We start from the raw sequence: 72,089 nt of genomic DNA on the forward strand, positions 1-72,089 counted from the left end.
TCAATTATTTTCTTGAAAAATGATACGCATAATTAAAAATAAATCTAAAATATTTGATTGTTTTGACCTAAAAATTAAAATATATTAAGTGTAAGCATTTTAAAATATATTTATTTAATATAATTTAATTTACATATTCATTTTATGTAAAGACAATCAACAGTGAGACATTAATTAGATTCCACACAACTTAATAAAATATACATATAAATATTTCTCAAACACTTATTTATAAAAATATTATTTGATATATAAATAATTTAATAATTTGTAATTATTTACTAATTTCACAAATATAAATATATATATCTTATAAATTTTATTATGTATTAATTTTATTTTAATGTTTTTAATAATAATATTCATGATAATAAAGAGTCAAATTTTAAATATTGCAAAACAAATTTATTTTATGGTTAATCACAAGATATATTTATGTAGTTTATCTTTTGTTTTATTTATTTACTTATTTATTTTTGATGTATTAGTAAGTACAGTATATATTATATCTATTAGAATGTGCACTTTTTACTTTATTGTATAAAACTAATCAGGTAGAAATTGGAAAACATGTTCTTTTTTATTAACTTTGAATTTTTATAATTATTTTTTTATGGCTGTAAATATTACTTATTTTTATTTCATCCTCTCAATAATATATTAATATATTTTTTAAAAATGGTAACCTTAAAAAAATGTCATTTTGGGGGAATGTTGTTGGGATTGTATCTTAGGAATATTATGATTTACATACGTGGGTCATCTATTAAAAGCTTTGATATATTTCAAAATGCAATTAACTACCTATATTTTATTATTATCATCTTACTATTTCAGATTAATAAAAAAATTTTATATTATTTATTTTAAAAAATTTTAAATTTTTAAGTTTGCTAATTTTTCCGTCAATGAGGTTTGGTTGAGTAAAAAGAAGACTGTTACACATCTTTTGTCTGGATGTGTAAAAAGTGAAAAATTAACCATAATTAATTAATTTTTCTAAGTAAATAAATCTGAAAGTAAATTTACTGCCCAAGGGAAAGATAAATAATAATAATGTACAGAAGAAGAATAGGAAAAGAGAACAAAAATTCGAATCTGGCTGGTATATACAAAGCTAAACGACCTCCACTCACAATAATACCCCCCAAAAAAAAATCTAATCGGGTATCAGGATCAGTTCGGGTCGGGTCGATTAACGGTTGGATGTCGGATGTCTAAGCAGAAACGGATGATCCAAAAGCTGCGAGGCTGTCCACCTCTTTTTAGACTCCTTCTGCAAGCAACAGTTAATGAAGCTCCGAAACTCATCAGAAACACCCGATGGCAAGGCCGGTGGATCGCCGAAGCAAATTGCACACATTAAGGTGGCCCAGTCTGGTCTTTGACCCGGTGGCAGAAAAGGAAAGTGACCCATATAAAGTTCCATTAAAGTAAGCCCCAAGCTCCATATATCACCAAGATATCCATTGTAATTACCTCCATAAGCATCGGGATCAAACCTTTCGGGACTCATATAAGCGCAGGTTCCAACGTAAGAGTTGCATGCATCCAACGTCCGACACATAATCTTACTAACCCCAAAATCAGCTATTTTCACTTCCATCTTCTTGTTTACCAACAAATTCGAAGGCTTGAGGTCTCGGTGAATGATTTTGTGGGCATGCAAGTAACTCAATCCTTTGAGTATTTGTCTGGTTATATGAGCAAGTTCAGGCTCTGAGAAGGTACCGTGGTTACGAAGGAGCGTATCCAAAGTGCCGGCGTCCATGTACTCCATGAGAATCGAAACATCCCCTGAAGGGTTGTCGTATGTTCCATAACAACGAACGATGTGAGCTGAATCAGTCCGGCGAAGAATCTCCTTCTCTCTGGAAACTTGCCTATGAGCAGTCAGGTCGCCATGGCCGTGAACCACTTTTAAGGCATAAATCTGGGAGGTACGTTTGTGTTGGACTTTGTAGACGGTGCCGCCGTTTCCGTGGCCAAGAACTTGAAGCTTCTCGAGCTCAGTTAAGGGGATGGTAACGGAAGCAGCAGTTGTAGCGATGGTTGTAGAGGCGGAGGGAGGGAGGGGAAGAGGGAAGCGAGGACAACGATCAGAGACGTCGGGGAGCGGGAGGCGGAGATTAATCTGTCGGCGCTCACGAACTACTGCCATGTGAAGGACGGGTAGTTTTTGAGTTGAACAATACACGATTGGAGGAAAACAAGGATATACACGTACATATATAAGTAAGAGGAAAGTAAAGGAAGTCGGCTGGTGGGGAGGAAGGAAGGAAGGAAGGTGAAAGGATAGAGAGCGAGAAGTGGGGTCCATGTTTTGCATATAGGGTAGGCGATTTATTAATTTATTTTTAATTCTTGAAGCGCAGAGTGGGAGTGGGAGGAGTTGTTATATTTTCCATGTGATTAAATTGTGTAAAATTCATTGGGCCACGTAACACCAAATTTTGAATCTGTATAAAATAAATACTAAATTTTCAACTATAAATAAAACTGAATAAATACTTGAGAGTTGCATATAGGCTTGAGAGTCAAGTTTGGTACTTAAACAAAAAAAAAAAAAAAAAGCAGCCTTTCATTTCTATTATTATTATTATATTTACAATAAATATATTTTAAGGGAAAAATAAGAATAATAAATTATGAAATTGTCTTTACTCCTACAAAAAAACAAAACAGCCTGCCAAATCCCTATCTTTGATAGCTGGTGATTGAGTTACTTCTTTTATTAACAACTAATAATTAATTATTATTTTATTATTATTATTATTATTGTTATTATTATTGTTATTGAGGATTAATTTATGAACATTAATATAATTTTTTATTTTTTATATTTTTGAATTAAAATGATTAAATATAAATATAAAAAATTTAATTTAATTCAATGATAAAATTATTATTATTATTATTATTATTATTATTATTACAAAATTAGAATATTCAAAATGAAGTCCAAAGATATAATAAGTGCAATATTCATTGAGACATTGTCTTTACAGATTATTAATGTTTCTTTTTCATATATAGAAACTTTTAATTATACAAATGAGATAACTATTTTTATTCTATAGATGGGTTTTAAAATTTTTAAAATAAAATTTTAAAATTTAGTGTTAAGATATCTTTTTAAAACATTAGAATTTGGTGAGGATATCATATCATATTGCGAAAAAATTAGAAAGAGAGCAACATGTAGAGCATACAAGTTGTACACTTGGGTTAGGGGGATTGATTAAATTAATTTAGGTTTATTAGTTTGTATTCAAGTTGGCTAATTTGATATTGGATTTTATTTGTTCTTTTATTAGAAGTAATGTCATTCATTAAGGTGAATGTTAAGGGCATTTTAGTGTTTAAAGGGTAAAATGATTTTTTTTCTTTCAGTATAAGTTAGCTGATAAGTGGGGGTCTTCTGATTATTTTGACCAATCTAAAATCCCATGATCTGTATCAACTTAGCTACTTCAGTAACCTACGAGTTAGTGCCTTAGGATGTTGACTTATCTTGCCTTAAATGAACAGTTAATTGCCAACTCAACTCGGGCCTACGAGGTCAGCCTTAGTCTTCTAGGTTGACCTTGAGCAGCCTAAACCCATAACTCCCCATCACACAAGTATAAATAGCCCTATCCAAGTATTTTTAATCCATCTTGAATTTTTAAGCTTTTAAGCCTTTATTCCATCATATTCTTTCCTTTCTTAGATCGATTTCTAACTTGAGCGTCAAAGTACAAATGTTAGGACTACCCCCAACCTTTGTCGTTAACTGCTTTATTTCTTTCTCCTATGTTTTCAAGGTTTTGCCCTCTTTAAACAATACAACACAAACATTTGACGCATCAAGTAGAATGTATCTTATTCAGTTGAGCTAAAATGTCTTCAAGAAATAGAGTAATTGAGGAAGGAGAAACTGCTACTAGGACAAAAACCCAACTTAGCTAGCCAAACATAGATTGACTTACCACAATAATCCCCACCATGGAATAGTTTAAAGCCTTTACCTAATGACTCCAATCCCTCAAAGAAATGATACAAAACCTAACTCCACCACAAACTTCAAAGGCATCAAACCTAATAACTTCCCAAAACCCATCTACACAAAAGTTGCTGACCAATGATTATACTTTAGCCTCATTGCATCAAATGAGGATAAAACACCGATAACCTACTACTTTATGCATACCTTAACATAAGCCACCACTCAAAAGTTTAAACAAGTCACATTGGAACGACAGTCAAATAGAGATTTAAAAGCTCGGATAGAAGTTATGAAAAAAAAAAGTTGAAGAACAAAGCCTCCACCTTTGATAACAAGCTGAGGTTCTTGCAAACCTCCTTCTTTACTAAGGAAATAGATCAACAAGTTTCTTTCAAAAGGTTTAAGATTTTGATCTTGAAGATTTATGATGGTACATCTTGATAATCTTGAGCTTTATCAAACTGATATGATGATGCAGGGAGTTAATAAGGCCCTCATATGTAAAGGGCTCCCAACAACATTAAAAGAGACAGCTTAATTTTGGTACAATAACCTCAAACCAAAGTCGATTACTACATTCAAACAGCTCAAACACTTATTTCTTGTCTTAATTTGTTAACAGTTGACAAACAAAAAAAATAACCTTAGCCTGATATCAATCTACCAAGGTATAAATGAATATTTGAAAAAGTACATTATGTGTTTTAATGTTAAGGCTTTTTAGGTCAAAAACTTACAGCAAGCTCTGCAGTGGCTATCTTGATAAGTGGGCTAAGTGATAGAGAATACCATTTTAAGCTCACCCTCTTCCTAGAACTGTCAAAGGCTCTAGCCGATGTCTTATTCATCGTCAAAAAATACTTCAATGCTAAAGCTGCAATGAATAGCAACCGGGGTGAGAAAGGCTCATCCTTTTTCCTTGACTTATAAAAAGAGAAAGAAATCTAAAATCTTTCAAAAAAGAAAAAAAAAAGGGTATTTTAGGGCTAAAAGCCTAAGTCAAAGACATTATGACTACACTATACTTAATACTTTTTAAGAAATAATTTTGATGCAAATTCAAAATGGTCCTAAGCTCAAATGGCCTAAGCCACTGAAGTAAAATAATATATGGAATCCAATAAAAAAATGTGTCTTCTACAAAGATTACAACCATAATATCGAAAACTGCATTGACCTAATGAATGAGATTAAAAATCTAAGTAGAAGAGGTTGATTGAGTTTATTTGCATTCCACAAAAGGCAAGGATAAGGGAGAGGGGATTTTAGAAGAAGAGATCAAGGAAAAAAAACAAGAATAAACTAGAAAAATAAATGAAAAGAAAGGAACTGAGGTTGTGGTAATCAAAGGGTCAAGCAAGAGGAAGAAGAAAAAAATAATGTGGACAACAGGCCCATTGTTGAGATAATCAATGTGTTCATTAGAGGGACTTTAATGTTAGCCAAAAAAAAGTTAGATCAAAGGACAATTATGGAAATTAGGTCCTCAACCAAAAAACAGAATAGTTGAAAGGCCGAGGTGATCTCATTTGGTTCAAAAATTTGGAAAGGATCTAATTCTCACATAATGATACCATTATCATTTAGGATATAGTCTACAATCATGTGGTAAAAAGAATCTTATTTGATAATAAAAGTTGGATCGACGTCTTATATTATTCCATAATGTAAAAGATGAGGATAACCAAGAAAATGTTAATACCATTCACCACAACTCTAATTGGCTTTGAAAATGAACAAGTACTAGTAAAGGGAATAATTAGGCTACCAATATTATTGGGCATTGAGCTGAGGAGTCTCACCTCGATCATAGAGTTTATGGTAGTTGATGTCCCATTAACATGCAACATGATATTAAACCATCCTAGTTAGTCTATTATGAGAATCATCGACTCAACTCCTCATTTCAAAATCAAGTTTTCCATTCCTAATGAGGTAAGAAAGGTTCAAAGAAACCAGTCCATGGCAAGACAGTGTTATGTTACGACCATGAAAAATAGGACTACGAAGTAGACTGATTGTTCAACCAAGGTCGAGGAGTCCCAGCATAGAGAAGAATTAAGGTTCAAGATTAAAGAAATTGAGGAAGCAAAGAAAAATAACTAAGGTAAGAAGAATAGCTAAATTAAAGAGAAAAAATAAAAGTTTTTTTAAGAGCCATACTAAGCTCTTAAACTTATCAACTGTAAATATCTCTTGAGATGTTTTTTAAAGTTTTTCATGCCACGCTCTAGAGTTGGCATAGATGTTACCTAAATCGAGCTTTTAAGTTCGTTTCATGAATACAAACAAATTATATTTTTTGTCAAATTCATCTTTATATGAATACAATAGTTTATTACATTTATGAATTGATTACTAACATTTAAATCAAGATCCATCCTTCTTTTAGAAGAAAGTTTTGACCTAAAAGAACCAAAAGAGATCATCGATCAAAGGCTTAAAATTAATGTTAGTCGATCATAATCTATGAAAGACCTCATATTTGTGCCATTTTATGAAAATAATGCTGATAAATGTATGTAAATAATGGCTAAGCTCAACTATAAAGAACAACTAATATAGTTACTAAGGATTAATGTCGATTTGTTTACATTGACCCCATCAAATATGCCAGGGATCAATCTTATAATGATGGTCCACAAGCTGTACACTAATCTGATTGATATAAACATAAAGTTAGATCAACAAAAAAAGAGGAACTTTGATCTTAAAAGGTAAAAAATCATCAAGAAAAAAAATAGCATGCTGTTAAAGGCTAGCTTTATCAAGGAAACATACTACCTTATATATGTCATCATGGTGAAGAAGCACAGTGGAAAATAGAGAATGTGCATTGACTTCATTGACCTCAATAAAGCTTGCCTAAAGGATAATCTTTTTTTATCGAGCATAGATTGGCTAGTAGATGATAGTACCGAGCACGACTTGCGCAGCTTTAGGGATGTAAATTTATGCAATAATCAAATTAAGATATTGAAAGAGGATGAGAAAAAGATGGTCTTTGTGACCAAAAAAGGCATGTACTATTACAAGGTGATGTTGTTTGGCTTGAAAAATACAAGAGTGAAGTATTAAAGATTAGTCAATAAATTAAAGGACTAAATTAGTTGTAATGTTGAAATATATGTTAATAGCATGATTGTCAAGAGTAAGAGTTCGGTCGAGCACTTGAAGGATATAAAAGAGACCTTTAACACATTCAACAAGTACAACATGAGGCTCAACTCAAGTAAGTGTGCCTTTAGTGTTATGTTAGGCCAGTTCTTCGGTTACAAGATCAACTAAAGAGAGATTGAGGCAAATCCAGAGAAGGTTTGGTTATTTTAGATATGAAGACATTGACCTTAGTGAAATAAGTGCAAAATTTGATAGAAAAAGTTATCATTCTGTGTATATTCATGTTGAGATTAATAGATCAGTGCCTATCATTTTTCAAAATCTTTAAAAATATTTTATACTTTAGATGGACAACTCAATGTCAAATAGCCTTTGAAGATTTAAGCAATTTCTCTCATCTTCCCTGATATAATTGAAGTCTAGGCCCGATGAAGTGTTATACTTTTACATTACCATTATTGACTAGGCCATTAGCTCAATCCTACTCTAAGAAGAAGAGGAAAAGTAAAGGTTAGTATACTTTGTGATTAGAGTATTGACTAGGTAACAACTTAATTATCCAAAGATAAAGAAATTGGCCTATGTTGTGGTCACCTTAGCCAGAAAACTCAAACTATACTTTTAATCCCATACAATGAATGTCTTGAATGATCAGCCACTTAGACAAATTCTACAGAAGCCTGAGCAATCAAGCGGATTAATTAAGTGGATAGTTGAGTTTAGGGAATGCATATTGCCTAGGTCGACCTTAAAGTCATAGGTGCTAACCGACTTCATTATTGAATGCACTTTGGCTAAAATAAAAGAAAAGTCTAGCATGACTAACAACTGCAAAAAGAAAAAAAAGATTTGAAAACTTTTTGTACATGGATCAACCACCAATCAAAAAAATGAGGTCAACCTAATCAGCCCAAAGAACATGCAATTCCAATATGCTTTAAAGTTCAAGTTCAAGGCCTCAAATACCAAATCAAAATATGAAGCATTAATTGCCATATTGAAATTAACAACCGACTTGAATGTAAAGAATCTCCTAGCATACAGTGACTCTTAACTTGTGGTTAGACAAGTTAATGGAGAATTTTGAGCCCCCGAAGAAAGGATAAAGAAGTATTTGGATAAAGCACTATCGTATTAGGCAATATTCCTAAAGGTCGAGGTGAAAAAGATACCAAGATTAGAGAATACTTTGGTCGATCAATTATCCAAGCTGGTATTTGATGATAAAAATAGCTCAACACAAGTCCTGATAGAAGAGCTAATGAAAAAAAACATCAATGAGAAACAAGTCAACGAGATTAAAGAAAAAAAGTCATAGATGCCTCTAAAAAGAGCTTATCTAATGATCAGAGTGTTGTTGAAGACAAAATTCAAGCTTAAGTCTTGATAAAAAAGGTTCCTCAATATACTATCATCAATGAGATGTTATATAGAAGATAATTCAATTTTTTTTATCTGAGGTATGTGGATGAAGAAGACGCAAACTACGTGTTTAGAGAAATCTATAAAGAAATATGGGAAAATCACCTCGAACCTCAGCCATTGGTTTACAAAGTCCTAAGATAAGGTTATTATTGGTTTATCATAAAAAAGGATGCTACTGACCTGGTAAAAAAATGTGATAAATGCCAAAGGTTTGCTTCTGTGTAACATCTCCCCTTGACTAAGTTGACTTCTATAATAAGCCCATGGTCCTTCATGCATTGGGAATATGTGCTCAATCCTTTCACCTTGGCTACTAAGTAGAGGAGATTTGTACTAGTAGTTATTAACTATTTTAGCAAATAGCTTGAGGCCATGGCATTAGCTATTGCAACCAAGTCTTAGGTTGAGATGTTTGTTTGGAAGCATATCATTTAGCGCTTTGGCTTACCTTAGTCCATAATAACAGACAATAGATAGCAGTTTGAGAACCCAAAGTTCAAGGAATGATGTTTCAACCTCAATATTGACCTAAGGTTCTTCTTGGTTGCCCATCTATAGTCTAATTGTCAGGCAGAGCCAGCAAATAAAACCATACTCGAAACCTTCAAGAAAAGGTTGGATGAAGCCAAGGGAATATGGGTCAATAAGCTTTTAGGAGTATTAAGAGCTAAAGATGACTGCCAAATCCCTTACAAGAGAGACCTTTTTTAATTTTCCTTTTAGAGCAGAAGTTATGGTCCTAGTTAAGATTGGTTTCCCTGGTTTCAAGTTGAACTTGACCTCGGAAAGAAGAACAATAAGGCCCTAAAGACCAATCTAGATTTGATTGAAGAGAAAAGAGATGTTGCTATGATGAGGATAATAGCTTATTAGGGTTTTCAACTATTATAATAAAAAGGTTTAACAAAAGAACAAAAAAAGGGATAACCTAGTGTTTAGACAAGTGGAAGTTCTTGGAATTGATGATAAATGAGGGAAGCTGGCCCCGAACTGAAAGGGCCCTTAATTGTGAAAAGGGTGATTCGAGCTTGGAGTTGTAAGCTATAAGACTTAAATAGAAATCCCATTTCAAGGACATGAAATGTGGATAATCTAAAAATTTGTTATCAATAGAGACTTTGAAGCTAAGCAAGTTTTGCAACCATGATATCAACTTGTATTACTTTGTCTTGAACTAAATAAAAGCTGGTAGTTTAAATATATTTTATGTGTCTACTCATCTATATTAAGCTTGACATGACAGGATTACATTAATATTTAAGATATCCGAGCTCTAAGCTCAGACAACAATGAAAGCAAAGGCCGATCTAAGACTTATACAAATCATAAGTAAAGTTCTAATGTTCAAGTTGTCTGAGCCGATGCTTTGTAATTTCTTATGCTCAATCATTAATTAATAATGATGTCATGCTAATGCTTGGAAAATTATTTATAACTAAAGTTTAAAGCATCTCATTACAATAAGTGAATTTATCAACAATCTATTATCATAATGTGTAAATATGAGAACTAACCTATTAGACATAATATGGAGTCGAGACCAACCTTTTTTAACTATATTTAATTGGTCACTTAAGTGAATCTATCCTTTTAAAGGTTATCCTAAGCTTGACTAAGGGTACTTAAAAAGAATAGATTTTGATCTTATAAATAGAACTAAGTTTGAGAGTTTAATTACATATAAGTAAGGTTATAATACCCACACAATGCCCACAAAGTGGTACCAATTAATCTTAAAGTATTTTTTAGCCTTAATTCAATGGTCTCTAATTCTTATTTTATTCTTATTATTTTTTATTAATTTAGATATTTAAATATTGGACATACTTTTAGATTTTCTCTAACACCTTGATCAACGTTCTAAAAATATTTTCCACTTCAAAAGTATTTAAATAACACACATGTTTCTTTAAAGAGGCTCCATTGTCAGATTTATTAAATATTTTATGAAATTGAATTAATTATTAATACATGATAATATACATTGTCAAATTCATATTAATAAAATAAAATAATAAAATACAAATTTACTACATGTAATCATAATTTATCCAATAATTAATCATGTAATTAAATCACCATAATTTATGTCCAATTTTAATTTTCCAAATTAGAAATAAATAAAAATTCTTATATTGAGACCAATTTCTAAATTCTCCAATGCCTTGATTGAATTTAGAAAAAGTTCTCTCACCTAAAAATTTCTAATAAAATTACAAGTCTGTAACTTTTTTAGAATTCCATCATTGGATAAAATTTTATTTATCCCTAACTATTTTACAAATTAAAATTTTTTACAAAACAAATAAATAAATATATAAATTTCTAATATTAAAACAAATAAATAACTTAGTTTTAAAATAATCAATAAAAGCAAAAAAATCAAAAATTAAAATAGAAAAATAGAAAAACAAAAAAACAAAGAAAATAGAAAAAGAAAATCATGCGAAACGGGTCGAGTCGTACCTTAGGTAGGTGTGCGAATCTAGTCAAGTCAAGCGTGGATCTTAGAATTTTTTTTTAACATTGAAATAATATTGTTTCAATGAGGTCATAAGCCTTCTTCTTTTTTTTTTTTTGATTTTGTCTTTCTTATTTTGTCTTTCTAGTCAATTCCCTCTTTAACTTTTCTTTAGAAAAAATATGAATGTTAGTTGGAATCTTCAAAGGCTACCAAAAAATTGATAAGAAAACCCAAAGGCCACCGAAAGATTCAATAAGAAATTCAAACCTCATAGAAAAATTGATCAAAAAATTTAGTCTACTAAAAAACTGATTGAAAATTTCAAAATTTCTAGAAAAAACCTAGAAAAAATTCAAAAAATTTTAAAAAAATTCCTAAACCTAGAATTTGATTCCCTTTTCATTTCCCAAGACCTAAATCCCTTAAATCACAACTAATCTTGAAATCAAACCAAATATATTTCCCTAAAACTGAAACAAAAACAAGATTGTCAAAAAGTTTTTCTCTTTTTTTTTTACTTATTGTTCCTTTCAAAATTTGCTTGTAATTGAACTTTTTTTCATTGCCAAACTTGTTTGTATTTCTCAATTTTGTGATGTTTTATAAGGATTTTGTTTCAAATTCAACAAAACTCTAGATCTAAAAGAGTTTCAATTCCATTTTAGCTTAAGCTAAAACTTTGATTACAACCAAAAACTTTTTAATCCAAAAGAATTCCAGTCCTAAACAAATTTGGTTTTCCTAAACTTTTTTTTTATTTTTTTATTTTTCTATTTTCTAATTTTTTTCCTTTTTAGGTTCTTTTTAAAAAATGAATAAAATAAACTACTAAAATAAATCAATAAATTAAAGACTTAATTTGTTTAAGATTGAAACCAAATCCAAAGCTCAAATAGTAAATTCAAAATTAAATGGGTAATTAAAACTTGAATTTACTTACAAACCTTCAAGACTTAAACTTGAAAATAGTCGAAACACCTTGGACAAAAGGGGTGTCTACACTGATTTCACACTTTGCATAATTTTTAAGAAGTATTTGATATTCAAGTCTGAGCTAAGATTCATGACTGACCTACTACTTCTGGAATTATTTGAAACTATTTGAAGTTATTTTTGATCCTCTATTACTTTCATAACTTCTATTATCAAGCTGAGACTTCAAAAGATTATCTATTTATAAGCTAAACTGAACTGTGCATAAATAAAAGGAACTAAGTTGAGAGATTTAAAAAAATTCCTTTCATTAATGAGTATGATATGTATAAGGTCCAATAAAAAAATTACAAAAAAAGAAGAAGAACAAACTATCCTAAACTCTCTCTTCAGGCTATTTCTCAAGAGTTGGTGTTTGGGGCTCACTAACTTTGATTTTCGCCATGGGTTCCCCCCTGCTTGGCCTCGCCTCAAAAGCAACACTTTCATAGTGACCTCAATCTCTAAGTCATCCTCATCCTACACTTTTTCTATTAGTGCTACAACCTGTTGGGACCTTAGATTGTTTATGTCGATCAATGACAAATCAAGATTAGTATAAAGCAACTTCACCTTTTTCAAACCAAGTTAAAATAGTTGAAGACCTAGTCTCGAGCAACATTAACCTACATGTTGTAAAACTCGTCAGACTCAAGGATTAGACACTTTGAGCTTATTCATTACCTTGGTGAAAGAGTTAAGGTGATAAGCATAGGCCTTGATGTCTTGCTTGATCTTGTAGTAGTCAGCGAGAGATTGGTAGTAGTGCATCAAGCCTTGTCTTGAGTTTTGAAAGACAAAGGTTGAGAGTCGATCAAAAACTGCAAGTGAAAACCCGAGCTTAGTGATAACCAAATAAAATAATATTAGTTTACAAATTAAATTGAACTCACAGATAAATAAACCTTTTTTGGACATGGTGACTAGTGTGATATTTTTCACCACCTCAGGATCCTTATAAGCATTCTTCGAGGAGTCAAACTCTATATTGATAAAGACCCTCTCCGAGGAAGGCTAAAGCTCGACTACAAACTCAGAGAAAGAGGACTCCACCTTTGGCCTTTTCTAGATCCTTTAAGCCATACTATTTACTTTAGCTTTTGAAATGTGGTTAGGCTCTTACCACTAACCTGACCTTGTTAAGGGGGTGTTGGTCAATTATTTCTACTCATTTGGGGGGTCATCAAGTTGAGGAAGGGCTTACTTGTCCCTCTTCCCTTAAGAGGTTAAATAAAGCAAGATATATCAAAAGTACTTGAACCTCAGCCTACCATGTTTGCAAAACAAAATCGACCTAAAAGTAAGAAGAAAATCAGTAAAAGCAAACTTTTTATGTAAAGTTAGTAAATACCTACCCCGATACTTGACCTCCTTGATAACGCTAAGGAAGTCTAATAACACCTCAACATATAGTATTTTCACATATAAGAAATGGTGCTAAAATTTAAAATTTGAATGATTTTTAGTGTTTTTCATGCTATTTTCATGGTTTTAAGTTTTCAAGCTAAAGAATTTTACTTTTATGCAAGCCATACATGCAAGCATGCAAAGGAGAAATATTAGCCCAATTTTGGAGGCTCATTGTCATCCCACCTTAATCTAAATTCATGTAAACATAGAGTTTCAATTATAAAAGAACTCTCTCATGACCTATTCGACCACATTTAAAAAGGATTGCATGCAATTCTAATCTCACTTGGACTCCATCATGTTCAGCTAAGAAAGAAATATGATCTAAGCATGACTTTTTTGCTTAACCATGAAAAATTGTGTCATATAAGGATTCTATCCATTTGGCCATGCAAGAGAGAAGCTCAATTTGCAAGAGCATGGGCTCTACAAGCACCAACCTATTTGGCTAAGACCATCCAAGAAAGCTTCCATGCAATTTTTCTATAATGAAGGCTAGGTATATTTGGCAAAAAGGAATTTAAAGCTTATCATGAAACTTGTTGCTTAATCTTGAAGATTTTGACTTGGAGTAGGATTTTATCCATTTAAATTTCAAAAATTAGATAAAAATCAAACTACTCTTGAATTACCAAGCCTTAGTAGAATCCAAGGAAGGAGATTTATCAAGATTTAAACAAGATCCAAACAAGGACCAAGATTGCACCATTAGACCCCCCATTCAACCAAACTCTCTAAGAATGAAGAGTCCACATTCGGTTAACTACTTAAAGATGAAGATTAGTTTGATCCTTTAGGATTGAAGTAAATTCAAACTCTTGTAAAGCCTATCCCTATCATAGCAGAATCAATGCTTATAAATAGGCAAAGTCTCTTCACTTGTTCATCATCTCATTTCACTCTTCTTTCCTGTTTTTTTTTTTAGTTTTTTAGTTCTTTAGGTGAGTTATTAGCTTAGGTGACAGATTTGCCAATAACCACCAAATCTTTATTTTTTTTAGTTTCTTTCTTTTAATTCAAGAAGTATTGGTTTTAAGATAATTCTTTTCTTGTTTTCAACTTTCAAATCTTGTTTTCTTTTCTTTATTTTTGACAAGTATTATTTTTCTCAAAATCAATCCATGTTTTCTTTTATTTCCTACAAGATTTGGCTAACATTTTCTTTATTCTTTTACAAGTTATTTCATACAATATTTATTCCCAATTTACTTCAAGTAATCAACACTCTTAAAACTTTCTTTAATTTTTAGTCTTTTAAATCTTATTTTCTTAGATTTAGTTTTTGGGAATATTCTTTTACTTCCTAAGTTATAGTTGGTGAAATCAAGAGCTTTGCCTAAACATCATCTTTAATCTATACTTTCCCTACAACCAAACCCTAAATTCTCATTTGTTTAAATATAAGATCTTAGGGTTCCTCTTTTGGCAATTATGAACAACCCAATAATACATTCTATAATCCTTGAGAAAACAATATAGGAATACTTCTTTTTATTACTTGATCTGTGCACTTGTGGCTATACGAAAAGTAGTATTCAAGTTTTTGTCACCGTTGCTAAGGATTATAGTTTTGTTCTCAATATCAATATAAAATTCTTATCTTCTTATAATGTAAACTTTTTATTTATTTATTTACTTTTCTTTTGTTTCTCTTTAATCTTTTCTTATTTGCATGTATAGATCCAAAAATGTTGACTTAGTTCTTGTTGATCAAGAAATTAAAAGAACCTTTAGAAGAAGAAGAAAGAGCAATCAACACCATTTATATCAACTCTAATGGTTAATGCAAATAATGAGGGGCAAAGAACATGAACGGACTATATAGTTCCCAATGCAGATAGGTTTCAACCATCTATTAGAAGGCCAACTATTCAAGCTAAAAACTTTGAAATCAAGCCTTCAATCATACAAATGGTCTAAACTTTTGTACAGTTTGAAGGGTTACCAAGCAATGATCTCAATCTCTATTTTTCTAACTTTCTTGAATTATGTGATGTTTTTCACTATAATGGTGTTTCTGATGAAGCTATTAGACTAAAATTATTTTGTTTTTCTCTCAAGAAAAAAGTGAAAAGTTGGTTGTCTTTTTTACCACTTGGTTCAATCACAACTTGGGATGACTTAGTCTAAAAATTTTTAGCAAAGTTTTTCCCATCATCTAAGACAACTAAGCTAAGGAATGAGATTATCATATTTCTACAAGCTGAAGGTGAAACATTATATGATGGATGAGAGAGATTCAAAGAGTTGTTAAAAAAAATGTTGACATCATGGTTTACCCCAATGGCTCTAAATTCAGATTTTTTACAATGGTCTCACATCACCTATGGGAATTGCTTTAGATTTAGCTGTAGGAGGGACAATTATGAGCAAAACTCCTGAGGTAACAAATGAGTTTATAGAAAAGATAGTTGCTAATAATTACCAGTGGAGCAAGGAAAGAAAGGTTAATAAAAAGTCTGCTGGTTTATTTGAGATTGATGCTATTACTTCTATTAATTCCCAACTAGCTACCCTAACCAAAAAATTGAAGTCTTAGGAAACCAACCTCAAGCCAACCATGTGAATCTTATACAAAGCCTTTTTATCTCCTATGATGTCTATAAAGGACCTCATTCTTCTAAAATATGCCAATTTAAAGCATAGTCAGTCTAATAAATCCAATAAGCCAAGCCAAATAATGATCCCTATAGCAATAGCTATAATCTTGATGGTAAAACCACCCAAACTTTTCTTGTAACCAACTAAACCACCAATCCACCAATAAACAAAACAATAACTACCACCCCAATCCGCCAATCTATAACCCACCCTACAAAAAAAACCCATTTTTGAAGACATGTTAACCTGATTTAAGCCAATAATGCCAATATCCTAAGTCAAGCTGCATCTAGCAAGAACCTAAAAAGCTAAATAGGTTAACTTGCCAAAACCATAATAAACTACCTTATGGTACCTTGCCTAACAACACTGAAACCAATCTAAAAAGATAAGGTAATGACGGATATACTATAATCTATTCTTTGAGAGATGTTAGGATAGAGGATTCTAATGAGGAAAATGATGAACCTATAATAGTAAACCTCCCCAGCTTCGTAAGACAACCTAAAGTAGATTTTATAAAAAAAAAGATATATTAGTAGATGAAGAACTTTTGAGATTTGAGAGAGAATTTTTGGAGGGTTTTGACCCTATAGCATTAGAGTCCTCTGAAGATATAAAAACCTATAAGGAAAACCCTATGAAGGAGAATGCTAAAATGCTTTATGAAGAAGATCTTGAAGAATACATTGAAGGGTCTATTGAGAAAATGCAAATGTTATTGCAACTAGAGAGAGCATTATTGGAAAGCATTCAGCTTAAGCTTGAAGAGTCATTATAAAAAGAGATAGTTCAAGAAGGGGAAAACCTAAAAGAAGACCCATAAGAGATCTATAAGAAGAAAAAGAAAATATTCAAGAGAAAGTTTAACTAAGGCCATGTGTGATTGCTAGAATATATAGGTAGTGTTTTAACATAGCATCATCTGCCCCAAGGCTTATTTGAAAAAAGCTTCTCTAGGAATTAAAAGAAGCCACATTCTTATAAGAATATAGCTTTGAACTTCAACTACTTTTGCATAAAAAGCAAAAAGATCCAAGGAGTTTTACTATACCTTGCAAAATTAGAAATTTAAAATTTCATGATACTCTTTGTGATCTTGGTTCTAGTATAAACTTAATGCCTATGAATATTTTTGTGCAGTTAGGTTATGAAGAGCTAAAGCCTGTCCAGTTCAATATTAAATTTGCTAATCAATCTGCTAAGTTACCATAAGAGATGTTGAAAAATATATTGGTGAAAATGAGTAAATATGCTTTCCTTGTGGATTTTGTTATCTAAAACATTAAGGATGATGAGGCTCTATTATTATTAGGAAGACCTTTCTTATTTACGGCTAAGGCTTTAATAGATGTGTATGATGCTAGCCTTACCCTTAGATTTAAAAATAAGAAGCTCTAATTTGTATTTAAAGAGTATGGTGTGCTAAGAGATGAAAAAAATGTGAATGCAGTTAAGGTAAAAGAAACCCTTAAAGAGTTTGACCTAATAGATAAGCCTTCTAACCTTCTAAATCATTTAGCAACCCCTAACTCCAGCCATGTCAGCCCTTCAATGAATTCAAGCTTTGTATATGTGATCACTATTAGAAAAACTAGTACACCTCTTTAAGCCTAGTTTGTTTATGTCATTCCACAAAGAAAAAGACAACAAGGTAAGCTCCTTCCAATTAGGTAAAATGATTTTTATAGATTTAAGGATGGTTAAGTTTAACCAAAACTGGCATTGCTTAGGAAGCAACCCAAGTTTTACCTTAATGGTTAAGATTTTTGTTTTCTTAATTTTTTTGTTACTAACAGAAGTATTTTAATGTTTTTTATTTGAGTTGTTTTTTAAGGAATATAGCGAAGCAAGAAAAATACCTCATGTAATTGAAATTCGGCCTTAATAAAAAATTTATGGAGTATTTCTTTTTTCCTTTGTGCTTTTGATATAATATTCCAGGCAAGTGTGTAAGGGAAAAAGAAAAGTTTTTAAATTTAAAAGATTTTGAAATATTAACCCATTTTTGCTTTCAAACTAAATTGACATACTAAATCTCATTATGATGCTCCTTTAGTTGAAAGTTGCATGTATTCCCCAAAAGTGACTGAAGTATGATATGGGTTTAAGTATGAAAATAGTGAAACTTGAAAAAAATTATAAACATGTTTTTTCTTTGGATATGATTTTATGCATCTATTTTTATTCTCTTTATATGAAATGCTATGATTTTTGTGAAATATTGTAAGATATGGATTTGTATGAGATTTGAAGATTTGAATAAGTGCTCTAAAATTCACTTACTCAACTCTTGAGGTAAAATCTTAGATTATATTTGACTCAAGAGATGATTTAGGTAATTCTTTGGACTGTTTGAGCCTTTCAAGCCTACCCTATTATGATGCATCTTTAATACCTTTATTTTGAGCCTTTTATATTAATCATTTTCTTTATTTATTTTAGCCACATAATAAATCAATAAGCCTTATTATTATTATTATTATTATTATTATTATTATTATTATTATCCTTTATTTTGCTTCACTTAACCCATTGTACTTATGTATAGACATGTTTATGATTTGGGAAAAAAAGAGGCATAAGCCAAAAATGAGATGAAAGAAAGAAAACAGCAACCATGAAAAGCAAAGCCTAGGAAAGCCAAAAATGGCTAAGTTAAAAAAAATAAAAATAAAAATAATGTTGTACAAAAATAATAAAGTGATTTCTCACAAGCAAAGTTTCAAAAAAAGTTCTTACTTGTTCAAAGTCCAAAAAGTTGAAAAAAAGTAAGCTTAAGGTTTTTGAGCTTAAAAATTCTATTTTTCCTACCTTGACCCAAGTCATACGTTACAAGCCTAAAAGACATTTTGAACTTGAGTTAAATTTGTAGATCTAACATTAGTAAAGAAGGATGGGAAAAGTGAACATATGAAGTCTATTCTATCTTTGAATCAAAATATGATGAAACATTTTAGATTATGTTTACTTGAGTTATATGCATGAATTAAAGATTGAATAGAGTTGTATGTGTGAATAGCATAAAAGATTGAAAGCTTGCTTTTGAAGAAAATTCTTGTGACTTTGTATTTATCCTTAACTTTGTATTATGTAATAGTACATGATAGGAGTTTCATATAATTTTTGGCTTTGTGAATATTTATAATGTTCTTTAGTTTTGTTGACTTGAGGCTTTGCTTGAGGACAAACAAAGATTTAAATGTGGGGGTGTGATAGCATCTAAATAAATAGTGTTTTTACAAATAAAAATGGTGCTAAATTTTAAATTTTGGATGATTTTTGGTGCCTTGCATATTATTTTCATGGTTTTAGGTTTTTAAGCTCAAGAACTTCATTTTCATGCAAGCCATGCATGCAAGCATGCAAAAGAGAAATATTGACCTAATTTTGAAAGATCATTGTTTTCTTATCTCGATTTATATTCATGCAATCATAGAGTTTCATTTGCATAAGAACTCTCCCATGATGTATTTAGCCACATCCAAGAAGAATTGCATGCAATTCTAATCTCACTTGGACTCTATCATGTTCAACCAAGAAAGAAGTGTGATCCAAGCATGACTCATATGCTTAGCCATGAAAAAATTATGTTGCATAAGGATTCTATTCATTCAACCATGTAAGGGAGAAACTCAATTTGCAAGAGCATGGACTTTATAAGTACAAACCTATTTGGCCAAGGCCATCCAAGAAAACCTCCATGCAATTTTTTCACAATGAAGGCTAAGCATATTTGGCCAAATGGAATTTGAATCTCACTATGAAACTTGTTGCTTAACCTTAAAGATTTTGACTTGAGTAAGATTTTAGCCATTTAAATTTTAAGATTTAGTAAAAATTAAACTACTCTTGAATTACTAAGCTTTAGCCAAATCCAAGAGAGGGGATTGATCACGATTTAATCAAGATTCAAGCAAAGGCCAAGATTGCACCATTAAACCCCTATTTGGCCAAACTTTCCAAATATAAAAGAATCCACATTTGGTCAACTACTTAAAGATGAGGATTGGCTTGATCCTTTATCATTTGAAGTAAATTCAAACTTTTGCAAAGCCTATCCCTATCATAGCCGAACCTATGTTTATAAATAAGTAAAGTCTCTTCACTTGTTCATCATCCTATTTCATTATAAGTGACAGTTGGTGAAGTCAAGATCTTTGCCTACACATCACCTCAAATTTTTACTTTCCGTGCAACCAAACCCTGAATTCCCATTTGTTTAGATATAAGATCTTAAGGTTTCACCTTTGGTAATTGTGAACAACCCAATAATACATTTTATAATCCTTGAAGAGATGATATAAGAATATTTCCCTTTATTGCTTGATCTATGCACTGCAAGCTATACGAAAAACAGTAATTAAAGTCAACTCATAGGCATCAATTATTAACTTTTCCCTTTTTAAGGAAGTTATATATTGTATCTTGAACACTGAGCTCACCCATGGTTAAGGGGTTGGTTTTGGCTTTTTAAAAAATGCCTAAGCAATTATTAATTTTCCAAACTCCTTTAACCTTTTCTATATAGAGAAAGAAGACCCACTAGGTCTTTATTAAGCTTAGGTAATTGGAAAAAAAAATCTTCTTTGAAGGTTGAGTTGTCACATAGAACCAATTCTTATCATAAAAGTGCTTTTTCACTGTAAATATTTCCTTGAAGAGAGGGATAAAAGGGAAAAAACCTAATTCTTTACAAAGAACTATGAATCTTACTTTGTACTTAAAAGAATTTAAGGCAAGTTGAGTGATAGTTAAATTATAATATAAAAAAAGCTCTACAATACAAAAATGTAAAAGAAATCTTAGACTGGCCACTATAAAGTCTCAATATACCCAAATATTATTGGATTCTAAAAAGGTTGTGACCTATCATTGAAGGTTGGCATCATGATACCCCTTTTGAAGAAAATCTAATTTGATTTTCTCCACAAAGATTAGCTGAACAGAGCACAAGTTAGGGTAACCCTCGGGATTGGCTTTACCCTTTAAGCTCTTCATCATCTCATTGGGGGTTATACCTAGAGGGTAAAAGGTATAAAATGGGGCAAAGCCTTCATCATCATCATCATTAACAGTTTCTACCTCCCTTTCACCTTTACCCTTCTTATTGGCTTGATCAAACCCTTTGGCCTATTTAGAGCTTTGAGCTTGCTAAGCCTCAGAAGCCTCATTGCCAAACTACTCAACTTTTAAAAAATGAATAAGACCCTAAGCTTGAACAATGGTTGGTACCTCTATTTTGTCAAAGGAAAAAGATGATGAAAATGAGCTAGAAGACATCCCAAACTTAGAAGTCAAGCCAAAGCTAGACTTTAAGCTCAACTTATTGGTAGGTTGGGAAAAAAATAAAGGTAAAAAAGTTATTTGGAGGGGGAGCAAAAAAAAAATAAAAAGAAGGTTAAATGGAGGAGCCAAACTAACCATGGCTATTAGGACTAGAGGGTTTTTTAGGTTGGAATCAATTATGGCCAGAAGCTCACCCATCCCTTGATAAACCCTTTTCCTATTGCTCAACATTGTCCTTGATCTATTTTTAGCCCTTAATAGACATTGGATTTAACCAATAGGTAGCTTGGTTGTAATCCTTTCTTGTAATGATAGAGGTGACTTCAATAACTGAAAAGAAAGCCTCTTGGCCAAGCTGATGTCTCCTTATATTTACTATAAAGTTGTTAGACATGCTAAAATCAAAAGATACAATGAAAAGAGAAAAAAACATATTAAAAAGTTTGAGAAGAATAAGATTGAACAAAAGAAGGTTAGAAAATTTTTAAGTTAGCAAAATCTAGTTAGCTTAAGAGTTTAAAAGTTTAGGTAGCTAGAAAATGGGACTAGAGAGGGCCTCTTATATAGCCATGTCCCATAATGGTTATCAAAGATGGCCTTTCACATTTTTAGTCCTAATTCAAAGAACAACCAAGTTTTTTCTCTCCTTAATAGATGTAGATTCAAATAAATCTGCATAAAAGGCACATCAGTTCATTCACTATTCAAAACTCACCATGCAAAATCTACTAGTATCACATCGACCATGCACATTGTATTACGTTGGACTTGACATGATACACTATGAAATTTCACAAGTATTGTATTAGTTACAAACATAATAAGATGTCGGGTATGTTATATGTACTAAGGGCATGACATTGAACATCTCATAATAGCATACATTAGTCACATCACCTCAAACCCAAATAATGCTACCACCCCATTCACGTTTATAGTTATTGTGGTCCACTTCAAAAAATTAAGGTCAAAACTATCATCAAATAGAAACTCCAAAAGAAATCTATGCTCAATCTACGGTTCAACCTAAACGATGATAGATTGATTAACCCTATCATCATTAATTTGACACTTTAGATTGTTTAGTGAAAAGGCAGAATATTAAGGGTATTTTAATGTCTAAAGGGCAAAATGAACTTTTCTTTCTTTAGTATAAGTCAACTGAAAAGTGAGGATATTCTAGTTACTTTGGCCAAGTTGACGTGTTAGGCCAACTTGAAATCTTAAGATCCACATCAGCTCAGCCACCTCAATGACTTACGAGCTAATGGCTTAGGATGCTGAATTGTAATGCTCGGAATGGACAATCAATTGTCAGCTCAATTTGGACTTACAAGATCAGCCCTAGTATCTTAAGTTGACCTCAAACAGCCTAGACCCAAAACTCCTCATCGCACAAGTATAAATAACACTATCGAGGTATTTCTTATCCATCTTGAAGTGTTAAGCTTTTATTCTATCCTATTCTCTTTCTTCTCTTAAACTGATCTATGACTTGAACATTAGAGGACAAATGCTGAGACTACCCTAACTTTTTTTGTTAACCACTTTTTTCTCTCTCTTGTGTTTTTAAGGTTTTTCCATCCTTATACAACTTAGCACAAATAGTGAAATATCATCAACATTTGTTGTTTTGTCAAGCAAAGACCTTTCCCATAATACCTAATGTCCAAAAGGACATGTCACTTAAGCTATATTATGTGCTAAAGAATTAACAAACCTATTACCATATGCAAAAACACTCTCTTTGTACCGTGAGAGTACCATCAAGATATCCATAACTATTCTTGCTTTGTCCTAAAAAAAATGGACTCCCTTTCTAACTTTTCCACCGCTAGCATTGAATCATTCTCCAATAATGCAGACTAAAAACCCTTTTCCCATGCCAGACCCATCCCAAATAAAATAGCCTTCATTTTTGCAAGTAATAGACTTTGCACATCAGCCACCTTAGTTACAGCATTTAAAAGAACATGTCCCTTGCATCTCCAACAACCATCTCCAATCTAACCATTCCATTTAAAGAATCCACGGCAGTATCCATTTGATATTGGATTTTATTATTTTTATATCTTTATCCACATTTCATTTTCATGCCTTCATGAACATTTCATGTTTATCTTAGGCATGAATATGTTAAAAAATTATGATATATTTGTACATTACCATAACTTAAATGAGTGTAGACATGTAACTTTACTTAGGAATTTTTTTATATTAATAAATCTTGAATTTCTCTTTGGTATTGAATTTTAAAATCATTTTTGGATTAATTAAGTTTTAATTGTAAAATTAAATTCAAGTTCAAACTTAAACGTTCAAAAGTGTTTTTATTTATTTATTTATTTATTTTGTTATTTAGTCAAAGTAAAAAGTAATAAAAACAAAAAACAAAAAAATTAGAATTAAAATGTGAGAGAGGCATTCAATAGTTTAATTCATTGATTCTGTTTAGATTTGAAATGAAAAGGTTAAATTTGTTTTTGGAAATTGTTGGTCACCAATCTATTAAAAAAGATAAAGAAATTTAAGAAAATTTGTATTGAAACTTGATAGATCCTGGTCTATAATATTTTCCTATTTAATATGGGATTGAGATTGCTATATAAACAATGTAGTATCAAGCTCAAAAAAAAAAAGGGAAGAAAAAAAAAACAAAAACAGCAAAACAATTGTTTAGGGAAATAAGCTTTTTGGGGCTAGGTAAATTTTGAAAATTTTGGGGTTTTCTTGAATGTTTGATATCAACAATCACAAAAATTTAAGTCCAGCAGCATAATAGTTGAGCAAACACAGGGGCAGTAAAAAAAAACCATATTTAGGCTCAATTTTCAAAACCAACAAACACCAATTCAAAACCAAGTGATCATAAACCCGAATCCAATTTCCAGCAATAAACATAATTCAGCAGCCATGAATTTGATAGTAATCTTGGCCCCGCAAACTAGAGGAAGAATCGAGAGCAAGCAAGAATCCAAAAACAAGAACCCATTCCTAGAATCAACAATTACCTAGACCCAAGATTTAGGTGGCGTAACAAAACGATTAAGCCAGTGGGTATTTTGATTTTGGGGAATTTAGATCTAGGAGTTTCTTAGAAGTTTTGTAGGAAACCAAGTTTAAATAGGGGAAGAGCAAGTAAAAAGGAATTGTCTGGGGCTATGTCGGCGATAGTGGGCAGTGGTCATCGGTGACGACAAGCGAAAAAGGCCAGCCGAGCGTCAGAATCTGCTGGTTTCAAGGAAGCATTCGATATGATAGTTGTAGAGAGAGGGGAGAGATTTTGAAAGCCCGGAGAGATAAAACCTAAGAGGAAAATAATGAAAAAGTTTGAAAAAGGAATTTTTATAGTAGGACAGCACCATTCCAGAGAAGATTCGTGTCTATCCGCGCGCAAGTTGACTCGACCATTTGGTTTTTGACTTTTTTTGATTAATTGTTTTTTTAATTTTTAGTTATTTTTTTAATTTATAATGTTTTTTTTTTTAAATAATAGTGAAAAGGAAAATTTTGAATTTTGTGAAATTTTAAATTATAAATTTGTTTGTATGATTATTTTATATAATACTTTTGTATTATTATTATTTTATAAATAATTAAAAGAAATAAATTGATTTTTTTTGTCATAAGATATTTAATAAATCAATTAACAATATCTTTTTAGGTGAATAATAAATTTATTTTGAATACTCATAAGATAAAAAAAATTTTTTTGGTAAAAACTTAAAGATATTTTTTAATATTTAATATTAAAATTAATAAAAGTAAGGAGTAAAAGCCATCTTGATTAAAGCTTAGACAAGATATTATATGATTAATTTTGTACTAATTTGTACTAATTGTGGGGTGTTATAATTTTTTTTATTGACTCTCAAACTTAATTCTAAAAATATAGACTAAATTTTTTTTTTTTTTCAGATTTTTAGTCAATTTTAAAATAACCTTAGAAAAAATAAATTCATTTATGTGATCAATTATATTTAATTAAAAAATTAGTGATGATTTCATAATTTTTATGTTTAATGGTTAGATTTTTGGATTTAAATGTTACAACAATAAACATGTGATGTACATAAGAATGTGTAAAAATTACCTTTTTTTTTGTTTTCAATTCATTTTTTAATAATATATTATTTTTTTCTATTAAAAAACAAATAACTAAAGTAAGTATGAATCAAATAAACTAAGGAGACAATGAACGAAAAAATATATAATAATTTTATAAGGTCACGGGAATCAATTTTTTTCTAAATATTTTGAAAAGTGTATGAAAAAGAAAATTACAAACAGAAATTATCTAGTAGATTCTAATTTGTAGTTTGCATGATGCCAATTATAAATATGGTAATATTATTAAATGTGAAAAACAAAAAAAAAAGTTAATATTTGGTAAATTATTAATGTAAAGTTTTATTAAAAATGGGGTTAAGAGGATGACACATGTCCTTTAAGTATATTTAAAAAAATAAAAATTTAATTAAAAAATAAAACATGTATAACTTTTTTAACTATGTTTATATAATTAAAATTTTATATTAATAATATATTAAATACAAATTGATATTTGATATATCAATAACGTTTTAATAACTGGATTGGTAATTGAACTAGTTGGGGTTTGGTTTCGGGTTCAATTAACTAGTTCAATAAATATATTGATTATGCTTTTGAATATATAATTTATTAATAAATATGACAATTGTATAATAATTAAATTTGTTTGACTTAATAGTTAGTAGGTTAATCATATTCTAAAGGGTAAAGGTTTAAGTCTTATTACTTACAAGTTATAATATATTTTTAAATAATAAATAATAATTTAAATGATAAAAATGGTTCAAATTTGATTAAACCTGATTCAATCAAAAGCTTGACTGAATCAGGATTTTAAATAGTTAGTAGGTTAATCATATTCTAAAGGGTAAAGGTTTAAGTCTTATTACTTACAAGTTACAATATATTTTTAAATAATAATAAATAATAATTTAAATGATAAAAATGGTTCAAATCTGATTAAACCTGATTTAATCAAAAGCTTGACTGATTTTTGACCTGCTCGACATCAAATGATTTTTAAACATTTTTGAAATTGATAAATGATCGATTCTCGATTAAGTTGGTTCAATTTAATAATGTGGTATGGTTCAGACAACACTGATAACCATTTAACTATATCAAATATTCCAACAACAATATTTAACTTTACTAATTCGTTAAAAAAATTGGGTACCATTCAAAATGACTTCACAATTTTGTTTTTCCATTCTATGTTGTTGGTAATGTAATAGAAATAATTATTTAATAACCATTCTTTTTCAAATTTAATTTCCTTGTTTGATATGCAATTTAGTTTAATTAAGAAACTAAAGCATTTCTTTTCAAAAAAAGAAACTAAAGCATTTTTATTAAAGGAATATAAACATTTGTGGAATCTAATATATTTTGATTTTTTTAATGCTGAAAAATTAAAAGAATTGTAAAAATGAATATCAAATTAACAAAATTAAAAAAAAGTTGCAAAAAATGTAAAAAAATATATATATTCAATTTGAAAGATAATATAGTTAAGTATAAATATTTTCAGTATTAAAAAGTTAAATAATATCATATAATTTAGAATTATAAGTTAAAAGAATTGACTATTTTCATTTTCACTCCTTGTCTCTAAAAATAATACTTTTTTTCTTTTTTTGTGACAAAAACTTTAGAATTATAATGTGACAAAATTAAATTTTATTTTACCAAAATAAAATTAAAGATTTAAAAAATCATTGGAAATGAAAAGGAAACCAGAGAGTTCTTGTCTTTTCGAATGTGGGATACAAGTAGATTTACTCATGAGTCAGACTGTTTGTTCAAACTCGAAAGATAGCTTGAAATTTTAAAAAGTTTATATACGAATATTAAACTTGTTAAAAGGGTTTGGATAAATAAATGAGATCAGATAAAAAAATAGAATCATGTTTAGATTTTATCATTTAAGGTTCAGGCTCGATCCTACCTAAAAATTAAAAAATTATTTTTATTATAATGGGATAAGGTTTATTTACTTTATTTTTTATAATGGATAAGACTAATTTGTTTTATTACTTATAATAAAATAAAGTTTAAATTGTTTTATGCAAAACATTAAAATAATGATATAATTTTAAAAAACATTCAATAAAATTAAATTAGATTCAAATTTAAATGATTCATAAATTTTATTAAAATTAATTACATTAATAATTTACAAAAGATAAAAAAATTATTTTTTTAAATTTTAAATACTAATACTTTACACGAGTTTGAATTTTATTATTATATGTTAAAATAAACTTAAACAGAAAATTAAATTAAAAAAAATAAAATAGAAACAAATTTAAATTTATTTAAAATATTAAAATATCGTGTTAAATCCGACTGGAATCCGACATGGTACGGCCATGAGCAGCTCTAGACGCAAGGTGCTTTGCAGGCGTCTCGCCCCAATATTTAGGGACAAAGGCGGCTATGAAATCAAATACGTGATGCTATAATTACTGTTATTTCACAAATGACAACAAATTTTCAGTAGAGGAAAAGAGTCAACGGACTCATAGTGAATTAGGATTAATTATGAAATTAATTTGGATAAATTAAAAAATAGTTATTATAACTCAAGGACAGACCATCTTTGGAGCTTGTAACAAGAATTAATTGAAAGATTGTTCACCGATTTGATTATTTATCAATTCTAGGTTCAATCTGAATTGATTATTTATCAATTCTCAGTTCAATCCGAATCAATCAGTGAATTGAATGATCATTGGTAAGTTTGATTATTTGTCAGCTTTACTTACTCTTATAATCGAATCAGATAAGCTTTTTCTTTTTTTTTGATTCAATTGGTTTTGCTCTAATAATCCTACGTATGAATTAGATTTGTAGTTATTTGTCGCTAATAATCAAGTAAATGACATGACATAAAAAATGATGGGAGTAAGAGCTGCATAAATATGATCTCTTGTTATAAGAGTAGAAGGAAGGGAATTGATAAAAATGAGTTGCAAGAGGAAACAAATTAAGTGGATAACTTCATTTCCTGTATGATCCATCCAGTAAGTGTGTTCAATATTTGTTTTTCATAGTGTAGAACTGAAGCAAAGAAACAAGAAACACGTTTCAATGTATTCAATCCAAACAAATAAAATTTTAGAGCTACTTTGGATGCAAATGTATTACGAAAATCATAATTGAATTTTCATCAAGCTTTTAAATGCAGTAAATAAACACACCATTTAAACTTTTTTTTTTTGTCATTTGAATTATATTATAAAGATAAAAATATCTTTACATTTTAACCTTTTTCTATTTTAATTTTTCATTTAAAAATTTATTTAAAATTTTTGTTAATGTTTTTTGTTAAGAAATAATTTTGTTAATTTAATATAATAAAAATATTATTTAATTTATCATTAATTTATTATTTTTTAACATATTATTATTTTTAATTTTTAATATATTATTTAATATGGCCAAAAAATTATTTATTAACAAATTATTATTTGATATACAAATAATTTAATAATTTTTAATTTTACAAATGTTAAATAGTTTAAACTTTTTTACATATAATTTTTAATTTAATATCTTTAATAATAATTTTTTTTCTTGTTATAATTTATTTCACTGCCATTATTGCATTTGCATTCAAATAAATATCTTCTATCATTGAATTTTACTTTCATTGTTAAAGTAACTACTCTCAACTCCATCACCAATTTTAATCCACTAGAATCAATTTCACTACTTATCCAAATAGACCTTTAGTGGATGACTGTTAGTTTAGTCATGTTCGATGATATTAAACTTCTAGTTAATTAGTCAAGTTTGCACTATATAGATATAAGGAATGCTAGTATTAGATAAATCTTGTAAGAAAAAAATTGATAAAGGTAGAATGATGATAAAATAATTCATGTCCAATGAGTTTTTATTTATCCTAATCCAATATGTATATTTTTTTAAAAATTCAAGATTGAGTCGAGATTTTTTTTTTTAAATAGTTCCAAGTTGGAGTCAGTGAAGGTAGATGAGTCAAAACAACTAGTATTTAATGGTTTCGACCCACTTATACAATAAGGATCATTTTAAAAAATCAAAATCAAGCAAAGTAGAATGACTTATCCATTTTTTATAAGCAAAATCAAATTGGAGATGAGTTTAAAATATTTTGTCCCACCCTATTTCACTTCATCTTGGGATATAAATAAGAATATATATTATTATTTGTTTAATTTTGTTTGTAAATATTATATTTATAAAATTAGTATTTAATATATTAATTTAATAAAATACAACATTTGTATGTAATTAAAATATAATTTATATTAAAAAATTATATTTTATGAATGTTATACTATTAAATTTATTTTTTAAGTGAAGTCAGGGTCGATGTGGGTTATACATATATGTATATGTTGAGTATAAACAAATAACAATCCAATGTCGGCTCGTAGTCAGATGAATATAAATTCATACCTACTTAGTCCATTATTATCCCTAAGTAGAGGTGTCCATGTGACTTCCATATTTGACTCTTTTTTATATTTTTTCCTTTTTGTTTGGACTTTTTTTTAGTTTTAAGTTTTTTAAATTATCCATGTTAATTATTTTAATTATGTTTAAAAAAATAAATTTGAAAGAATAGATCTATATTTGATTTGTTATACAAGTTATGAGAATGAAATGCATATATTCGTAAAAATTAATTAATAAATTTTTATTAATCATTATTTTTATTAAAAAATTATAAACAAAATTATATACTAATTATTAATTACAAATAAAAATATTAAATCTATAACAAAGCACAACAGGATCATCATTTGTCAGAACAGTGTGTATGTTTTTTAGAGAGATTTAGATGAGAATTGTTTGCATCTGAAGTGAAATCATAACCTAAGTTTTTTAACCATTGGTCTGTGAGGTTATTTTATTTGATTTGATATCAGAGTAAAGTATTGTCTTAGTTGTGAGGGTGTGGATGTATGAAAAAGTTTGTATTGAAATGATATGAAAAAAGGTTTTAAAGGTGAGATTGGAGGCATGTTATATGATTGATAAGAATGAAAAGTGTAAACTTGATAAAGGGTGTCATACACTCTATAGAAATAAAAATACTATAACTGGAAGTTATTTGTTGATGCTGTTTTGATGAAACTGAGAATCTACAAGTTGAATCTTGATTGTGATAGATATGTAAGCCCTTACTTTAATCCTGCATCCCTTATAGTGGCCTATTGTAGTGCTTGGTCCATCTTTTGTTTTGAATTTTATTAAGTTTGCTGGCCAACTGTACTTGAGATTATTGGTTTTCCTGATCTATTAGTAAAATATTGAAATTTAAATTAAATTTTAATAATTTTAAATATAAAAAATTTATCTATTTAAGTTTCAGCCCTCGTATAGGCTTGATAAGCTAGGGCTCAGTCAAAACTTAAGATTGGATCAGAAGATCAACAAGATGAACTATTGGAACTCCGAGCAGATGCATACAAGATTAAAAAGAGCTATATTTAGGCTGAAGCTCAATAAAAATTTGTTGAACCACCCTTAAAATAGGAAAAATCATCCCAACTAGTTCATTTGGAATCCTATTTGTCTTAACATGTAGGGGAAACACATTTTATTATTTGCGCGTTTTGGCTTGTGCATATGTTAGATGACCAAGATTTAACTTTCACGGCTTAACTAACAAAGATTCAAATGTTTGTGTTATTTGACTAATAATTTTTTAATATTTAGTTTATTTATTTATTTTTGTATAAAAGAGATCATAACTTAAAAATGAGAGAAAAGAAACCCATAAAATTAAGCTCAATTTTACATCTTTTTCTTGTTTAATATAGGAGTACACTACATGGGTTTTGGTTTTTAGTGGTGTTTTTTTTACCGTTTAGCGACGTTTATTTACACCAATATAAGGTTTGTGACGTTTGCAAAAAATGCCACGTACAGTGCCACCTATACACGTGTCATGGTAAATAATGGCATTTTCAAAAAAATACCTCAATATTAGCGGCGTTTATATCTGAAACGCCACCATTTTAGCGGTGTTTATATCTTTGAGGTGCTACTACTTTAGAGACATTTGAATATGAAAATAGCTCAATATTAGAGGCCTTTTTATCTTTTAATCGTTGCTAATTCAGTGACATTTTTATGAGAAAAACGTCATTACATTGATGGTGTTTGTAACAAAAAACATCGCTACTTTAGAGGAATTTAAATTTGAAAACGCCTCAATATTAGCGGTGTTTGTATCTTGTAGGCGTCGCTAATTCAATGGTGTTGTTATGAGAAAAATGTCGTCGCTTTAATGGTGTTTCTATAAAAAACACCATCTAACTAGCGACGTTTGTTGGAAAGAGCACCGCTACTTATAGTGGCATTTTATGCTACAAACGCCACTAAATTATTCATTTAGTGGCATTGCCCAATGCAAATGCCGCCATTATGTAAAAATGTATTTTTTAAAATTTCTTATAATAAAATTTATTTTCAGTAAAGAGCTTAAATTTAGAAAACTGAAATTAATATTAACTTCATTCACATTTAAATATACATCTAATTAATACAAAGTTTAATAATTAGTATAATAACATTCAAATATTTTTAATATATTAACAAAATAAAAAATTAAAATGTATGAAATGGATGACTGCATACATTTTGCTGGCTGCCAATTGATGAAAAACATTTTCTACCTTGGTCATTAGCATGCTCAAAAACCTACTGAATAATACCATATAATTTTTAACACTTCATTGTATGCCTTTTTTTTTTAAATTTAAATATTTACTAAATATAATACCTGAGTTGGTGGAGCACCAAGATTATTTCTGGAAATTGTTGTTGCATAAAATTCATAAAATGATTAAATTGATCATGCAACTATTGAAATTTTGCACGCTTTAGCTCCATTCTAGCACGTTTTTCTTCAATTTTGGCATGTTTCTGTTCTCTGTCTGCTTCCATTTGCTGAAAACATTGTTGTATAGTTTGTAACTCTCCTTTTAATATTGAAAATGTCTCATAAAGACTGACTTGCTGAAAGTGTAAATTATGGAGAGTTATGTCCATAGTAGGCAGATAGTGTTGGACCCAATCTAAGGCCTCGAACCCATCCATACCTTTCTTTTCTAGCAACTTCTATGAATATTCGATTTTTCATTTCTTGCATGTTGAGAGAACCTTCGATGCTACTTCAATCTCAGTAGCCATTTTCTCTTTCACTTTCTCCTATGAATTTGTCATATACAACTATCAAGTTTAATGATTAATTGATTATATGTTAAAAAGAGTAAATATTTACTTTATGTTAAAATAGATGATAAAAATTACCATAATTTCTTATGTTTCGACATTCATGTACGATTCGTCTTTTTTTGTGTGTGTTATGCGAAAAAGTTCCACACGTCTAATTGTACCACCCATCTCATTCTCCTATATAAAAACATATGTTATTTGATAGGATACATATCAACCGTAACTTATTTATGCATATCAATCATGGCAATCAAGTATTAAAATTTCAAATGATTTTAATCTCATTTATTTATATTTTGGCCATGTAACAACACAATAGTCTTGAACATACGCAAAGAATAAAAGCATTTTGGGCTTTCACACATATCGATCATGGAAACCAAATTCAATTATTTTCTCCTGGTTTAATATGAAGGATTGAAGCCATTCAATATGTTGAAAGGCATCCAAAATTTATTTGTATATTTGCCTTTTATATGTAAAAATATTCCTAAACAGACATAACTGACAATTTTTTCTCCCATATCAACCATAGAAACCAAGTTCAATCAATCGGACAAGCTTAATATCAAGTATTGAAGCTATCAAAACTATTAAAATATAACAATAACAACAACCATATATTAAAGGTGTAAATACAAGTAAACAATAACTTTTCATACATATCATCTGTGTAACTAAGTTCAAAACTTTCAATAAGTTTAATATCATGTATTGAAACAATTAAATCTATTAAAACAGAATAACAAATGTTAATTTGCATATTTACCTTTTAACGGCAGAAAAAGTTCATTAATTGGAATAAGTTAATTATCATAAACTTACGATTTCTTTTTGCTTTCTTGGAAAACTTTTTGATCCACTTGTGTGGCTATATTTCTGTTGCTTTCTGCAACCAATCCTAATTTGTTCTTTTCCTTATCATAAAAAATAATTGTGTATATGATAGAAATACAAATATTACCAATTGAAACCATCAAACACTTTCATCATTTCATTCTATTATACAAAGTTATAAACTAGTACCTCTCATTTTCTTGAGAACCAAAATCTAACCAGTTGTTCATATTGCCACGTAATCACATTACGGAATAGATTTTGCATCATCGCCTCTTCAGTAGTATTTCGATCAAAATACTTATTCTTCAAACTATGCTTATAATCTTTCCATTTCTTTCCCAATGACTTAAGCACAAATGAAGTTGTATTTCAAGTACAAATCTTGCCTGTAATGATACAATAAGAAAAGTTTGAATAAGTAAATAAAATGTAAAATAAAAAATTTGAATATATTTAATTAATTATACTAATACCTCAATAAAGTTTAACGCTTTGGCGTTAACTTTTTCTGAAACATTATGCCATGTTTCATAATGAATAGGTAATTTCATTCCATTATGAGCTAGCATGCCTAGAAATCCAGCCAATAGTTGAGCCTCTTCACTAATTGGTTGCCTATCAGAGTTTGCAGACACTATAATATGCTCGTTAGGAGGTAGTACAAACAATTCCTACAAAGTTGTCTGACCTTTGGTCCTCCGTTGACCATTGTTATCAATTGCAACAAATATAAAATATATTTGTAAAATTGTAATACTTTTGTCATTATACTCAAATTCTAAAATTGGAGTATATCATACCTGCATTCAAATTTAAAGCATAATCATTTGATGGGGAACTATCTAAACCTGGACCTCTTGTATTGCCACATCCAATATCAGTTGAAGGGTTAGAAGTGACGGAGTTAGAATCGACAATACATTCATTCACCTCTAAAAGATTCAATCCAAAGCCAATATCTACAAGTACCGCAGACGGTTCTGAACTAATATCTCTAATATGTTTTCCTTTTAACCTACTTCTCTGCATTGTAGCTTACCTACATCATAAAAGTGAATATAGAAAAAATGTTAGTTCAGAAGATATATAAAGACATTAATAATTTAAAAAATCAAAACCTATGATATATAAAAAATATATCGATTTAATTAAATTAAAAATAATGTATGATTTAGAAGACAATAATTATACAATAGAGAATGTGACATTATTTACATACTATTATTACTACATTATGTCTTAAACACTCGAATTACAAATTATAGATGCACAGAATCATGGTTCATAAATATCTTCAGTAACATTTTCACGAACCCACTGAGCGTAGGTAGTAAAGATATTCTCATCCAAATTTTGTTCAGCAAAAGGATAACATTCAGTATCATGTTCAATATCATCTTTGGTATCTAACCCCATATCAAATAAGTCTCTAGGTGTGTTTCAAAGAACAACAAACCAACTCAATTCTTTCAGATCTTCAGAGTAAAATACTTGTTTGACTTGAGATGAAAATACAGAAGGTTCATCGATGAGTTGTTGTCCAGTGTGAATTAATTAAAAAAAATTCATAAGTATAAATTCGTACTGATCTTTCTTAAGACCCTTTGTACTATTCACATAAGCCTAATCACATCGAAATAAGATAACTTTCCACTTGCCATAATAATCCAACTTAATGATGTTATTAATCATGCCATAATAGTCAACATTTCCTTCTAAAGGGTTTGTCTCCCTAGCATTAACATAGCTAGTAGTTGATGAAGTCACAGCAACTCTTTAATTTTATGTGCTTCTAAATCTCTCAAGAGATTTTGTGTGAAATCTAAATCCATTGATGATGAAACCTTTGTATCATTTCACAATTTGGTTCGGACCCTATGAAAGACACTTCACCTCTTCACTAACAAGCCTTCCACTCCAAAGCTATAAAAGTGAAATAAATATATATATGTTATTAATGTTATTTTTACAGTAGGCATTCTATGTAGATAAAAAATAATGAAAAGTATGGCATTACTTACAGTTGCTCCTAACCATTCATGAAAGTTTTCAGCAAACAACTTATCAAGCTCTTGAGGGTTTAATCATCGATAATGTGTAGAATCTCTCAAATTATTTCTATACTCACTATAAAGCATCATGATAAAGTATTAATAATAAAAAAAACACAATAAATTATGCCTAATGTAATGAATAATTTCCTTGCTAAACAACTTACGTGTAAAGTGATTCAATTGAGTCATGATGAAAAAGAATATATCGATGTGCTTGTGCCCAAGATTTATCATCTAATTCCACAAATTCAGCTTTGCCTATGGGCTGTCCAAAACTTTGAAAAAGATAATTGTAGGCCGAGTCTGTATGCTGCATACCAACATTTCTCGAAAGGTCTATTAAATATCATTTCAACATCTTTCAAATAATAAAAACAAAATGTCATACACTCTTTTGCTAAATATCTTTCAGAAATAAAACCTTCTGGATAGCGTTTGTTGCAACAATAAGACTTTAACCTCCCCAAAAACCTATAGCATAAAACATTAGTCATATGTTATTTTAAGTAGATTGGCTTGATAATCAATAAAAACATAATCAATCTATTAATAAATAATACCTTTCAATAGGATACATCCATCGACAATAAATCGGCTCACTGACTTTTGCTTTATATGGAAGGTGGATAACCAAATGCATCATAATAGTGAAGAAGTTTGGTGGGAAGATCTTCTCTAAATGGCATAAAGTAATCATGACTCGATCCTTGAACTTTGTCAAGCTATTCCATATTTATACATTTCTGACATAGAGATTTAAATATGTTACTCAATTCAATTACCACATAAGTCACTTGCTTTGACATTGATGAACGTAAAGCAATTGAAAGTAAGTTTTACACTAAAATGTGATAATCATGTGACTTTAATGAAGAAAGTTTTCGCTTCATATTCACACATTTTGATATATTTGATGCATAGCCATCTGAAACTTTGACATTTTTCAAAACCTTGTAAAACACATCTTTTTCAACTTTATAAATCCTAAAACAAGCAGCAGACAATCGATATTTGCTATTAGGAAGCAACATCGGATGAAGGTCTTGGCGAATCCCCATATCAACTAGGTCAAGCCGACTTTTTAAGTCATCCTTGGATCTTCTATTCATATTGAGAATTATCTTGATAAAATTTTTGCAAACATTTTTCTCTATATGCATTAAATCAAGGTTATGGCGTAATAAATTGTATTCCCAACAAGGTAACTCAAAAGATATACTTCTTTTTTTTCATAACTCATACTCGTTGGGGTCATCTGCTTCATTATCCTCTTCATCACTTTGAACATCAAGATCACCAACTTCTGTATGACTATCACCAACTCGTATAATACGAGGCCAAACATCTTCAAAGATGTCCCTCACTCTTTTTCTTGATAGAGTCATTTTTTTATATGTGAAATTGATATCTTTTAACTTTGATAAGATATTAGACCCATTAATGGGTAAAGGCGATCTCCTCAACTATTTAGTTCCATCAAATAGATGTTTTTAGAATCTAAATCGATGATTATCTTCTAACTATCGATGATGTCCCATATAACAGAACTTCTTACCATTACGTAACCACGTCGAACATGTCTGTGTAGCATAACATGGACAAGCATAACGATATTTTGTACTCCAATTAGATAAGTTCACATAAGTAAAAAAATCGTTATTAGTCCATAATAAAGCAGCACGCATATTGAAGTTTTCTATTTTTGATGCATCATAGGTCTTAACTTCTTTCCATAATTACTTTAACTCTTTAATAAGAGGTTGTAAGTAGATGTCTATATCATTACCCAAACCTTTTTTCTTGGGAATTATCATAGACAATATAAATGACTGATGCTTCATAGCAATCTATGGTGGTAAATTGTAAAGAATCAATATAACTGGCCAAGTACTATAAGAAGTACTTATCATTTTGAATGGGTTGAATCCATCATATGCCAGTCCAAGCATAACATTTCGAAGATCAAATGCAAAGTTTGAAAACTTAGAATGAAATAATTTTCATGCCAAAGAATCTACAGGATGCTTTAATGATTCATCATTCGTCCGCTTCTCATGATGCCACCTCATTGAATCTATATTTTTGGAAGACATGTAGAGTCGTTGAAGTCTTGGTATTAATGGAAAATAGCATAAAACCTTAATAGGCTTTTTTTTTGACACATACCTTATCACCATCATCATTCAACCTTTCATCAAAGTTTTTGTCGATCTAACGAGAAATACCACATAAATGATAAGATTCTTGATTTTTTTATCCCCCTAATACAACATGCAATCATTATGACAACTATGAATTTTCTCATATCCAAGACCTAAATCCTTGATCATCTTCTTTGATTTCTTACAAGATTTAGGGATTTTTGTAAAAAGAAACATTTCTTTCATAAACTGTAATAATAAAGTCAGAGAGTTTCTCACCCATACACATAAGCATTTCAAGTGAAGAAGAAGAACACAGAAAGATAACCTTGAAAGCTTTGATCCCTTAAAAAGTTCTTCATTCATCTCCTCAAGCAACCTATAAAACTTTGATGCTTTTTCTCTAGGTTGTTGGTCATGTACACCTATCCCGGGTTCACTAAATTCATGCATTTCAACATTGGACTGCTTAAATCCTTCATTTTAGGGAGAAAGATTACAAAAATTTTGGTTATGAATACTAAAAGTATCTCGCAACATGCCTTCAATGTCATCTATTATAAAAGGATCATGTTGGTGATGGGGAGCCTTTGATGTTTAAGAAACTGTAGTGAAAGACCTTGACAATATAGACTCTCTATAAAAATATCAATTAACATATCCCGATAGAAATCCAATACAAATTAAATGCTCATAAACAACTTGATGCATTTGCCACTTGATATTAGCACATTTCACACATGGGTATAATACCATATTATCTTCACTTGTATTCTCAAATACAAAATTAAGAAAATTTTCCACTCCATCTCTGTACTCTTGACTTCATCTTGACTTTTGCATTCAACTCTTATCCATTTATTAGTTGCTACATTATCAAACCAAATGTATATAAATAATTAATATGAAAATAAACATGTACAATATTTAAGTTTATTATGTTTTAAGCGAAGGATAATAATAAGACCAGTACTTACACATAATGAGAACTCCTTATTGTGAAGTAATTTATTAGCTATTAGATATTATGATTGTTAAAATTTTACTACTAACGTAGACAATACCCAAGAGTATTTGTAGTTAGGGTTGACATAAGGTGAAATAAGATGGGTTTTAGAGAAAATTTTTTTCACCAAAAAGAAAATTATGAATTACAAAAGCTGACAGAATAGTTGAATGAAGTAAAAGCTAAAGTCAATAAGTAATGAATAGTCAAAATAGGATTCTAAAAGTCAATGCATGAATACTAAAAGTGAAAGGAAATGGAAAGTGAATTGTACTTGGTCTGGAAAGAGAAATAGTATAATAATGAAAATGAAGCTTAAAGTTGGTGATTGGATGTGCTAAGTTTGGGAAGATTTTTATTGGACAAGATTATGGAAGGTGTTTACTAACAAAAAATGTCAACAATAATTCCCTCATAAATATTTTTTGAATATATTATAGGCACCTTGAACATATCGCCACACAAATTTTAATACGGTTATTGAAGGCGTATATCCAAGAAAGATGCCTTTAATAATTTCTATCACAATTTGTAGATAATTAGTGAAGGCATTTTCTACGTTAATGGCTTCAATAATTTGCTTAACAAAAGTTTTTTAGATTATTAAAGGCATGTTTTATTATGAAATACCTTCAATATATCATGATAGTTATGGAAGGCGTTTATTCGAAAAGGCATCTTCAATATACCTTTAAACTTAGTAATCTATTACTGAAGGTATTTGTTAATAACAGACGCCTTTAAAATTTTTCCACTAAAAATTTTAAAAATCATTAAAGGCATCTTCTACTGTAAAATGCATTCTATATACCGTCACACAAATTTTAACACGGTTATTGAAGGCATATATCCAAGAAAGATGCTTTTAATAATTCCTATCACAGTTTGTAGATAATTAGTGAAGGCGGTTGCAGATAACAATGCCTTTAATAATTTTTTTTAAATTTTTTTTTCAAATTATTAAAGGTATCTTTTATTATGAAATGCCTTCAATATACCACAATGGTTATGGAAGGCGTATATTCAAAAATGCACCTTCAATATACCTTTAAACTTAGTAATCCATTATTGAAGGTGTTTGTTAATAACAAACGCCTTCAAAATTTTCCCACTAAAAATTTTAGGAATCATTAAAGGCGTTTTCTACTGTAAAATGCATTCTTTATACTGCTACACAAATTTTAACACGATTATTGAAGGCGTATATCCAAGAAAAATGCCTTTAATAATTTCTATCACAGTTTGTAGATAATTAGTTAAGGCGGTTGCAGATAACAACACCTTTAATAATTTCTTTAAAAAAATTTTTTGGATTATTAAAGGCGTCTTTTATTATGAAACGCCTTCAATATACCACGATGGTTATGCAAGTCATTTATTCAAAAATGTGCCTTCAATATACCTTTAAACTTAGTAATCCATTACTGAAGGCGTTTGTTAATAACAGACGCCTTTAAAATTTTCCTACTAAAAATTTTGAGAATTATTAAAGGCGTCTTTTACTGTAAAATGCCTTCTATATACCGCCACACAAATTCTAACACGATTATTGAAGGCGTATATCCAAGAAAGATGCCTTTAATAATTCCTATAATAGTTTGTAGATAATTAGTGAAGGCGGTTGCAGATAACAACGCCTTTAATAATTTTCCAAAAAATTTTTTTTTGGATTATTAAAGGCGTCTTTTATTATAAAACACCTTCAATAATTTGTTATAAACTTTGAAAATCCATACTTATTGAAGGTGATTTTTTACTAAAAATGTCTTTTATAATTTTTAAGAATTAGAAAAGGTGTTTTTTTTTTTTTTTTTTTTTTATAAAAAATGCCTTTAATAAGTTGGTTGGACAATTTTAAAGGCTTATAATTAAATGTGTCTTTTTTGTAAAAAATGCCTTCAATAATCTCCAATAAAATTTTTAGGTGATTATTGAAGGCATTGTTCCAAGAAAGTACCTTTAATAATTAATTTTATATTCATTTCCCTGCCTTGAACATAGGAATTTACAGAGTGCTGGTGCACAGAATGATTAAAAGCTGCATTATTCAACCAAACAAACCAAACCCTTAAACACATTTCTAGCAAACCATTTGTTCCTTTCTCCCATTCGTCACCACCGACCTTCAACAAATCACCACTATGAACCTTTGTTTTAATCGGTAAGTTTTTTTTTTAGTTTACTGTATTATTTACAATATTCAATAGAGAATTTTTGTTTTTTTGGTTCCTTAATATTGACATATGCGTTTATATATTTTCATTAACATCACCGTCAGCATAGTCATCCAAGATTCTATTCATATTGCAAGTATGTTGTTTCTATGTAGTATGCATTAAATATTGTGGTTTGCTGAACCTTGTTGACTGATATTATATTACCGAATGGTATTGTATGATATTGAGGGTCTGAATCATATTTCATGTTGAATGGTTTGCTGAATCTTATTGTATGATATTGTTTTGCTGAATGGGTTTGAATGAAATTGAGGGGCTGAATTGTATGCTGAATGGCGTTTCTGAGTGGTTTATTGAAGGGTGTGTATGAGCACATTACTAAATGATGTGCTAAATATTGTTTCTGTACATAGTATGATATTGGTTGTATTAAATTAAGTACAATGATCAATTTAGAGGGTTATATTATGTAATTCGTATAATTATGATCAATATTGTAGGTATTATAGACTTCGAACAACATCATTCTCCTTCTAATAAACATGCAGAAGAAAGAAGTGTAGGCCAAAAAAGAAAGGGAAGGGGCCCAAATAAACAAATCAAAGGGACTGACACAAAAATTTATGTTGACTTCAATCAAAGTGGGTAGCCTATGTCGGAAGGAGCTACTAAGATGCTACTCATATTAGAGCCATCGTTCATCAGAGAATTTCAATTACATACACCGATTGACGATAAGTTCCTGATGATCTAAAGGATGAGATATGGTAGTCCGTTGTGGTATGTTTATTCAACTATTTCGTAAATTTTGTTAAATGATCATTTAATTGAAATTCAATGTGTTGATACTAATTGTGTTAACTTATTTAGGAATGGCTCGACATCCTAATTGAGTGTAAAAAGATTATGTTGTAATCTACTGAGAAAGCTTTTAGAGACTTTAAAAACAGATTGACAACCCAATATATTTTATTGTTGGCTGGTGAAAGTGATGTTTTGGTTGTTCCACCTATGGCATATACAGATGTCATAAGTGTTGAAGTTTGGACAAATTTTGTTCAATCTCGACTTTCAAAAGATTTCTTAGTATGCAAACCCATTACCAAAATAGTCCAGGTTTATAAGTCTTTATGCAATATAGCCTTTGATCTTCATATGTGATTGACGTAATTTTTTTATTTTGTAGAAAATCAAAGAACAATATCGAGACATTCGGGCCAAACAATAATATCACCATTGGATAGCAAGAAAAGGATATGCAAATGTGAAGTATGAGCTTGTATGTATTCACACACTTGTTTTATACTCATTAATAAATATTTATGAACATTCATTTCATACATTCTGATTCTTTTATTACGGTAATTTAATAGGAATTAGTGAGTTCAAACACAGAAGTTTTCATATAGGATGTTTGGAAACAAGGACATCTACAGAAAGATGGATCATTTGTAGATGAAGCAACAGAGAAAATGGCAAAAAAGATTGTATGTATAACTATTTTTTTATATAATATATGATTGGGATTGTGGTTGTATGCATGAGTGTTTACTAACTTATGTAGATTTATTCTAACAACCCAACTTGTTATTATCTTTCAGGATAATTATGTTGTCAAAGTAAAATCTGGTGAACTGGCAACCCAGTATAGTGAAGATCTTTTATCTTTAGCATTGGGCGCTAAAGAAGGGCTTGGTCGGGTTCGTAGGGTTGGTAAATTTGTCTTGCCATCAACGTATTTTGGTAAACAACCAAAAACCCTATGAAAGAGAAATACATAATATGAAGCAATAATTGAGCAACAACAGCAACAAATTAATGACCAAGAGCAACGCCTTAATGACCAACAACAAAGACTCACTGCTTTGGAGTCTATGTTGGCAGCAATGCAATAGGTTATGCCAGTAGCCCAACCTGATAGCATCGTCCTCGCACGAGAAGCTTTTGTTGCTTTTAAGGAAGCGATCCTATCATCTGCTACCACTTAGGAAGTATCATATTGTTTATAATTTGAATATTAATTTGTTTATTATATTGATTGATTTGGTTTTAATACTTATATTTCATTAAATATTGTAGGAGGATGTTCACACTCAAAGTATGACCCTTGCCCAAGCTTTCATGGATGAGTTAACAAATTATTCACTAGAGCATTTATCTAGCAGAAACTTCATATCCATTGAGTCTGAAGAAGACTTATTTGATAAACAATTATTTTCATTCATTGGTGTGGAGGAGGTGAAAGAATTTTGTGAAATGGATGAATTATCAACTGCTGAAATTGTTGCTTATATAAGGTTAGCTTATAAATACAAATATGCACATTCAATATGTAGTAAGTTAGTATTAGGGTATAATACTAACTAGCAGTGTTGATTGTTATCATGTAGCTTCCTATATACAGAGCTGAAGGGGAGACAGTTGACGAATAGATTTAGATTCATTGACCCCAACTTCATTAGTGAACATAGTGGCATAGTCGTGTATCATGCTAAACACGTGATCCTATGCATGAAAAGATCGACTAATTATTATTTGCTCCCGTATAATGCACAGTAAGCTATATTCTATCGTTAATTACTCCAACCTACTCTATTCTATGATCTGATATGTATTCTGAGTATATCATTGTTATTATTTTGCAGTCGTCATTGGATGCTTATTGTGATTGACACCAAATCCCTAATGCCATACCTTTTTAATTCAATTAATCTAATGGCAATGCCTAATCTCGATATTCAAACTTTTATAAAGAGGTATTACAGTACTTTATTATATTATATATGTTTTGTTTCTTCATAAGTAATTTTATTTATGTTCCCACTAATTTTTTTCTTTTCAATTTAGGGTAATATCTGCATTCAATAAGAAGATAAAGAAACCGAAATTGGTGTCATTACCGGTAAATGTGAAATATATTCTTTTAATGCTGAGTTTGTGTAGATAAATATTTTTTAAATTGACTCAATTTAATTTTTAGGTATCTCGTCAACTTAGTAATACTAAATGTGGATATTATGTCCTTCGTTTTATGCGGGAGATAGTATTTCATGATTTTATGGCCACACCATTCAAGGTTAGTATAAATTTCATAAACTCGTTATATATTCTTAAAAAAAATGGTACATTATGTTCTCATTTCTTAACATTTACTTCTGATATTTTTTTTAATGGGAGGGTAAAGAAAGCTTCATGGAATAGGAGCTGGATGAAGTCCGCAAAAATGGTGTGATTATGTATTGCCATTTATCAATGTTGATAAACCTTCAGGTTAGACATTGTTGGTTGAATGTAAATATATATGGAACAAATTATTATAATGTTTTTAACATGCCATGTTGAATGGAAACTTTAAGTTTGTACATTGGGGTATTGGTTTAATATTATTGCTATACTTAATATGAATACACTATGTGTACTTAATAAATTATTGAGTACGATTATTTCAGAAAAGTATATTAATATGGCAACATTATCAGTTTTAATTTTGGATGTGTGGTCAATTTATTGAAATACAACAATGTTCATTATGTAAATTCCAAAATGTAATTCATAGTATCAGATATATAAACCAAATGTTTTCTAGGCATAAATATACAACTAACAGCAAATATTTTTTTGGACATAAACCTACAACTGACTTCACATATATAGTATCAAATATGTTTTTTTGATGCGATTAACGAAGGCGTTTTTAGCAAGAAAATGCCTTTAATCACCCCTAACAGAAAACATTAAAGGCATTTTTTTACCAAAATCGCCTTCAATAATCCCTCCAGAAAATTATTGTGTGAAATATTAAAGGCATTTTGGGCAAAAACACCTTCAATAATACCAACTAAAAATTAATCAAATGGATTATGAAGGGTGTTTTCCTATGGGTAACGCCTTCAATAATCCCTAACAAAATGTTTATGAAGGCATTTTTGGATATAGTCGCCTTTAATAATCCAACCATTAAAATTTATCATTGAGAATATTAAAGGCGTTTTGAGCCAAAAACGCCTTCAAACATCCCATCTAAGTTTTGTCTATGGACTATTGAAAGCATTTTTTACAAAATTACCTTTAAAAATCACAAAAAAAATTTGCTGATTGGATTATATAAGGCGAGTTCGACAAAAAACGCCTTCAAGAATCGACTCCATAATTTTCCTATGGATTATTAAAGGCGTCTCTCAATGAAAAACGCCTTCAATATTCTATGAAAATTTTTTTAAAGTAATTGGTGAAGGCGTTTTTACCAAGAAAATGCTTAGAATAATCAACAATAAATAATCTGTGCAAAAACCCAAAAAAGGCTAAAGGACGAATCAAACTAATAACCTTATGATAAACATCTGTACGATCCAAACAAATGATAAGCTTAATATTGAATGTATTTTTGAACAAAATAAATTCAATAGGCCTACGAAATTTTTTGGTCCAAATATTAAAGGCGTTTCTTATACACAACGTCTTCATTAATCTCATATAATTTTTTATGACGTGATTGTTGAAAACGTTGTCTACCAAAAATATGCCTTAATTATTCACTAAAATTTTTAATAAAAAATATTCAAGGTGTTTTAGTTGAGAAACACCTCTAATATTAAGTCTTGGGTGACGTTTATAAGTAACAATGTTGCTATTTGAATATTTAGTAGCGTTTGGATAATAAATGCCTGAAGTGTTATAAAAATATGAAAGATAGAGGCGTTTGTAAGTGAAAGGCGGCTACAAAACTGCCACTAATATGCCATTTTACTGTAGTGGTAACAAATATGAAGTTTCGTTTAAGGTGGTCTGAAGTGTCTTCTTTTATAACATATTAGCCCATCCAGAGGACATGAAGATATTACTGGTTTTGTTATGGAACAAAAAGTAGACATTAGCATTTCGAGTAAGTTTCTTATGTTGTGTGTCTTTGTAAATTACCTCATAAATTATGCATGTATTTTCTACCTGGATATTGCCTTTAGAGAAATTTACTAATGCGATTTTTTTAATCTTTATTAGATAAGTTTGGGAACATTGCCTTGCTTGAAGCTATTGAGCATAGGCATAATCAAGTTGCTTCTTTATTTGTTAAAGTAGGGGCATTACTTGCAATGGGTGATGTTGGTGAAACTTGTGATGGTTTACACTTTAGTATTAGTTCAAATTCCCAATTAGTTGATCATTTAAGATCACCTAAGCAAGCGAAAGTATATACCAATCATAAAATTTTTTATGAGACATAAGTTATTATTCCAACATTTAAAATCCTATTTAATTATAATTAATTACTCATTCAAGTAATTTTTTTCAAAAATTGAATGAGCCATGTTTGGGATATCAAAGCTTAAGCTTAGCAATTCAGTTCCTGAAACTTTTCAATTTCTTAATTTGCTAATAATAGAAGGCCAATTTTCATCCCAAAATTATGATAAAAGTAGTCAATAAAAGAGTCATAATTGTTTGCCAACGGTGTTTAATCATTGCCATTTTCTATTTGTGCTTCGATATCTACCTTTCATTCACAAAATTTCCCAAAAGTAGTAAGTTTTCTTAAGCCATCTCTTGTTTGTAGATGAGGAAATTTCCATTTGATGAAGTATGCATAGGTAGAAATATAAATTTGATAGGATTGATTGAAGCTGCAAGAGCTTTTCAAATATCCTTGACAAATTCGAGGTACAAGTACAACCTAAACTACATTCATTTTGTAGCTTATTCAGATGATCTGTTTGTGACCTTGAGTTATAAGAAAGATTCATTTACCATGAAAGTTCATTCTCTTACACTCAAGTTGTTGCCAGTTAATTTATCTACCATCTCAGTGCCTTTTTCTCATTAAACCAAGGAATAAACCAATATTATTAATTTCGAATCATAACACTATTCTTTGAACAACAGTTTACTATTTCATGGAATAATGTCTTAAATGGCCCTTGAATTATTTTAGTTTATTGGATTTGATACCTAAATTAAAAAAGTTGCTAAATAGGTACTTAATTATGAAATCGTATATTAATTTGGTTAAAGAGATAACCTATTAGTTTAGATGCTGATTTGGTTATTTTAGCCAATAAAAATTCACCATATGGATACAAAATGATATGTAAACATGACAATGATTACTTATGTGGTCAGAAAATTTGAAAAAAAAAACTTGAATTAATAAAAAAACCCAAACAAATTAATTCCCTCTTAAACGTAAACCCCAAATTCAATACCCAAACCCTAGCCCTCAAAATTGGTAATGCAAATGATGCTTCGAGGTGGCATGTTGTAGCCTTTCCCTTAATTTAGCAACGGTGTTTCAAGGTTAGATTTTGATGATGTTTCAAAAATGTTTAGTGACTATAGGTAATGTTTTCAGATGAGAGATAAGATTTTGTGAAAAGAAAAGGTTTTGGCGATGCGGTTAAATGTAAAGTGACTAATCTTGATCTCTACTTGATGATCAATGATGATAGAGTGGTGAAGAAAAAGAGAGAAGCTATGTTGTTGGAAGAGTTCAAAACGACAATTATGGGAAACTGGTTTTCTACAAATGGAAGTAGTTTAAAGGGTGGCAGTCAAAAAAAGCTTTTGAGACTATTAATTTGAAAATACATTTCAATCTTTTTATTGCTTATTTTTGTTTGTAATTTTGAGGCATAAGTTACTATGAGATAAGATCTTTTTTTATATGTTCAGCATGGTGAAGTTGGATGAGTTTTTGTTGAATTTCCACTTTCCCTTATAAAAGAAAGTTTATTCATGAGTTATTGAAGTAGTAGCCTTTATTTTTCATTTTCTTTTCATTGTCATCTTATTAAATCCCAAAGAGAAAGAAAGTGATTTGGTTGTATCAATAAACTCTCCTAGTATATGAATATCAAATAGGATGTGTGGATAAGAAAGAAATGGTAGATGAGGGGTTATTTTGCTTTTAGGTCTTTCTTCTTTGAATTTAGGGGTTAAGGTTTGGGTATTGAATTTATGGTTTAGGTTTAAGGGGAATTAATTTGTTTGGGGTTTAATTTTTTTTACTATTAAATTTTTTTCATATTTTCTGGTCGCATAAGCAATCCATGTCATGCTTAGATGTCACTTTGTGTCCACGTGACGAATTTTTATTGGCTAAAATAGCCAAATTAGCATCTAGGCTAACAGAGTTAACTTTTAGACCAAATTGATGCACGATTTCATAGTTTAGTTACCTATTTAACAACTTTTTTAGTTTAGGTACTAAATCCAACAAACTACAATAGTTCAGAGGCCATTTAGAATATTATCCCTTTTTTCTTTTATATTGCTCTAGGAATAGTAATACTATTCTTGTAGCCCTGCTTTGATCTTGGTGGCTAGATGTATATGTGATCTTTCTAAATTCTTGGGTTCAAGGGCTATAAAAAAAACAAAAAAAAAAACTATTGTAAATTCATAAATACATCAATTTTTAGAGAGATTTTGTTTTCCCTTTCTTTGTTCTTCTTTCTCTTTGCGTTGGGTTTGATGGGCTAATTTTTTTTAGTTACTTGGTTGCCTTTGAATTGTGAAAAAAAAATGGAATATGTTGTTAATATTTTGCCATATATCGGGTTATCTTCCTAACCAATGAATAAGGTGATTTTAGAAACAAAACAATAATCCCACTTTTTCCTTATTAGTCTGCTTTATTTCTTTTTCCATTCAAACAATATTCTCGTAATGCATTGTAGCATGATATATGTATTTTTTTTTACATAGTTTATTAGCTTTCTCTCCAAAGTCTCTATTAGTTATTAGCTTTTGGGACCTCCGAGAATACCGTGTGCCATAATAAACAAATATACACATGGTCAAGGATTTTTTTCTATAAAGTATGCCACAGCCAAGATTAATTAAAGGAAGGGTTGTAAGTGCTGGAATTTGAATTGAAGATTTGTTGGATACAATCTCTTAAAGATGGCTTCATAAACTATCATAACGATTTTGGGACCACTAGACGAAAAGATTTTAATTTCGAGAAAAATAGGGTGAGTTATCACCAATATTTTTTAGGGTGTGATTGTCCACCCAAAAGTTTATCTTTTTAAAAAACTATAAAAACGGGTTTAAAATTTATCAAAAAGAAAAATTTTAGTCTTTGAAAACTAGGTTGGGTTCAAGAGTAATGCTCATAAATTGGTACCAATTAATTATGCGTTATTTTTGGAGTTGGATAAAATGGTTTCGATTTGAAATTTAATACTAATTCCCTCCATTTTTAAGAAAAAAATAATTTTACTAAAGTTCTTTATTTAGGAATATCGAAGAAATTCTTAAGTTAAAGGATTATCTTAAAATTCTCCAACATCTAGGAACAATTTAAAATAACTCTTTTGCTTAAGATTTATCACAATATTCCTTAAAATGAAAATAACACTCTTTGTAGAAGATAATTATTGGTGACTCTCCAACATTTAGGCAGAGTACCAAGAATTATTTTCCTTAGAATGTTATTTCTAATTTCACAATTTTAAAGTACATATTTTTTTTAAACATTTTATGCGAGAAAGCAAATGATGGTACTATTAGGTAGCATATAAAAATTAAAGACATAGACATGCGAAACAAGTACAAACAATAACATAATGATAATGGATGTTATGCAAGGTGATGAAATGCAATTTAAAACTAGGTTTTTAAATATAAGGGACCACCTTGACTCCTAACATCTAGGCAAGATTTACGTGTGACTCTTTATATTTAAGATCATATTTTATATTTTTATTTATTCATTTTAATCCCATTATTAATACAAATTAAAGACTCGCATGAAAAATTGAATGAAATAAAGTTTCCTAAATATCTCATTATCTAGGCGGCATTCAAGAACAAATTACTTCACTTGAAATTTTTACACATATCTTTAAAATTTTAAGATGGTTTTAAGTATATGTTTAAGGTTTGGCGATAATTTGGGTTGTGTGTCAATTTTAAGGTTTTGAATTTTAGAGTTTCAATGATTTTAAGGTTTAAAGTTTAAGGCTTTAGGTTTTAGAGTTTCGAGTTTTAAGCATTTTAGCTTTGGAGAAAAAAATGAACATCTCTAAAAATCTCCAATATCTAAGCGGACTTTCAAAACAAGTTCGATTTTGATAATTTTTGAAAAAACTTTCTTTCAAGTATTTCCTTAAAAATTCATTATTATTATTACCAACTATTTGTTTTTATTACCATTTAATAATTTCCCAACATCTAGGTCGAACTACTTATTATTATTATTTTTTAATATTTAATTTTATCATTATTTAAAAATAATTCCTCAACATCTAGGTGAAATTATTTTTAAAAGAAAGTTTTCATTCCTTCTATCATATGGCAAGGAAAACATTTTTATCACTTTATTTTCATTATCACTTTTCTAGAATATTATTTTTTTTAGCATTTTTTGGTTATTATTCTACTTTATCATTATTTTATTTTTTTTTTTTATTATTATTATTTAAAGAAGAAAAATAAAAAAGTTGAAATCATTTTTCATTCTTATTATTGTTATTGTTACTTAGTTATTATTATTTTATAGTTTTATAAGGTTTATTTTAAATTTTTTTAAAAATTTAAAATTATCAAGATTTAGATTTTATTTATCATTGTTTATTATTATTAACTAATATCATTAATAAAAAAAATTCTAAACATTTACTTTAACAAAAAAATTAAACACGTTTAACTAAAAATAATAATTAAAAATAACATACATAAGAAAAGAAATAAATAAATCAAAAATGAAAAAATACCTGAACTGGACCGATCACTAGTCTAGTTAATGCCAGTTCAACTAGATCGGCTAGAGGCAATCCAGAAAGTGGTTCACTTGAACCGATTCAGGGCTCATTGAAGGAGGCAGATCATCGGGTGAAGTCTTGTGGATCTCGGGTTAGATCCGGGTCCACGTGCAAATCCTTTTTTGTTAAAACAACGTCATTTTGAAGTTTTGACCTTATATAAAAACTAGTTTTTTTTTCACTCATTTCTTTTCTTTTGCAAAAAAAAAAAAAACTCCAAAATCCAGTGACTCCCCGACCAATCAGTTGCCATTGTTGCCACTTCTTTCATCACTGATAGTTGTCGTCGATGATTACTGGTGATTTGAATTTTCCCAAAAATTCTTTGAAAACTCCTTTCAATCTTTTGAGCATGGATCGCTTTTTTTTTTCTATTAGAAAACATCTCAATCGATGTAGATCGGGCTTCAAAGTTTTGACCCTTTTTTTATATAAACTAAAACTGATGGTTTTTATTTTGTTTTTGTGTAAGGGGCTATAGTGCTGAGGTTCCTTCTTTTGAGGAGGATTGTGATTGATTTTTTGTGTGTTTTTTTTTAGGTTTGAGTTTTTTTTTGGGTCTTCTTTTTTGGTTTCTTGATGAGAAGCCGGGAATGTTTTTAGTGGGATGTCTAGAGTGCTTGTAAAGGGCTAGAGTGAAGGCTGGTGGTGTATGGGTGTAGGCTGGGATTGAGTTATGGGTGCAAGAGGCTTGGACAAGGCAACTAGTGAGAAACCTGGGTGCTAAGGGCTTTTCGGAATTTTGGGAACAATTAGAGATAATGAAGGTATAGGTGTTGCGAGTGTCTAGGCTTGTGTGTAGAGGCTGGTGGTGCATAGGTATGGGCTAGTTTTGATGTGTGTGAGGCTGGGACTAGTGCTATTGGGTGGAAAATACGTGCTTTATAAGGCCGACCACCTAAGGATAATGGGTGGAGTAGGTGGTGGCTGGTGAAGGTTTAAGGTATGGCCAATGACTACAGAAGAATGGGTGGCTCAGATTTTCAGGGTGTGACCAGGGATTGTAGGGGAATGGGTTGGGTGTAATATTTTTTGTTAATTAATTAATTAATTAAACATATTATTTAATGTTATTGTGTTTTAATATTTAATTATAAAACCAAATAAGGAAATATAAGTAAAAATAAAAATAAAAGCAGTGGGCTCGGGCCTATCAAATGAAATTAGGCCCTAGGCCTAAATAAATCAAAATCGGGCTTGACTTGAAAATCCGAACAAATTTGGTGTTTACAGCTGCCCCTCTTTGTACATTTATGATAATTAAAAATTGGGCAAAGACAAAAACAACAATTTTGTCTGAAATGAAAAGTTTTTTTTTATGATCTGAATTGACGTGAGTTAAAAAATATAATGATCAGAATTGAACAATAAGTTTGAAAATAAAAATGATTGAGATTAAACTATGTCAGGGATAAAGATGACTAGGATTGAACTGCAAGTTAAGAAATGAAAATGATCAAGATTAAATCATGAGTTGAAGAATAAATATGACTAGGATTAAGTTGCAAGTCAATGAATGAATGTGATTGAGACTGAGCCATAAGTTGCGAAATAAAAATGATCAGGATTAAATCGTAAGTCAAAGCATAAAGATGACCAGGATTAAGCTACAAATCACAAGATAAAAATGATCGAGATTAAATCACAGGTCAAAAAATGAAAATGACCAGGATTGAATCATAAGTCAAGAACTAAAAATGATCAGGATTAAACTACAAGTTGAAGAATAAATATGACCAGAACTAAGTCACAAGTCCAGGAATAAGTGTGATTATGAGGACTGTGCCGTAAGTCAAAGAATAAATATGATCGGGATTAAACTGTAAGTTAGGAAATGAAAATGTCCGAGATTGAACTATGAGTCAAGAATCGAAAATGAACAAGATTAAACTGTGAGTCAAAGAATAAATATAACCGAGACTAAGTCATAAGTTGAGGAATCAGTGTGGTTAGGACTGAGCCGCAAGTCAAAGAATAAATATGATTGGGATTAAACCATAAGTTAAGAAATGAAAATGATTGGGATTTAACCGTTAATTGAAGAATAAATATAATCGCAATTGAGCGCGAGTCAAAGAATAAAGATGATCGAAACTGAGCCATAAGTTATGAAATAAAAATGACCAAGATTGAACTGCGAGTCAAAGAATAAATATGACTAAGACTGAGCTACAAATTAAAGAAAAAATATGACCAGGACTAAGCCCTAAGTTGAGAAATGAAAATGACTTGGTGCTCCATAAATCGAGAGTTTAGGTTTTGAGAATCATGCTAGGGGTAACATTTTATCTTCAGGACCATCATCCTTGTTTTGAAAAAGAAAAATGTTGATTCCTCTTGATGTCTCATAGAGAGACCTTCAATACAACTTATCATAAGATATATGTGATGTATCCAATGATTGTGATGAATAAAAAAGATGAAATTGCAATCAATGATTTATATCATTTGCTTTCATTTATGTTAATTCAACTTTTGAAATTGGTTTGGTTCTTTCAGATTGATTCCAGTATTCTCATTTTTCTAAATCTTTTGCTTTTCATATAGTTATTTCTCTTTCTTTTTATTTTGAAATCTTAGACTTTTGATGGACCTGTTTGACTTTTGCTTGCCTGAATCTTCTTTGAATTCTTTTTTTTGTCTTCTCTTCCCTTTTCTTTCTTATTGTTTTCGGTGATCAATCAATTTCATGTCATTTTTTTATCCTATATTATTATTTCCATCATTCTTACTTTTTTTTTTTTTAACGATACATTGGTTTATTATGAACATTATTAGTCATTATCTTAATTTCAAATGACAAATGCAATGATTTCATGTTCAAGATTGAATATGAAACTTAGTTGACAATGGGTTATTTTGGTTTAGAAAGATAAAGAAAAGCTTTTCAAAACACGAAAAAAGGTAATTCAAAAATATCTCAGGAATCAAATATCAGTTTTTTAGATAATGAACACTTAAATGACGTTGACTTGCTCGAACCAAATCTTTTCCCAAAAACTCATAACATTTGCGATCTTGCTATGTTTAATCTCATATAACCAATCATTGCCCTATATCTACAACTAATGGAAACTTGCCCCCCAAAGTCATCTCCCTTAATTCTGGCATCGATTTGTCCAATTGTGTACCATCCTTTCATTCTTTGAAAGGTTTCCTTCTAGCTCTATCTCCATTTAAGTCGCCTTTTCAGGTTTTAAGCATAAATAATCCCTTTTTTGGTTCAAACCACCCTTTTTAGGTTTTCAGTCTAAATCATCTATTTTTTTTCACCTTTTTTATTTTTTTTTATTTTTTTTGTTTAAGCAAAATATTTCCTAATAGTGTTTGAATTCATAGGGTTTGGCAATTCATCACCATCCATTTCTGCAAGGATTAGAGCTTCGCTTGAGAATACCTTTTTTACCCCGTATGGACCTTCCTAATTGGGTGTCCATTTTCCTCTATTGTCATATTGATTTGGCAAGATCCTTTTCAAAACCATTTCACCTTTATGGAAACACCAGGGTTATATCTTCTTGTCATGTACTTATAGGATTCTTCTTTGGTACATTTGTCTATGGCTGAATGCCAAAAGCCTTTTTACTTCAATGAAATTCAGAGCCTTTTTACTTCAATGAAATTCAGTTATGTTAAATGGTCCTAAACCCAGTCTACTTCAACCAATTTTGCTTCCATCAAAACTCTTAGGAAAGGAATTTTGACTTCGATTGATAGTATAACCTCCATCCTATACACTAGTGAAAATGGGGTGGCCCCCAAGGAGGTTTGAATTGATGTTCTATAAGCAAGTAGGGCAAAGGGTAACTTTTTATGCTAGTCTCTTTAGGTATCGGTCATTTTCCTTAATATTCTTTTGATGTTCTTGTTCCCAGCTTTTACTGCATCATTTATTTTTGGGCAATACGATGCTAAATAATGATGCTTTATCTTGAACTATGCACATAATTCTTTCATCATTTTACTATTCAAATTGCTAGCATTATTAGAGATAATCTTTTCTGGGAGCCCATACCGACATATTATCTTTCTCTTTTATGAATTTGCACACCACTGATCTCGTAATACTAGCATACAAGGCTACTTCCACCCACTTAGTGAAGTAATCAATTATTACAAAGACAAAGGAATGCCCATTCAAAGCTTTCGGGGTTATAGGTCCAATCACATCCATTTCTCACATATAAAAGGCCATGGTGGCACTACAAGAAATTAGACATATAGTGATGCTTAAAAAAGCATCGATAAAACCTTAAAATTTGTCAATATAGCACCATAATCCCTATACCGATGGTTAAAATATATATTTTGATGAATTTTTAACCGTTGATATATCCATTGTCAATATAGACCTATACTGATAGTTTTTAAAGTGTCAGAATAGCTAACAGAGATATACCTCGGTTGAAGACCATCGGTAAAGGTATATGTATTAGTATAGCATATGTTGTGTGTTCCATTATTATATCTTTTATCGACGGTTAACACCTGTCAGTATAGATTTGTATGTTTTAATTTTTCTTGCCTATATTGATGGTTAATGCCCGTTAGTATAGCCTTTACCTATACTAATGGTTAAAGCCCATTAGTATAGGCAAAAAATGTTTTAATTTTCTTAACTATAACAATGACTAATGCTCATCAATATAGACTTACATGTTTTAATTTTTCTGACCTATACAAACGGTTAACACCTATTAGTATAGACTTTTAATTTTTCTTACCTATATCGACGCTTAGCATCTATCAGTATAAACTTGTATTTTTTAATTTTCTTACCTATACTAACGGTTAGAGACTGTCAGTATAAAATTGTATGCTTTAATAGATATACTTATATCGATAGTTAGAGATTGTCAGTATAGACTTCTATGTTTTAATTTTTTTATTTTATTTTGGTGATTGTTAGTATCGCTTGAAATATTCCAATGATCAAGTACATCAATATAAATGTTAAGACATTGGTAAAATTTTTAAAAAATTATAATTTCAATTATTAATATTAATTTATTTATAATCATAATATGATATGTTTTCATATAAACAAAAAAAAAAAACACAATAAAGTAAAAGATATTTAATAACATTAAAACCACAAGTAAATTATTTATAATCCACAAATTTAGTATAAGTGAAAAACTAAAGTCATTGTACAAACTCTAATAAAACAAACATAGATAAAGAGTTGCACCACCTCACCCTAAAAAATACAATCATAAGTTTGCACCACCAGACACCTAAAGACCTTTTGATCACCTTAAAATTTCAAAAATACTCTGAATAAGATAATCTTAAAAAATCTATAAATGAATAAACAATTGCAAAACCACCTCAATAAGAAAAAACATACATGCACCTATTACAAGCCTTTTCCAAAACCAAAATATTTTAATTCATACAATATATCATAAGTCTTGAAAAGGTCAACAAGTGTAGCTACATCATATAACTAATAAGTTCAATGAACCCAGCTCACTAACAGTATTTAATGTACTAATCAAGCATCACAAAACACAATAGCCTTATTTCAACAAAGTGCATAACATCCAAAACAAAACCAAATCTCCTTACAAACATAATGCTCCAAGTAAATAAACAACTTCCTAAAATAAATGATCCCATCATAGATTTCTCCAAAAAAAATCTGCATAGCATAAAAAAATCAATTAGAATTCTTGTAAATTATATTATATATACAGAAGGTAAGAAAGTAATCATCCATTCATATACCGATAGAATTAATTTTATAAATATCTTATTCATTTATATATATAGAAGGTAATCATTCATTTATATACCAACAAAAATAATATTATAAACATCCTATTCATTAGTGTAATGCATGAATGAAAAATAAATAACCTAATTTACATGTGTAATCTCTTTATTCTTTTAGTTTAATTCCAAATAATAACTTAATAAAACCAACCTAAGATTATTTTAGTCAACAGAACTATCATTAAACAAATATTTTCACTATAACATTCAAGTCGGAAGACTTTTTAAAGGAAAACTAAAAAGAAAAGGTAAGAAAGCCTTCTCAAGGGAAACAAAGTAGGCTTTAAATCATATTGTAATTTAATGACTATGGAAATACGATGTATAATATTTCAAGAACACAATTACATTATTCAAAACCTAGATTCAAAATTGATTTTGGCATTCTATCTAAGAAACAAGTATCAAGCAAAGCATTTTCACATATATATCATGTGATGACGAGTTTACTATTTTCATTTTCATTAAGTTGATGACTTGAATTTGAAGAATGATAGTTTTCACGTGCGAATTTTTGGAGTACTAGTAGCATTAAGAACCTAAAAAAAATTCAAAAAAAATTTTAATAAGGTTCAAGATTCATGAGCAATATGACAATTTACATATATATAAACTAAAATGGATGTTATATATACCTCTCTATTCACCATGTGAGTAACAGTATTCAAGATATCCATATCTCATTAGGAAATTATCTTTTAAGTACCAATAAGACAATACTTAAAGTTTCTTTCAAGTTTTTAATTTCAACTTTCAACTCTGATACCTCTTCCTTATGCTGATCCAATTTAGAAAATAAAGGACCATATTGTTTAGATGAAGTAGATTCTGTACCCATGCAACAAACATTCCCTTTTCTCTCCAGTCTTTTAACTTGTGAATAAACATCATTTTTCCATAAAATCCTTTCAGAATTCTGAGCACTAGTTTTGCTCAAACCTTATTTCATGAGTTCCTAAAATTGTAAACAAACATTTTAGAATAAAGAAACAAAACATAAGTAAAAGCAAGTAAGAACTAAATTAAATACCACAATTTTAGCTGCCTTGTCATTCACAACACTTTCATATTTACGTGTATGAGAAAGAATATACATCTCAGCACGTGATGGTGGAATTCCATTAGCTTCTTTTTTTTGTAGTTATTGTAATGACAAAATCGTACATATAAAAAGTGAACTTTATATTTATTTAATTGAGTGTGACAAGGAAAATTGATATATGTACCAAGGTTTGAATGATCCTCGAGAATGATTTTGTTTCTGTGCAATGAGTCTCATCTAATTTTAAGAGGTTTGTTTTGTTTGTCTCACTTTGTTTCTTTACACAAATGAATAAGAAAAACATATTAGAATAACTTTGTAATTATTATCATAGTGTTAAAACAAAGTAAATAGTATATTTTATAAACATTTACCTTTGCTTTATTAGTCAATCAATATGCAACAAGAAATAAGAATTGACTTTTGTCTACTTGAGAATCATCAACCTTTGCAACCATTTCCTTCGGTGTCTTGTGTTCATCATAAAATTTGGACTTTAATTCACTATTCCATTACCTCTATTTAGCACCTATGTTTCTTAGTGCCCAAGACTTAATTTTTTTTATATATTTCTTCATCAATAAGCTCATCAAAATTAGATTTGTGAAATTCAAATTTTGACTACAATTTGAAAGAGGTAATTGGAAAGAAAATGTCAATATATATTATATGAATTGTTACTATTAACTAAAAACTAAAAGATTATTATCATGACATTAGCTAGCAAATAAAACATTATCATATTGATACCTCTAATAATTTTCATATTTCTTCCATCTTATTATCCAACATTTCATGCCAATATGTATAATTAATTCGTGCAAAGCTAGGCATTCTCACCATGTTACCAACGAATTGAGTTAAAGAGCAAGATTGATCACTGATAGGTATAGCATCATCATTAACCTTAACAACAACATGCTCCCCTTCTTCCAAATCCCAAATATCAACCATATGTGTAGGACCTTGAGCTTTTTTTTGTTGAACATTTCCTACATAAAAAAATTACATGTAAAAAAAGTAATTAAATTCATTAAAAATTGTATTTGTACAACATTATAACATATAAAGAATTATACTAATAGAATATAGTGTTTTTATACCTGAATTATGTTCAACTTGTTCATTTTGATCTTTATTATTTGTAGATTGAGAAATTGGTTCTTGAGATTTTTGTGGAGGCTTATGTTGTGAAGCTTCTGGATCTATAGGCACATGTTGTTCTTCATATTGTGTTTACAACAGAGAACTAGAGGCATGATTTGCCCTAGTGATATTCAATCGTTTATGCTTTGCCATCTTAAGTCAATAATACATAATATATTAGTGAACACTTAATGTGGAACAAATAGATTACAAAGGAAAATTTTGTGAAGTTTTTACAATTTGGATATAGTTTCTCCTCTGTATCTTTAAGTAAACCATAAAACCTATCACTATCAATTCTATGACCATGGTGTTGTTCTCTACTAGTATCTCCATCTTGTATGTTACCTACATCAACATTCATAGCTCTTTCAGCCATTATATCATGCAATAAATCATAAATGTCAGGACCTTGCCATATTTCTTCATCATTAGTTTTTCCAATAAGGAAACATACATCCAAGACCTCTCCGTGAAATACCCATCGAACATATCCTTTGAGAAAACCATGACGTATTATGTGATCAAATACATCTCTTCTACAAACTCTAAATGTGTTGACACATTTAACACAAGGACACCAAATTTTTCCATCTTTAGATGATTTGCCCTAGTAATAAAATTACATTTAATTTAAAAACTTAAATTAAAATAATAGCATTTAATTTAAGCACTAAATAAAATTTTACTATGTAAGCATAATGTAACATTTTCATTAAGAATAATATTTCAGACGTATCTTTATAATTAAACCTATGTATTTTCAAGAGAAGCACAACCAAGATCAATTTCAATTGAATAAGCAAGAGAGAGATAGAGGATAGAAGGAAAGTAACTTACAATTGTAAAAGGATAAAATCTGGATAACTTGTCAAAACTGTGTAGAAATGAGGGATTTTTGCAAGGAAAACAAATGTTTAAAGCTTGAAAATTTAAATAAGGATTTTAGCTACAAAGTTAAAAAGATCAAAGGTGAAGGAGAGTGAGACTAGATAAGCTTCAGGTGAGGTAAGGACTGAAAGGCAAGATAAAGATGGTGGGAACACAATTTTCACTATTTTTGTTTAATAAGTTAGTTTTTTTAAAAGGTTTTCATTCTAAAGACATGGAAGCATAAGGTAAGGATGGTGGATTATTAAAAGTGTTTTTAGCCAGAAGGCACCTTGAATAATCTCTAGATAGGGGATTATTCCCTCTAATTTTTTATGAAAGATTATTCGAGGCATTTTTTGCTAAAAATGCCCTCAGTAATCCCTTCCATTTTTTAGGCAGAGATTAATCAAGGCATTTTAGCCTAAAAAACACCTTGAATAATCCTTTATAAAAAATTGAATAGGGTTATTGAAGGCATTTCTGGAATAATCCCTTTAGATTTTTTATGAGTGGATTATTGAAGGCATTTTTGGCCAAAAAAGCCTTTAATAATCCTTCTTCATTTTTATGATGAAATTATTAAAGGCATTTTTAGCTTGAAAACACCTTGAATAATCCTCTACAAAATATTGAATTGGGTTATTGAAGGCGTTTTTGGCTAAAAATGCCTTGAATAATTCGTGCCAAAAATGCCTTATATAATTCATGAATTATTCATTCATTGGGGATTATTGAAGGCATTTTTTAATTATTCATTCACTGGGGATTATTAAAGGCATTTTCTGTCAAAAATGCCTTCAATAATCCTAGTGTTTTTTTTTTTTTTGGGAATATTCAAGGTGTTTTTGCTGAGAAAATGCCATGAATAATCCCTTTTAATTTTTACGATTGGATTATTGACGGTGTTTTTAGCTAAAACATGTCTTGAATAATCCATTACAAAATATTGAATGAGGTTATTAAAGGCGTTTCTAACTAAAAATGCATTGAATAATTCATGGATTATTCAAGGTATTTTTGGCTAAAAATACCTTTTATAACCCATGAATTATTCATTAATTGAGGATTATTGAAGGCATTTTCTATAAAAAAAAATGCCTTCAATAATCCCAATATTTTTTTTTTGAATATTTAAGGTGTTTTTACCCAAAAAATACCTTGAATAATCTTTTACAAAATATTGAATGGGGTTATTAAAAGCGTTTTTGGCTAAAAAAGCCTTGAATAATTCGTGGATTATATAAGGCATTTTTTTTGGCTAAAAATACTTTGTATAACCCATGTATTATACATTCATTAGAGATTATTGAAGGCGTTTTCTATCAAAAACATCTTTAATAATCCCAGCATTTTTTTTTTTGGAATATTCAAGGCATTTATACCCAGAAAATGCCTTGAATAATCCCTTACAAAATATTGAATGGGTTATTAAAGGTTTTTCTAGCTAAAAATGTCTTGAATAATTCGTGGATTATTCAAGGCATTTTTGGCTAAAAACACCTTCTGTTACCCATGAATTATTCATTCATTGGGGATTATTAAAGGTATTTTCTGTCAAAAACACCTTTAATAATCCCAAATTTTTTTTTGAATATTCAAGGTATTTTTGCCTAGAAAATACCTTCAATAATCCCTTTCAATTTTTATGATGGGATTATTGAAGGTGTTTTTAGCCAAAAAATACCTTCAATAATCCCTTACAAAATATTGAAAGCAGTTATTGAAGGTGTTTTTGGCTAAATATGCCTTGAATAATTCATGGATTATTCATGGTGTTTATTGCCAAAAACACTTTCAATAACCCATGAATTATTCATTTAGAGGAGATTATTCAAGGCATTTATGGCCTTACAAAATATTGAAAGCAGTTATTGAAGGTGTTTTTGGCTAAATATGCCTTGAATAATTCATGGATTATTCATGGTGTTTATTGCCAAAAACACTTTCAATAACCCATGAATTATTCATTTAGAGGGGATTATTCAAGGCATTTATGGCCAAAAATGCCTTGAATAATCTCTTTTAATTTTTATTAGGAGATTATTGAAGGTGTTTTTGCCTAAAAAATGCCTTGAATAATCTGTAACAAAATATTGAATGGTGTTATTGAAGACATTTTTATCAAAAAACACCTTTAATAATTCGTGAATTATTAAAAGTATTTTTTTTACAAAAAATACCTTCAATAATCCATAATTTCTTTTAGGATTATTCAATGTATTTTTGCATAGAAAATACCTTGAATATTCCATTAAAAAAATTGAAGGTATTTTTTTTGGTAAAATGCCTTCATTAATCATTTTTTAAATTCATTCTCATGTCTTGAACTTTGGAATCCCAAACTGCTATTATAGAGAACGATTAAAAGTTGCATTACAACCAAACCAAAACCTCTAAACCCATTTAGTTTGCTTTTTGGTTTCTTCATCTCTTTCGTCGTCATCGACCTTAAATAACTCAATGCCACGCACCTCTCTTTTTACTGGTATGTCCTTATTTTATTTGTTTTTTGTATTATTTATATCTTTCAATATAGGTATTTTTTTGCCATTCCTTACTATATATTGTATTTATTCATTCCACCGTCACCTTAGTCGTCCAATCACATTTCATTGCATGTATGGTGTTTCTGTGCAGTTTGGTTTAAATATTGTGGTTTGCTGAATGGTATTGTAGAAATTGTGTGTATTTTTTTACTTATCATTTGTTTTGCATGGAACTCTTATTTAAGGTAAGAATCATAGTATGGCTTGTACTCGTAAAATATTATTGGTTTGAAGATGTTTTACATATATTGGTGTAGTAACTGTAGTATGATATTGGTTGTGTTCTATTATGTGTGAAATCTAGAGAGATAATTTAGTGTATTTTGTATAATTATGATCAAAATTATAGGTATTATGAAATCCAAATAACATACTTCTCCTACTACTGAACATGAAGAAGACACACCTGTAGTGAAAAAAAGAAAAACAAGGGAACAAAATAAACAAATTAAAGTGATTGACATAAAAATTCACACAAAATTCAATGACAGTGGGCAGCCTATGTCTGATGTAGCTACCAAGTTAGCTAGTCATATTGGAGCGATCATTCGTAGTCGCATTTCTATTATGTACCATAACTGGTGATGAGTTCTTAATGATCTAAAGGATCGTATATAGGAGTCGGTTATGGTATGTTTATTCAACTATTTCATAAAATTTGTTAAATGATCATTTAATTGAAATTCAATGTGTTCATACTAATTGTGTTAAATTTTTTAAAAATGGTTTGACATCTCAATTGAGTGTAAAAGCTTGTGTTACAATTAGCTAGGAAAGCATTCAAAGACTTTAAAAGTAGATTGACAACCCAATATATTTTACCGTTCACTGATCATGGTGATGTGTTGGCTGTTCCACTTTTGTCATATACAGATGTTATAAGTTATCAAGATTGGATATTTTTGTTCGAGATCGGCTATTAGAAGATTTTTTGGTACGTATACCTATTACAAAAAATTGTTCATAAGATTTTATGTAATATATTTGATATCTTAGTATGTGATTTACGTAATTTCTTTTTTTTTCTAGAAAATCAAAGAACAACACAAGAACATTTGGGCCAAGCAAGTAATCACCCTCGGACATCGAGAAAGGTTTATACAAATGTTAAGTATGAGCTTATGAGTATTCACATACTTGTTTTATACTCATAAATGAATATTTATGAACATTCATTTAATAGATTTTGATTCTTATATAGCAGTAATTTATTAGGAATCAACTAGCTTTGGCACCCAAGTTTCTAGATGGGATGTGTGGAAACAAGGACATTTATGAAAGGATGGATCATTTGCAGATGAAGTAACCAAATAAAAGGCTAAAAAGATTGTATGTATAACTGCTCATTATATCACGTATGATTGGCTTTATGCTTGTATGCATGACTCTATACTTGTATAGATTTGTTGTTATGGCTTATCTTATTATTGTCTTTCAGGATGATTATGCTACTAAATTTAAATTCAATGAATTGGCAATCCTTATGGTGAATATCCCTTTTCTTTAGTATTAAGAGCAAAAGAAATACATGGTCGAGTTTGTGGGGTTCATAAGTTTGTGTTGGCATCAAAGTTCTTCAGTAATCAACCTAAAACACCTTAAATGAATAATGCACAATATGAAGCAATCATTGAACAACAACAGTAAAGACTTGATGACCAAGAGCAATGCCTGAATGAGCAACAGCAATGACTTGCAGCTTTGAAGGTGATGTTAGTAGCAATGTAGCCTAGCATGCTTGTAGGCTAGTTGGATAGCATCATCCAGCTAGGACAAGCTTCTGTTGCAAGTCAGGCAAGAAACCTAACCTCCGATACCATCCATATAGTATGATTTTGTTTATTCACTTAATATTTATTTGTTTATTATATTTATTGATTTGGTTTTAATACTTATATTTCATTATATATTGTAGCAAGATGTTAGGACTCAGAGTATGACCCTTGCTTAGCTGCCATTGATGTGTTATCTAATTATTCACTTGATCATTTATCAAAAAGGAAACTAAATTACTGTTGAGTCTGAGGATGGATTATTTGATCATCCATCAATTTCTTACATTAGTGGGGATGAGATTAAGGAATTTTTTGTAATCTGGATGAAATATCAGTTGCTATTATTGTTGCTTATATGAGGTTAGCTTATAAATTTAAATATGCAAAGTCAATATGTATTAATCTATATTACAATGTATTACTAACTAGTATTATGGATTGTTATCATGTAGCTTTTGATATAGAGAGATCAAGGCGAGACAAATGACCTATAGATTCAAATTTGTTGACCTGAATATCATTGGTGAGCAGAGTGGCACTGTCATTTTTCATGGTTGTCATATGACTCAATGCATGCAAAAATGGGTTGATTATTATTTGCTCTCGTATAATGCTACATAAGTTATATTCATACAAATAATTATTTTGACCTTACCCAAATATGAGATAATGCCTAATTTGAGTATATCATTCTTATTATTTTACAGTCATCATTGGCAGGTTATTGTGATTGATACAATTTCTTTTATGCCATACTTATTTAATTCTGCTGAACCAACAATGATGCCTAACCCCGATATTCAAAATTTTATAAAGAGGTATTACATGTTATTATATTATCTTCTATTTCTTCATAATTACTTTTATTTTTGTATTAAGTAATTTTTTTTCGATTTAGGGGAATGTCTGCAATTGATAAGGAAGCAAAGATAAATTATGTGTCATTACCGGTAAATGTGAAATTTATTCTTTTATGTTGAGTTTGTTTAGATAAATGTTTCCTAAACCCACTATAGTTATTTTTTAGATACCTCGTCAACTAGGATATACTGAAAGTGTATATTATGTCCTTCATTTTATGAGAGAGATAGTTTTATATGATTTTATGACCACAACATTCAAGGTTAGTATTAATTTCATAAAATCATTATATCTACAAAAAAAAAAAGCTAAATTATGTTCTCGTTTATTAACATTTACTTCTAATTTTTTTTAGTGGGAAAGTAAAAGAAGCTTCACGATAGACAAACTTGATGAAGTCCGTAAAGAGTGGTGTGAGTATGTATTATCGTTTATTAAACCTTGAGGTTGAAGATTGTTGGTTGGGTGTAAATATATGCATTTAATTTTTTATAATGTTTTTAACATGCCATGTTGAATGGATAATTTAAGTTTCTAGATTGGGGTATTGGTTTAATATTATTGGTATATATTTGTTTTATATCAATTGGCAGTTTATATGAATATACATATATTGAGTATGATTATTTGAAAAAAGTATATTTATATGGCAATGTTATAAGTTTTAAATTCAGATGTATGGTCAATTTATTGAAATACTACAATGTTCGTAATGTAAATTCTAAAATGTAATTAAGAGTATCACATATATAAACCAAATATTTTCCAAGCATAAACGTACAACACTTCCATAAATGCCTTTAATAATCACCTCCCTTTTTTTTTTTGGAATAATCCCTTAGAAAAAATTGAATATTTATATGAATGTATTTATATGAACATAGAAAAATATTTATATGAATATAAATACTACTATATATGTAGATTATTTATAATTTGACTTTCGATCCAAAATGATTTTAAAATTTTATGAAACCATATTAAAACTAAAATATTAATTGAAGTCGTTTATGGCCAAAAACACCTTGAATAATCCCTTGCAAAATATTGAATGGGGTTATTAAAGGCGTTTCTGACTAAAAATACCTTGAATATTTATGGATTATTCAAGGCATTTTTGGCAAAAAATGCCTTCAATAATTCCTTTAACAAAATTTTTTGTATGGATTATTGAAGGCATTTATGGACAAAAATGCCTTTAATAATCCCATCTAAAATTTTTTGTATGGATTATATAAGGTGTTTTTGGCTGAAATCATCTTCAATAATCTCTTCCATAAATTGTTATGAGGGATTATTGAAGGCATTTTTGGTCAAAAATGCCTTTAATAATCCCTTCAAAAATTTTTTTTTGCATGGATTATTGAAGGCATTTTTGGACAAAAGCGCTTTCAATAATCCCTTTCAAAATTTTTTGTATGGATTATTGAAGGCATTTTTAGTCAAAAACGCCTTCAACAATCCCTCTTCAAAAATTTTTGAATGGATTATTGAAGGCATTTTTGGCCAAAAACGCCTTCAATAATCCCATTCAATTTTTTGTAAGCCAATAATTTTTTTTGTTTTGAGCTTATATTGACGGTTATGTTAATAACCGTTAGTATATAACATATTTATATTGATGGATAGTCATATATCATCAAAAAAAGTTTATTTATACCGACGGTTAAATAAAGTTTTGGTATAAGTATCGTATATTCTGACGGTACTAAAAATCCATCAATAAAAGTCTCTTTTACTAATGGAATTTGATCATTAGTATAAACAAGTGTTAGTATATGAAAATTTTTTTGTAGTGTGGTGCCAAGACATGCAGTGGAACTGGAGGGGAATGAATCTTATTTATGTAAATTTGACATTTATGGCCTTTTTAGCATAACTGATGTAATCATTTTTCATTGTAAACCAATAATAACTCGTTTTCATAATCTGTTTGGCCATCATATGCCCATTGGCATGTGTTCCACTAATTCCCTCGTGTACTTCTTCAAGTATCTTTCTTGCTTAAATAGTGTCTACACATTTTAACAATATCTAGTCTCGACTTTTTTATACAGGATTTCTCCATTAAGCATAAACCCTTTTGCTAATCTTCAGATGATCATCGTGTCATTTTTTAAGGCCTAATTAGGGTAGTTTTGGCACTTAATATATTGCACAATATCATAATACCATGATTATCAATCTACCTCCTCTTCTACATTCGAATAGTGGGTCGATGAATCTCTCATTTGTACTTTGATGGGTTGGATTCTCTTATTATCATTTAACTTGAACATTACTGCCAAAGTGGCTAAGGCATCAGCAATTTGATTTTCTTTTCAAGAAACATCTTGAAATTAGATCCCTTTGAATTATTTTATCGAGCTAGTTATGTGCCTTTGGTATAACACCAATTTTAAGTCCTAGTCTCCTATTTGCCTTTTAGTTGATAAATGACCAATGTTGAATCCTCATATACTTTTAGTGCCCTAATTTTCTTTTCAATGGCCATCTGCAAACTTATGACACATGCTTCATATTCAACAACATTGTTTATGCAATTGAAGTCCAACTTTACAGTGCAAGGTTAGTAATTCCCTTCTAGGGATAGTAGCACCACCCAATGCCATGCCTTATTATATTGGATGCTTTATTGAAAAACATCTTTCATACATTCCTTCTAGGCTTTTCATTTTCATCTTATAAGATCACCATTAAGTTTTCATTTGAAAACTCAAACTTCATAAGCTCATAATCTTCTATAGTTCAGTTAGTAAGAAAATCAACTATCACACTCTCTTTTATGGATTTTTGTGTCATATACACAATATCATATTCTGAGAGCATGACCTATCATCTCGCTATCTTTCCTATTAGAGATGGTTTCTAAAAAATGTACTTGAAGGGATTAAACTTTGATATTAACCAAGTCGTATGATAGAGCATGTACTGCCTAAGTCTACAAATAGTCCAAGCCAAGGCATAACATATTTTTTCTATTTGAAAGTACTTGGCCTCATACTCTGTAAACATTTTACTTAAATAGTAGATAACATGCTCTTTCTTACTAGTTTCATCCATTTGCCTTAGTATGCATCCCATTGGCTTTTCTTGCATCGTTAGATTCAAAATCAATGGCCTTCATACAACTGAAAGTACCAACACTAGTGGACTTGTCAAATACTCTTTAATCTTTTCAAAGGCATTTTGGCATTCTTCATCCCATTTACCAGGATTATTTTTATGAAGCATCCTAAAGATTGGATTACATTTTGAAGTAAGTTGAGATATAAAGTGAGAAATATAATTCAATCACCTTAAAAACCCTCTCACTTCATTTTGTGTGTGCGATGCTAACAACTCTTGAATGGATCAAATCTTATCAAGGTTTACTTCTATACCTCTTTCACTAACTATAAACCCTAGCAATTTTCTAGAGTTAACACCAAAGGTGCATTTGGATGGATTCCACTTGAGCTAGTATCTTCATAACCTTTCAAAGAGTTTTTTGAGATTAACAACATGATCTTCACCTTCTTGAGACTTAGCTATCATATCATTGACCCACACCTCTATTTCCTTATGCATCATATCTTGGAAAAGAGTGACCATCACCCTTTGATACATGGCACTAGCATTCTTTAGCCCAAAAGGCATGACTTTATAGCAAGATATACCCTACATGGTCACAAACATAGTTTTCTCTATATCCACCTAAGCCATTTTGATATGGTTATAGCCAAAAAACCCATCCATGAATGAAAAGTCAGAGTGCTTAATAGTGTTATCCACAAAGGTATCAATATGAGGCAACGAGAATTTATCCTTTAGGTTGGCCCTATTTAAGTCTCTTAAGTTTACACACATTCTAACATTTCTATCTTTTTTAGAAACCAAAACTATATTGGCTACCCATTCAAGCTATTTGACCACTTCTAAAAACTTGCATCAAACTATTTTTTCACTTCCTCCTTTATCTTTAGCAACATCTATGGCTTCATGTGTTTCAACTTTTGTTGTACTGGTTGGCACTCTAGTTTTAAAGGTAGCCTATGCTCAACCATCTCTGTACTAAGCCCAAACATATCCTGATAGGACCATGTAAATATATCCATATAGTCTTGCAACAGATCCACCAAATTTTGTTTTTTAATTGACGTTAGTGAAGTACCGATCTTAACTTTTTTCTTATTCATACCATCACCCAAATTCAACAAGTCAGTAGATTCCTGATGGGGTTTTGTAATTTTTCCTCTTGCTCCAACCATTTTAACATATCATGAGACAAATCATAGTCTTCTGAATCAACATAATTATCAAGCTCGCTAATGTGAGTTGAAGTTTCAAAATCAAATCTGAGATTATTATCTCGATCATCCATAATGTTCTTTATTAAAAGACCCAAAAATGGGTATAATCACAAAAATATATATTGATTTTGGTAAAAGGAAGAAAAGTAACAGTGGAAAAGAAAAAATGGAGAAGATGGTATATGTGAAATGCATTGCATTCATCATTTTATTAGGATAATAAAAGTAAGCCTAAACATTTAACCCTCGCATGCTCTTGGGTAGAAGTAATTGGAATTTTTAAGGTTTAACGATTCAAGGATAATAAAAATAATACATCATTCTTGGATCTCCTAACCTAAGAAAGGAAAAAAAAACATCTTTTCTTCTCTTCATCTTGTTTATTTGCCCAAATATAAACTTAAGAAAAAGCTTCCTCTAATTCCATTACTAGCTTACCATTTTCAACCTCTAATGATCCACGATGGACATATTCTTCGAAGTAAAATATTTTGTATAGATAAGGGAACACCATTCTTCTATCAATAGATTCATGCCATTCAAGGCATGCCATTCTCTTCTCTTTCTTTTCTTGCATCATGCTCCTCTTATCAGTGGTAGTAAATTTATAACCTAAACCCCATATCTCTTTATTCTTAATCGTGCTTGGCACCTTTTTGATTCCTTGAAAAGAACTTCCCAAACCTTGTCCTACTTGCCAACCTTTGCCGATAGTTTGCTTAATCACAATACCCATAGTCTTTAATAGTCGAGAGATTGCTATCTTTGACCTTTCTTTGACATAAATAACATTTGCTACTTTGAAAGCCCTAAATGAGCATTCAGCCACCTTTTTCACTACCCCAACATAAAGAATAGTAAAACATTCCTATGCATCTGAATTCAATAGTAATGACAACAAAGAAATGTGAGCTAATAGTTTGTTTAGCTGGTGAACCATATTGTACTTGCTGTGCTTAATAGTCTTTAAGAACTCACAGGCTTTTTTCTTTGATTCCAGCTTGTTGATTTGGACTTCTAGGCTTACCACTGGCTAAGTACCTTAATTTTTCTCTATTTTTTTCTTCTATTTTACCTTTCCCTTTTCTAGCCCTCTTTAAAATCTCAAAAGTGTAACATCGACCACTTCGAGTCATTCTTTCTATGCCTATTATGTTTATAGTTTATAGTATTCTCCATACTTGGATCATTCAAGTTCATATCAAGTCCTCACATTACAACATCATAGTCGTACTTCCATGAGACTGCTTTATTGGTTTGGTAAGGGAATGGATTGGGGACATAAATAGTCATTGATGTTCTAGGAAAGCAAATAGCTTTCTCAACTGCAAGCTTCGATTTCTTATCATAGTATATCATAAGAGGTTTGGGGACAAAAGACTTACCAGGATGTTCATCACCTACCATAATGGACTGGGGACATAAATAGTCATTGGTGTTCTAGGAAAGAAAATAGCTTTCTCAGCTGTAAGCTTCGATTTCTTATCATAGTATATCATGAGAGGTTTGGGGACAAAAGACTTACTAGGATGTTCATCACCTACCATATTCACACCACTCTCATCATATTCATCATAAAACCTTTTAATGGCTACATCCATCAAGCTTTGTAATATTCATCTAAAGACTTTACAACCTTGGATCGAATGTCTAACCATTCTTCTATGGTATTTACAAACCTAGTCGAAATTTTCATGGCTTTCATTGTTATTTAAAAATAGTAATGGCTAAATGCTCATATCAGGATCAAACATTTAGGTGGTTGCTCAATTCATGATCAAAAGTTTTAATTTGTACAAATAAGGATCAAACGTTATGACTTGTAACAATGTAGGTTTATTTCAATGGTAAAAGGGAAGTGCACCTTACGTGCTATTATAACACGTAAAAATAATAGGAAACAGCTAATTAGGCAAAATCATGCTTATTTGGATTTTTTTATTACAATTCTAAAAAAAAAATATTTTTTTTAAAAAAAATTTACGTTTAACCCAAACCAGAAAAAAACTAAAAATTCCCAAACCCAGAGCATAGGGGTGTAAGTGAACAGAGCTTTTGATGAACCATTCGTGAACATGTTTGATTTTTATTCATTTATATTCGTTTATTAAGCTTAACAAACAATCTTGAACATTATTTGTTTGTTCATTTATTAAACAAACTAAACACGAACAACTATATGCTTGTTCATTTACGTTCACGAACAAGCTTGTTTAAGCTCGTTTCAAATTTGACTTGATTAAAAAATTATGAAATAGTCGTTATCATTTTGAAAAAAATGTCTAGAAATGAATGCAAGTTAGTTGTAGGTTTTCACTGATAAAATATTTGGTTTATATATGGCGTTTGGCATAAAAAATGCTTTCAATAATCCCTTACAAAAAATTGAATAGAGTTATTGAAGGTGTTTTGGGCAAAAAATGCCTTGAATAATCCCTTCTAAATTTTTATAAGGGGATTGTTTAAGGATTTTTAGGGGTTATTGAAGGTGTTTCTGGGCTAAAATGCCTTGAATAATCCCCTAAAAAATATAAGGAATTTTTGGCTAGAAATGCTTTCAATAACCCCATTTAATTTTTTGCAAAAGCTTATTCAAGGTGTTTTCTAGCCAAAAATGCCTTGAATAATCCCTAAAAAAATGGGAAAAGATTATTCAAGGCATTTATGACAAAAAGTGCCTTGAATAATCTCAAAAAAAAAAAGTAGAAGGAATTATTGAAGGTGTTTTTGGCCAGAAACATCTTTAATAATCCCGTTCAATTTTTTATAAGAGTTATTCAAGGTGTTAAGGCATTTTCTGGCCAAAAATGCATTGAAAAATCCCTAAAAAAATGGGAAGGGATTACTCAAGGCATTTATGGTAAAAAAAGCCTTGAATAATCCCCTTCAATTAAAAATTAAAAGGGATTATTTAAGGCCTTTTGGCTAAAAGCATCTTGAATAATCTTCTCTAATTTTTATGAGGGTATTATTCAAGGCATTTTTTGGCAAAAAATGCATTGGCGTTTTCTAGCAAAAAATGCCTTGAATAATCCCCTCTCATTTTTTTTTTTTGGATTATTTAAGGCATTTTTGGCTAGAAAACACCTTGAATAACCCTATTTAATATTTTGCAAGGGATTATTGAGGCACTTTTAGCCAAAAACACCTTGAATAGCCCCTCTCATTTAATTTTTTATAAGGGATTATTCAAGGCATTTTCTAGCCAAAAATGCCTTGAATAATCAAAATTTTTA

General features: G+C 29.8%; 1 protein-coding gene and 1 non-coding gene across 2 annotated transcripts; both read right to left on the reverse strand.

Moving 5' to 3' along the window:
• Nucleotides 1-1,008: 1,008 nt before the first annotated feature.
• Nucleotides 1,009-2,458, reverse strand: MKK9 (MAP kinase kinase 9). The gene has a single exon (XM_022919464.2). It carries the CDS (start codon nt 2,327-2,329, stop codon nt 1,196-1,198), a length of 1,134 nt encoding a protein of 377 aa, XP_022775199.2. The 5' UTR covers nt 2,330-2,458; the 3' UTR covers nt 1,009-1,195.
• Nucleotides 2,459-15,548: 13,090 nt separating this feature from the next.
• LOC149516810 (small nucleolar RNA R71) lies at nt 15,549-15,656 on the reverse strand. The gene has a single exon (XR_016345410.1). It is a non-coding gene; the product is annotated as a small nucleolar RNA R71 (small nucleolar RNA).
• Between the last annotated feature and the right edge of the window lie 56,433 nt (nt 15,657-72,089).

The sequence above is a fragment of the Durio zibethinus genome, chromosome 9, assembly GCF_047325235.1.
Source record: "Durio zibethinus cultivar Kanyao isolate XHJ-2024 chromosome 9, ASM4732523v1, whole genome shotgun sequence".
NCBI lineage: Eukaryota > Viridiplantae > Streptophyta > Magnoliopsida > Malvales > Malvaceae > Durio > Durio zibethinus.

What these genes read in the sequence shown, in the direction of transcription:
- MKK9 (XM_022919464.2), bottom strand. Translation starts at nt 2,329, where the DNA reads ATGCAAAACATGGACCCCACTTCTCGCTCTCTATCCTTTCACCTTCCT.